At 45.8% G+C, this 72089-nt stretch overlaps 1 protein-coding gene across 1 annotated transcript; it reads right to left on the bottom strand.

Annotated features, from left to right (window-relative positions):
* Positions 1-32847: 32847 nt before the first annotated feature.
* Positions 32848-56746, bottom strand: LOC121280435 (oxidative stress-induced growth inhibitor 1-like). The gene is made up of 6 exons (XM_041192425.1): positions 56610-56746; positions 50841-50975; positions 45038-45174; positions 41796-41987; positions 37037-37128; positions 32848-34663 (listed from the first exon to the last, which is right to left on the bottom strand). Exons 2-6 carry the CDS (start codon positions 50899-50901, stop codon positions 33637-33639), a joined length of 1509 nt encoding a protein of 502 aa, XP_041048359.1. The 5' UTR covers positions 50902-50975; positions 56610-56746; the 3' UTR covers positions 32848-33636.
* Between the last annotated feature and the right edge of the window lie 15343 nt (positions 56747-72089).

Raw genomic sequence — 72089 nt, 5'->3', positions numbered from 1 at the left:
GCAAGTACAGGTGAGAAGTCTTTGGCTGGGCCCTGACCAGCTCCGTAACCCAAAGGATGTTGGCCACAAACATTCAGAGTACTGGGATGAGCAATCTGACTCTAACTCTGCTGAAGCCATGGGTAAGACAGCGTAGGAGAAACAGGAAAAGGAAGAGAAACAATTTGTAGTTGTATAACATTAATCACTTGCGGGTTTAATGCTGTGTTAAACTGTAACTCATATGTTCGATGTTCATAACTCAGAACCTTTATTTCAAAGCTCCATTGTCCTGTTCTCCTGACTGTTGCTCTCACCTGTCAAGCTGCCTTTAATCTTGAGGAAAATTTACATATTTTAAAAATATTTGTTCATGGGATGTGGGCGTCGCTGGCTAGGCCACCGTTTATTGCCCATCCCTGTTTACCCTTGAGAAGGTTCTGCCTTCTTGAACAGTTGCAGTCCTTGTGTTGTAGTCTTGCCAAAATGAACTATTTCACATTTGATCACATTATACTCCATTTGCCAGATTTTTTGCCTACTCACTTAACCTTTCTATGTCACTTTGTAGCCTCCCTAAGCCCTCTTCACAATTTGCTTTCCAATCTATCTTTGTGTCATCAACAAATTTAGCAACCATTCCTTCGGTCCCTTGTGAATGCTGACTTGTCAACAGTACCATCTTTCAATTAAGATGTTAAACCAAGGCGCCGTCCACACTTTCAGGTGGACGTAACAGGTCTCATGACATTATTTTGAATAAGAGCAGGGGAGTTATCCCAGTGTCCTGGCCAATATTTCCCCTTCAACCAATATTACAAAACAGGTCATTGTCACAATGCTGTCTGTGGGAACTTGCTGTGCGCAAATTGGCTGCCATAGTACCCACATTGCAACAGTGACTTCACGTCAACAGTACTTAATTGGCTGCAAAGCACTTTGGGGTGTCTGGTGGTCATGAAAGGTGCTATATCAATGCAAGTTTTCTTTATGGATCATATAAGATATTCAGAAAAGATCTAGCAACTCAAAACTGGGTATCCATAAGGCGTGTGGTCCAAGATCAGCCACAGAGTTCTATTCCACCACAATCTGTAACCGCTTGGTTCAGCATATCCCTCACTTCACCATTACCATCAAGCCATGGAGTCAGACCTGGTTAGACAAAGAGTGTGAGAGACTTTTCCAAATGCAACACCAGGCATACCAAAAAATGAGATGCCAACCTGGTGAAGATACAACACAGGACTACATGCATGCTAAGCAGTGGAATTGTAATATCATAGAATCTTCCAACACAGAAGGAGGCCATTTGGCCCATCATGCCTGTGCCAGCTCTTTGAAAGAGCTCTCCGATTAGCACCGCTCTCTCTCCAACTCTTTTCCCATAGCCCTGCTCACATCCCCCACTTCAAGTATTTATCCAATTCCTCTTTTGAAAGTTATTATTGAATCTGCTTCCACCGCCCTTTCAGGCAGCTCATTCCAACATCTCGCTGTGTAAAAAAAAATTCTCCTCACTTCACCCTTTGGTTCTTTGCCAATATTCTTCAATCTGTGTCCCTCTGATTACTGAGCACCCTGACACTGGAAGCAGTTTCTCCTTATTTACTCTATTAAAACCCTTCATGATTTTGAATGCCTCAATTAAATCTCCCCCTTAACACTCTCTGCAGGTGCAGCATGTGAGAGACAGAGCAAAGAGATCTCAAAACCAACGGATCAGGTCAAAGTTGTGCATTTTGCTATATCCAGTCATGAATGGTGATGGACAATTAAGCTACTAACAGGAGAAAGGGTAGGGTCCACAAACATACCCATCCTAAATTTTGGAGGAGCTCAGTACATGAGTCTAAAAGGCAAGGCTGAAGCATTTGCAACCACCTTCAACCAGAAGTGCCAAGTAGATGAGCCATCTCGGCATCCTCCTGAGTTCCCCAGCATTACAGATGGCAGTCTTCAGCCAATTTGATTCACTCTAAGTGATATTAAGAAAATGCTGACGACACTGGATGCAACAAGATCTATCAACCTTAGCCATAGTCCAGCTGTAGCACCAAAGATTTAGCTCCAGAACTAGTTGCGTATTGAGCCAAGCTTTTCCAGTACAGCTACAACATTGGCATCTACTCAACAATGTGGGAAACTGCCCATATGTCCTGTCCACAAAAAGCTGGACAGATCCAATCTGTCTAATTACTGCCCCATCAGTCTACTCTCGATCATCAGCAAAGTGACAGTGACAGTCCTATCAAGTGACACTCCCTCAGTCATCGTCGGTGGTCCCTCAGAATCAAGGATGATGTCCGTCAGGCTTGGTGAGACTTCAGATGAGTGAGGAGCCCAATCCTGGATCCACATGTTCTCTAGCAGTGGGAACACATTGTTGCACAGGGGAGTGGGTATCGCAGCCCCGGGATGGCTTCCTTCTCCTTCCTTTGCCGCCGCCATTCTGCCTTGCCGTCGAGTCACTGAGCCTTGAAGTTGCTTTCACCTTGACAGATCAGGTGATGCCATGCCTCCCAGTAAGTGGTATTAATGCCTCTGTGCTTTAAGGCGACCTTGAGCTTATCCTTATACCTTTTCCTTTGGATGCCCTTTGATCATTGGCCAGGGGAGAGCTGCAAGAATAGAACCTGCCGAGGGAGATGGTTTTCGGGCATCTGGATGCAATGGCCCATCCATTGGAGTTGGTTCCGCAGGAGCAGGATTTCAATGCTGGTAGACGCAGCTTCATGGGGGGACACTTGCGTTAGTCCTGCGGTCCTTCTATTTGATCCCCAGGATTCAACACAAGCACCACTGATGGAGTCTTTCAAGTATCTTAATGTGGCATCATTGGCAGTCCATGTTTCACTGCAATAGAGGAGGCAGTCAACACAACAGCCTATAAACCACAGCCTTTTTTGACTTGCAAATGTCCCTGTTGTAAAAGACACGTCAGCGCAGCTTGAAGAGGGCAGCGCTGGCACAGTTGACTCAGTGCTGGACTACCTCATTGATGGTAGTCCATTGGGAGAGGTGGCTGCTGAGATAAGGGAAACACTGCACATCTACGTGGATGGCACGGGGGATGCTCAACTGGCCCGGGTTCAGTAATAACCTGCTCACCAATGGTCAGTTTGGGTTCCGCCAGGACCGCCCAGTGATTCCAGGCCTCATTACAGCCTTGGTCCAAACATGGACAAAAGAGCTGAATTCAAGGGGTGAGGTGAGAGTGTCTGCCCTTAACATCAAGGTAGTATTTAACCAAGTGTGCCATCAAGAAGCCCTGGCAATTTTGAGGTCAATGGAAATCAGGGGGAAAACCCTCTGCTGGTTGGAGTCATACCTAACGCAAAGGAAGATGGTTGTGGTTGTTGGAGGTCAAACATCTCAGCTCCAGGACATCACTGCAGGAGTTCCTCAGGGTAGTGTCCTCGGCCCAACCATTTTCAGCTGCTTCATCAATGACTTTCCCTCCAACAACAGATGTGGGGATGCGTGCTGATGATTTAACAATGTTTGCATCATTTGCGACTCCTCAGATAACGATGCTGTCAGTGCCTGCACACAGCAAGACCTGGACTACATTCCGCTCGGGCTGATAAGTCATCGGTAACATTTGTGCCACACAACTGCCAGGCAATGACCATCTCCAACAAGGGAGAATCTAATCATCTCCCCTTGATGTTCAATGGTGTTACTATCACTGAATACCCCAATATCAACATCCTTGTGGCTTACCATTGACCAGAAACTGAACTGGACTAGCCATATTAATACTGTGGCAGATCAGAGGCTAGGAATCCCTCACCTCCTGACTCCTCAAAGGCTGTCCACCATCTATAAGGCACAAGTCAGGAGTGTGATGGAATACTCTCCACTTGCCTGGATGAGCTTCCACAACATTCAAGAAGTTCAACACTATCCAGGGCAAAGCAGCCCATTTGGTTGACGCCCTATCCTCAACCTTAAATATTCACTCCCTCCAACACCAGTTCAAGGTGGCAGAAGTGTGCACTATCTACAAGACGCACTGCAACAACTCACACAGGCTTCTTCAACAGCATCTTCCAAATAGCGACGTCCACCACTTAGAAAGGCAGGAGCAGGAGGTGCATGGGAACACGACCACATGCAATTTCCCTCTTAAGTCAAGAATCATCACCTGACTCAGAAATACATCACAATTCTTTCATTCTCTCTGGGTCAAAATCAGCAATGTGTGTGAGCACCTTTACCACATAGACTACAAAGTTCGAGGAGCAGGATCACCATCTCAAGGGCAATTAAGGATGGACAAGGAATGTCGGTTTTCTTAGCAATTTCCTGCATTCTGTGGGGAATATGAAAAAAGAGCAACATTTTGTGTTATGAGGTATTTTAATAGAGAAGATATGGTGATTCTGTTTCCAATCATAGGTGGGCCTGTCACCAGGTGACACATATAACAAGGTAATTGGCAAAAATGCAGGAGATGAAGAGGGTTTGTCTTATGCAATGAGTTAATATCTTACTATACACTTCAGGAATGGAATATGCATATGCTTACAAAAGGAAATATTTGGAGGAGTGCGGGGAAGAAGGAGGGGAGTGGGACTAATTAGATATCTGTTAATTGGAGACAGCATAGGCTCAATGGGCCCAAAGTCCTCCTTTGTGCTGTATGATTCCATGGTTGAGACTCCTACATCTCCTGATTCATTTAATTCAGCTCTTTGGAGCTACCCCAATGGATTCAGTGGTGAACTGCTCAATCTGGCGGGGAAGTGAGCCCTACAAGCAGGACAGGCTGAGGCTCAGGTCCTGGCCTGTGATGTGATTCAGTGCCGCAGCTAAGCCAGGGCCGAGAGGTAAATTGGGGTCAGAGTTCCTGAGGGCAGTTGTACGTGGGGCAGGGTGACAGTCAGGGGGATGGGAATGAGATGGTTGAGGGGAAGAAAATAGGACTAGGGTTTTGAAATTCTTGGATTTGTGAATGGAATCTGCACCAATCATTATAACGCCACAGTCATTGCGTAATCATACAAATGGTTCACTTCCATTAAAATACAAAGTGTTTGCAGCTTGTGGCCCTGATTCTCACGGGTTTCACAGCCCGACAATTAAGTTTTAAATCACTTTTTTTGTTCTCTTCCCTCTGTCTCACATGTTAATTCCTCTTTTTATAATGATCTAATTTGTAGAACCCACAAGGTCAAAATCATTATTAATCCAATAAACATCATCAAGGGAATGAAAGGGCTTGTGGGGCTAGACTGCATTGTTTGAAAAAAATTGTGTCTTTGCTAATCCACACTGGTGCCTGGTCATTAACCTCTTGTGAAAATGGTTTCAGTTCCTGTAGACAGGATGATTGATGTCAATTTAACAGCAATTAATTCGATCCCAGCTCCACTCGTTGCATTTTCCTGAAGAGAGATCAGTTCATCATTAGGCCATGCGTGTTTCTGTTTGAACACTTCCTGCCATTGTCTATCCTGGTTCCTGATTTACTGAAAAGTTGTGGTTGACACTGGAAGGATTTGTGCGGCATTGTGCACAGCCAGTTGTTTGACTTGTTGCTTGTTATAACAGGAGTGTTGCATGATGTGTGGACAAGCTATTCTTCACCGACGGGTGTGGGGCTGTGTTTATGAAAAACACATTCTTTTCAGTCACAAACTTCGACAGCTGCAAAAACTGCTGGCTGAGGGCAATCAGAGTTTAATTGCTATTCAGGGGTAGATGACTTCTAGATTGATGGAAGCTGGTAACTCCCCGATTCCAGTTCTGTGTGGGGCTGGCTGTGAACCATGTCTCACTGTTCTATACGGCTCTGAGAGTGAAACACATCTTACTGTTCTATCTGGGTCTGACTGTGAACCAGGACTCATTGTTCTATATGGGTCTGACTGTGAACCATGTCTTACTGTTCTATATGGGTCTGACTGTAAACAATGTCTCAGTGTTCTATATGTGTCTGACTGTGAACTATGTCTCGCTGTTCGATGTCGGCCTGACTGTGAGCCATGTCTCACTGCTCTATATGGGTCTGACTGTGAACCATGTCTCACTGTTATATATGGTCTGACTGTGAACCATTTCTTGCTGTTCTATATGGGGCTGTCTGTGAACCATGTCACTGTTATATGTGAATCTGAATGTGAACCATGTCTCACTTCTATATGGGTCTGGCTGTGAGCCATGTCTCACTGTTATATATGGGTCTGACTATGAATCATGTCTCACTGTTCTATCTGGGTCTGACTGTGAACCATGTCTCACTGTTCTATATCGATCTGACTGTGAATCATGTCTCACTGTTCTATCTGGGTCTGACTGTGAACCATGTCTCAATCTTCTATATGGGTCTGACTATGAACCATGTCTCACCGTTCTATATGGGCCTGACTGTGAACCATGTCTCACTGTTCTATAGGGTCTGACTGTGAACCATGTCTCATTGTTCTATATGGATCTGACTGTGAACCATGTCTCACTATTCTATATCAATCTGACTGTGAATCATGTCTCACTGTTCCACCTGGGTCTGACTGTGAACCATGTCTCACTGTTATATATGGTCTGACTGTGAACCATTTCTCGCTGTTCTATATGAGTCTGTCTGTGAACCAGGTCACTGTTATATGTGAATCTGAATGTGAACCATGTCTCACTTCTATATGGGTCTGGCTGTGAGCCATGTCTCACTGTTATATATGGGTCTGACTATGAATCATGTCTCAGTGTTCTATATGCGCCTGAGTTGAACCATGTCTCACTGTTCTATATGGGTCTGACTGTCAACCATATCTCACTGTTCTATTTGGGTCTGACTGTTAACCACGTCTCACTTTTGTATAAGGCTCTGACTTTGAACCTTGTCTCACTGTTCCAAATGAGCCTGAGTGAACCACGTCAAACTGTTCATAATCTCAGAATGCCTCATAGCCACTAAAATATTTTGGAAATGTAGTCACTGGTGTAACACAGGAAAATGCTATTTTGGGAGTAGTTGGGGTAGTGTAGAGAAAGCGGTAGTCTGTATCGAGCCTGTGTTGTACCTACTCTGGATGTGTTTCATGGGACAGTGTAGAGGGAACTTTACTCTGTATCTAACCCCGTGCTGTTCTTGTCCTGGGAGTGTTTGATGGGGGCAGTGTAGAGTGAGCATTACTCTGTATTCAATGGTCTATTTGTCCTGGGAGTGTGGGTTTGACTGTGAACCGTGACTCACTGTTCTATATAGGTCTGACTGTGAACCACATCTCACTGCTCTATATCAATCTGACTGTGAACCATGTCTCACTGTTATATCTGGGTCTGTCTGTGAACCAAGTGTCACTGTTCTATATGGGTCTGACTGTGAGTCATGTCTCACTGTTCTGGATGGGTCTGATTGTCTACTATGTCTCCCTGTCCTATATGGGTCTGACTGTGAGTCATGTCTCACTGTTATATATGGGTCTGACTGTGAACCATGTCTCACTTCTATATTGGTCTGGCTGTGAGCCATGTCTCACTGTTATATATGGGTCTGACTATGAATCATGTTTCACTGTTCTATATGGGCCTGACTGTTAACCACGTCTCACTTTTGTGTAAGGCTCTGACTTTGAACCTTGTCTCACTGTTCCAAATGAGCCTGAGTGAACCACATCCAACTGTTCATAATCTCAGAATGCCTCATAGCCACTAAAATATTTTGGAAATGTAGTCACTGGTGTAACACAGGAAAATGCTATTTTGGGAGTAGTTGGGGTAGTGTAGAGAAAGCTGTACTCTGTATCGAGCCTGTGTTGTACCTATTCTGGATGTGTTTGGTGGGACAGTGTAGAGGGAGCTTTCCTCTGTATCTAACCCCGTGCTGTTCTTGTCCTGGGAGTGTTCGACGGGGGCAGTGTAGATGGAGCTTTACTCTGTATCTAATGGTCTATTTGTCCTGGGAGTGTGGGTTTGACTGTGAACCATGACTCACTGTTCTATATAGGTCTGACTGTGAACCACATCTCACTGCTCTATAAGGGTCTGATTGTGAATCACTTCTCATTGTTCCATATGGGTCTGATTGTGAACCACGTCTCATTGTTCTACATGGATCTGACTGCGGACCATGTCTCACTGTTATATCTGGGTCTGACTGTGAACCAAGTGTCACTGTTCTATTTGGGTCTGACTGTGAGCCATGTCTCACTGTTCTGTATGGGTCTGACTGTCTACCATGTCTCCCTGTCCTATATTGGTCTGACTGAATGACATCTCACTGTTCTATATGGGTCTGACTGTGAACCACCTTTCACTGTTCTATATCGATCTGACTGTGAACGATGTCTAACTGTTACATCTAGGTTTGACTGTGAGCCATGTCTCACTGTTCTATCTGGGTCTGACTGTGAACCACATCTCACTGTTTTATATTGATCTGACTGTGAACCATGTCCCACTGTTCTCTATGGGTCTGACTGTGAACAATGTCTCAGTGTTCTATCTGTGTCTGACTGTGAACCATGTCTCACTGTTCTATATGGGCCTGACTATGAACTATGTCTCACTGTTGTATATCGATCAGACTGTGAATCATGTCCACTGTTCCACCTGGGTCTGACTGTGAACCATTTGTCACTGTTCTATATAGGTCTGACTGTGAGCCATGTCTCACTGTTATATATGGGAATGACTGTGAACCATGTTTCACTGTTCTACATGGATCTGACTGTGAACCATGTCTCACTGTTCTATATGGGCCTGACTTTGAACTGTGTCTCACTGTTCTATATGGGTCTGACTGTGGACCATGTCTCACTGTTCTTTCTTGGTCTGACTGTTAACCACGTCTCAACTTTTGTATAAGGCTCTGACTTTGAACCTTGTCTCACTGTTCTATATGAGTCTGAGTGAACCATGTCTAACTGTTCATAATGTCAGAATGCCTCATAGCCACTAAAATATTTTGGAAATATAGTCACTGGTGTAACACAGGAAAATGTTATTTTGGGAGTACTTGGGATAGGGTTGAGAAAGCTGTACTCTGTATTGAGCCTGTGCTGTACCTTTTCTGGATGTGTTTGGTGTGATAGTGTAGAGAGCTTTATTCTGTATCTAACCTCATGCTGTACCTGCCCTGGAGTGTTTCATTGGACAGTGTAGAGGGAGCTTTACTCTGTAAATGAACCCATGTTCTACTTGTCCTGGGAGTGTTTCATGGGGACAGTGTAGAGGGGGCTTTACTCTGTATCTCACCCCATGCTGTATTTGTCCTGGAAGTGCTTGATGGGGACAGTGTAGAGAGAGCTTTACTCTGTATTTTACCCTGTTCTGTACTTGTCCTGGGAGTGTTTGATGGGGGCAGTGTAAAGGGAGATTTACTTTGTATCTAACCTTGTGCTGTACTTGTCCTGAATGTTATTAATGGGGACAGTGTAGAGGGAGTTTTACTCTGTATTTAACCCCATATTGTAATTGCCCTGGACGTGTTTGATGCGACAATGTCGAGGGAACTTTACTCTGTTGTAACTGAGCTGTGCAGTACATTATCTGGTATGCTTTGATAACCCAGGTTAGAGAGAGTTTCACTCTGTATCTAACTCATGCTGTAGCTGAAGGTCTGTTTGATGAAGCAGTATAGATAGTCTATATGAGCTCATGTTGCCACTTGACTGGAAGTGTTTATTAAGACAGAGTAGAGAAAGTTTTACCCTGGCACCTGCTGCCATGCCGGTCATGGGTTACCTCATACATTCTCATGGTAAGGTCACTTTGCAGCCTCATTTGCAAAGCAGCTGGCACTAAAAGCCTCTTCTACATCAATGGTACACAGAGAGCTGGCTCTGACAGCTTTGCCCTCTTAGAGGAGGTCATACTGTGAGCCCATATAACAAGTCAGGGCAGAACCTTTACGTTATCTTTTGATATGTGTTCGTGGCTGGCATGGTTTCACATGGCATCATACACTCCATTACACTTCACCTTGCATCCAGATATCTGCTGTAGCTTACTAGTAGAACTCTTGCTTCTGATTCAGAAGATCATAAATTTGATTCTCACTCCAGAGGTTTCCATGTTCTCAGTTTGATGTTGGAGGTGCTGAGGATGAAATTTTACACTGAGCCTTTGCCTGCCTTCTCAGGTGAACATGGAACTTAGGAACAGGAGTAGGCCATTCAGCCCTTTGAACCTGCTCTGCCATTCAGTAAGATCCTGGCTGATCTGGTTGTGACTTCAACTCTACTTATCTGTCTGATGCCCATAACCTGACTCCATTGTCTATTAAAAGCTCTCCAAATCTTGCCTTGAATAAATCCAATGACCCAGCCTCCACTGATTTCTGGGGAATATACTCCCACAGACTAATGACATGCTGTGATAAAAAAATTCTCTTCATCTCTGTCTGAAAATGGGGACTTCTTGAAGTGTGTCCCCTGGTTCTCGCCGCCTGCCCACCCCCCAACCCCCTCCAAGTGGAAAATCCTTCCAATATCTATCATGTCAAGTTTCTGCAGGATCTTATATGTTTCAATAAGATCACCTCTCAATCTTCTAAACTTTAGTGGGTATAGGCCCAACCTGATTGACCTTTCTTCATAAGATAATCACTTCACCCCCTGCATGAGTCAAGTGAAGCTTCGCTGAACTGCTTACAATGCAGTTATATGCTTTCTTAAGTAAGGAGGCCAAAACTGTACACAATACTCCAGATGTGCTCTCACTAAGACCCTATACAACCATAATAAAAGTTCCCTAATTTCATATTCAATATGCAATAAACAACAACATTCCATTTGCCTTCCTAATCACTTGCCAGACCTGCATAAGTGCTTTTTGGGATACATGGACCAGAACACCCAGGCCTTTCTGTACCACTGAGTTCTGCCATTTCTCTCCATGTGAATACAATACTGCCTTTCTATTACAAAAACAGAATTACCTGGAAAAACTCAGCAGGTCTGGCAGCATCGGTGGAGATGAGTTGACGTCTCAAGTCATCACAACCGTTCAGCAGAACTGGCTGAATCCAAGGAGAGGGGTGAAATAAAAGCTGGTTTAAGGTGGGGGGCGGGGGGAGGGGTGGTGGGGGTGGGGGGGGGTGCGGTTGGTGGTGGTTGGCTGGGGGGAGAGAAGCGGAGGGGGGTTGGGGTGGTTGTAGGGACAAGCAAGCAGTGATAGGAGCAGATAATCAAAAGATGTCACAGACAAAAGAACAAAAGAACACAGAAGTGTTGAAGTTGGTGATATTATCTAAACAAATGTGCTAATTAAGAATGGATGGTAGGGCACTAGTGGGGGTGGAGGGGGCATAAAAGATTTAAAATTAATGGAAATAGGTGGGAAAAGAAAAATCTATATAAATTATTGGAAAAAACAAAAGGAAGGGGGAAGAAACAGAAAGGGGGTGGGGATGGAGGAGGTAGGTCAAGATCTAAAGTTGTTGAATTCAATATTCAGTCCGGAAGGCTGTAAAGTGCCTAGCCGGAAGATGAGGTGCTGTTCCTCCAGTTTGCGTTGGGCTTCACTGGAACAATGCAGCAAGCCAAGGACAGACATGTGGGCAAGAGAGCAGGGTGGAGTGTTAAAATGGCAAGCGACAGGGAGGTTTGGGTCATTCTTACGGACAGACCGCAGGTGTTCTGCAAAGCGGTCGCCCAGTTTACGTTTGGTCTCTCCAATGTAGAGGAGACCACATTGGGAGCAACGAATGCAGTAGACTAAGTTGGGGGAAAGGCAAGTGAAATGCTGCTTCACTTGAAAGGAGTGTTTGGGCCCTTGGACGGTGAGGAAAGTGGAAGTGAAGGGGCAGGTGTTGCATCTTTTGCGTGTGCATAGGGAGGTGCCGTAGGTGGGGGTTGAGGAGTAGGGGCTGATGGAGGAATGGACCAGGGTGTCCCGGAGGGAACGATCCCTACGCAATGCCACCGGGGGGGTGAAGGGAAGATGTGTTTGGTGGTGGCATCATGCTGGAGTTGGCGGAAATGGCGGAGGATGATCCTTTGAATGCGGAGGCTGGTGGGGTGATAAGTGAGGACAAGGGGGACCCTATCATGTTTCTGGGAGGGAGGAGAAGACGTGAGGGCGGATGCGCGGGAGATGGGCCGGACACGGTTGAGGGCCCTGTCAACGACCGTGGGTGGAAAACCTCGGTTAGGAAGAAGGAAGACATGTCAGAGGAACTGCTTTTGAAGGTAGCATCATCAGAACAGATGCGACGGAGGTGAAGGAACTGAGAGAATGGGATGGAGTCCTTACAGGAAGCGGGGTGGGAGGAGCTGTAGTCGAGGTAGCTGTGGGAGTTGGTAGGCTTGTAATGGATATTGGTGGACAGTCTATCACCAGAGATTGAGACGGAGAGGTCAAGGAAGGGAAGGGAAGTGTCAGAGATGGACCACGTGAAAATGATGGAGGGGTGGAGATTGGAAGCAAAATTAATAAATTTTTCCAAGTCCCAACGAGAACATGAAGCAGCACTGAAGTAATCATCGATGTACCAGAGAAAGTGTTGTGGAAGGGGGCCGGGGTAGGACTGGAACAAGGAATGTTCCACATACCCCATAAAAAGACAGGCATAGCTGGGGCCCATGTGGGTACCCATAGCCACACCTTTTATTTGGAGGAAGTGCGAGGTGTTGAAGGAGAAATTGTGCAGTGTGAGAATAAGTTCAGCCAGACGGAGGAGAGTAGTAGTGGATGGGGATTGTTCGGGCCTCTGGTCGAGGAAGAAGCTAAGGGCCCTCAGACCATCCTGGTGGGGGATGGAGGTGTAGAGCGATTGGACGTCCATGGTGAAGAGGAAGCGGTTGGGGCCAGGGAACTGGAAATTGTTGATGTGACGTAAGGTGTCAGAGGAATCACGGATGTAGGTGGGAAGGGACTGGACAAGGGGAGAGAGAAGGGAGTCAAGATAACGAGAAATGAGTTCCATGGGGCAGGAGCAAGCTGACACGATCGGTCTGCCGGGACAGTTCTGTTTGTGGATTTTGGGTAGGAGGTAGAAGCGGGTCATCCGAGGTTGGGCGACTATCAGGTTGGAAGCTGTGGGAGGAAGATCTCCAAAGGAGGTGAGGTCAGTGACAGTCCTGGAAACAATGGCTTGATGTTCAGTGGTGGGGTCATGGTCCAGGGAGAGTTAGGAGGAAGTGTCTGCAAGTTGACGCTCAGCCTCCGTGAGGTAGAGGTCAGTGCACCAGACAACAACTGCACCACCCTTGTCAGCAGGTTTGATGACATTGTTGGGGTTGGACCTGGGAGAACGGAGTGCAGTAAGTTCAGAGAGAGACAGATTGGAATGGTTGAGAGGAGCAGAGAAATTGAGACGACTAATGTCGTGCCAACAGTTCTCAATGAAAAGATCAAGAGAAGGTAAGAATCCAGAGGGAGGGCTACAGGTGGAGGGAGAATATTGCAGGTGGGTAAAAAGATCCGTTGAATGGGGAGAGGACTCCTGTCCAAAGAAGTGAGCCCAGAGACCAAGACGGTGGAAGAAGAGTTCATCATCGTGCCGAGCCTGAAGTTCATTGAGATGAGGGCGTAAGAGTATGAAATTAAGTCCTTTGCTGAGTACTGAACATTCAGCGTCGGAAAGGGGAAGGTCAGGAGGTATAGTGAATACACGGCTGGGGCTGGGGTCGGAAGATGGGGTGGGGACGGAGGGACAGACAGAGGTGGAGTGTCCTAGATGGGTGTTGGTGTCGATGAGTTGTTGGAGCTTGCGTTCCTTAGCACTTGAGAGAAAGAAAAAGTTTCTTGTTGCGGCGTCGGATGAGGCGAAGAATAAAATGAAACTGGGGGCATGCGCAGTTTTGAAAAAGGGTACGGTGGTGCTGCTGGAGGGAGAGGTCAAGTGTGTTCATATGGCGGCGCATGGCACTGAGTGTGGATCTCATAATGTGACGGGAACAGCAGTCCGAGAAACATTTTATGTCCCGAAGATACCTATAATCCTGGGTGGGTTCGAAAGAAGAGGGATGGAATTTCAGTTGAAATCCAAGTAGGGTAAGTCAGAGACGGAGACAGTCACTGAGACTCTCACGTGGATTTCAACTGAAATTCCATCCCTCTTGTTTCTGTTTCTTCCCCCTTCCTTTTGTTTTTTACAATAATTTATATAGATTTTTCTTTTTCCACCTATTTCATTATGTTTAAATCTTTTATGCCCCCCCACCCCGACTAGAGCTATATCCATTCTTAATTAGCACATTCATTCAGATAATATCACCAACTTCAACACCTCTGTGTTCTTTTGTTCTTTTTTCTGTGACATCTTTTGATTATCTGCTCCTATCACTGCTTGCTTGTCCCTACAACCACACCACCCCCCTTCACTTCTCTCCCCCCAGCCAATTCCAAACCCACCACCCCCCCCCCCCCCGCCCCCACCCCACCCCCCACCTTAAACCAGCTTATATTTCACCCCTCTCCTTGGATAAAACCAGTTCTGTTGAAGGGTCATGAGGACGCGAAACATCAACTCTTTTATTCTCCGCCGATGCTGCCAGACCTGCTGAGTTTTTCCACGTAATTCTGTTTTTGTTTTGGATTTCCAGCATCTGCAGTTTTCTGTTTTTATCTTTTTGTTTTTTACTGTTTTTCTATTGTTCTTACCAAAGTGGTCAAGTTCACATTTTCCCATATTATTCATCATCTGCCAAATTATTGCCCACTCATGTAACCTATCTCTATGTCGCTTCGTAGATTCATTATGTGGAATTTACCCAACCCGTCTCTGGCTGGTTTCATGGTGGGTGGGAGAGGAGAACCCAGCGGCAGGCAAAAAGTCGCAAATCCACGATCATAAAAACAAATTGCAATTCTCCCGATGGTGGGTTGGGTATCCTGCCAACTCGTGGGGTGAGTGCCATTTGCATTCATCTGCATGTCATAAATGTTCACTAAAACAGCTGCTTGCCGGAATCTTGTCACATCTTCCAATCTTCCATCATGCCAGCGGGAAATTACATTGGCCTCAAACCCATTTGAAAAGGGCCACTTGCACAAGACTGCAGTTTGCTCATAACTTCGAGGTGAGTGGAACATACGCAGCCCACCTGCCATAGCGCTACACTGGTCTGTTTGTGATGAATGTTACACTGCTGTAGGGTAGGGCTGCTCCTTCCCTTTGCTTTCATTGTCTCGAGGAACACCACTTTGCTGTGGTACACATGCAGCCTTCCACTTTCAGAGAGTGACCAGTCCTGCGGCCGGGGCTGGGGAGTGCAGGGATCTTCAATTCCCAGTGGCTGAGACCGTTGTCCATAAGGACACCACTGTGCTGTAGTACACACACAGGTCACAGGTCTCCATTTTCAGAGACCAACACTTCAACCAAGGGTGGGCTGTGAGGCGAGGGTCGGGTTGACGAATATGATGGGGGCAATAGGGAGGGAAGGCTGTAGAATGGCAGTGAGGGGAACGGACGAACACAATGGGGGCCTTTCTGGGGTTGCCCTCTAAACTCTTGTTGCCACCAGAATGAGCAGAATTCTGCTTAGAAAGAAAGGAGGAAGACCTCCTTACGATGGGTGCCACTGAAAGCCAATGGCTTCATTAGCACTGTTAGGAGCTACACAGAACTCAGTGGCTGCACATCACAGTCACTGCATCTCAGGAGTAACACATAGGAATGCAGAATTTGGGTATGCCGGCAATAATGAAGGAGGCACAGCTGTATCATATATGGCATTCCATCAATGAAGGCCGGTCACATGTTTACCAGTTGTGAGACTCCTAACGGGTTAAAGTTCAACCACGCATTGACCATGAGCAACTGATTGGTCATTAAATTGCCACGTCAGAGATTGGAGCACAGAGGTAGGTTGGGTTTTATTTCACTTAAGCTTTAGCATCCCATGCAGGGCTCAAGATGTTACGTATTTGCGATGCCATCTTGATCACATCGATGTGTGCGCTAGTGTCTCAGGGACAAGGTGGCATCAGCCACCATGCAAAATGTGTCATCTTCTGAGCTTCACTTTCTTTCCCTTGAATCAGTAATGTCTTCAATGTTTCCTTTCAGTGGGAAGGCAAAAACACATATAATGCAATGGAGGAGGTGAAGGAGGAAGAGGGACTCCATGTGCAGCTCCAAGGAGGGACATGGTCAAGCGGAGCCAGAGCATGAACAAGAGGGTCAGGAGGAGGGACCCAGACAACCAGGGTGACTTGCCAGACCTAGGGTTTATTGTCCAAGAGTCTATTGTCCAAGAGTCTCCTATTCACAAATGAGTGATAGGCAATGCTGTATACGTCTGCACATGTCCCGAGATCTGGTACAACACATATGCCACATTCTTTGTGAAGATCTGATGCCACATGAAGTTGGAGGGTATCCCCTGCCAGTGGCTTTGAACGTGACCGCTGCACTCAATTTCTTGGCCTCTGGTCCTTTCCAAGGATCAACAGGGGACCTATGCGGCATCTCTCAGTCTGCAACGCATTGATGCATAAAGGAGGTCACAAATGCCCACCATGATGTCAAGTTTTCTCTGGGTGAAGATAGCCAGGCGGCAAGATTCACCGGCCTTGCCACCATCTCAGGCTTCCCAAGAGTGCAGTGTGCAATAGACTGCACCATGTGGCTATACGGGCTCCATTGCAGCAGCCCCTATTCTTTATAAACCACAAGGGCTATCATTCCACCAATGTACAACTGGTGTGTGATCATCAGAAGCACATACTGCACGTTTGTGCACAGTAATCTGGGAGTTGCCATGACCCTTATATCCTGAGTCACTCCCAGGGGCCTGAGATATTCAAGTGGCCATTACGTCTGCAGGGCTGGCTGATTGGGGATAAGGGGCACCCGCAGAAACACTGGTTGATGACACCAGTGCATTGCCCTCAGAGTGGTACCAAGGAGAGGTACAACGCTGCTCACAGCTCCACACACTCTCTTATAGTGCAGACCATAGGGCTTCTGAAGGTGTGCTTCAGATGCTTGGACCACTCAGATGGCTCATTCCAATACACTCCCGACAGGGTCTCCCACATCAACACAGGCTATGCAAAGAGGTGATCCCCTGCCAGAGGATGAGCTGGAGGTGGATGAGAGCTCATCGGAGGAAGAAGATCCAGAGGCCCAGGAACCTCAGGAGGCTGCTGAACGTCAGTATGAGCATGATCACACCATGGAGCAAGGATGATGTGGGAGACATGCCTGTGATACATTCATTGTTGACAGGTTCCAGGAAGAGTAAAGTTAAGTGAGGGAATATGACCACATCTCTCCTAGCCCTCAATGCCATTTACTTTCAACTCAGGGGATGTCCACCACTTGCAGAGAGAATGAGCCCCGCATTCACACTTGTGCGTTCTAGCCTCAAGAATCGCCAGGCCATCATCTCTACTTTAGTCCATGGGGCCCTGTGAGTGAATTCAGTCTGGGAATTGATAGTCCACTGAGGAACAAGAGTGATGTGAGAGATGACTTGAAGCCATCTAATGATGCAAACACTGCTGTGACTGAGATGTGGACATGCCTAGGGATCTCCTCCCGTGTATGTCTTTTCTTCTGCCACTACCACTGAGGAGACACACATGCTGCTACATTATCAATGCTGATGAACTGTCCTTTCTCAGTGGTGTTCTTTGAGGAGGAAGGGTGAGAAACACTTGCATTGCACGTTTTCAATAAAGATTTAAACACATCTCCCTGACATCACACAGTGGGTGCAGATGCTAGTTCAACTGAGGTTGACATCACAGGAATGTGAATCTCATAGTGGGACACTATCACTGAGTGGGAACAAGGCTAAACCTTGAAATAAGAGGATTCTGATGTACAAAATTACAATGCCTTCAGTTGATAGAGACGTTCAAATAACCATCAAATGTATTAACAAAAGTGTAATTTGTTTACATATCTAGCACATCCATGACCCAAAGTGACATAAATTTTTCTTAACTTTCTTAAGTCCAGCACTGTGCCTGGGTGCAGCCCTGACATCTGCAGCAGAGGTGGAGGCAGCCTGCTGACTGCTACGTCCTGATGTCTGCAATGAGCTTGGCAGATGTTCTCTGGCAGCCCGAGGCCTGGAGGGCCTGGCCTGATAAGGATCACCTACTCAGGGGCAGAAGTGCCCTCAGTGGCCTGAGAGCTGGAGTGGATGGGGTCACAGGCAGAGAGGGCTGTTCGCAGCTGGAAACCCTTGGAGTGTCCTGAGAGGATGGCCCCAGGTGCCTGGCTGATGCTCATCCTCTGCCTGAGGGCCCCGCCCTGACTCCTGCAAGAGATGGTGCACCTGGATAGAGGTCAATGTGCCTCGTCGCCATGTTGCCTCCATCCTGATGGTGCCCACCGGGGTGTGTGGCCATGGAGAGCAGAACCTAGCACAAATCTAACAATATCTGCTGGACCAAGGTCTCCATGGTGGTTGCCAGCCTTCCCATGTTGACCTCGAGGTGCTTGCATGTCGGAGCCACAACACCAGACAGAACATGGACAGACTGCTCCATTGTTTGCTCTAGTCTGCTGAGTGACTGCCAAATCTCTGCCTGATTACTGCCTGTCGTTGGCAGCTATTTCCAGAGGGTCAGCACCTGACTCGGACCGAGTGGGTGGTTAGTCTCCAGCAGCCCACCAAGTGCCGGAAGGCTGTAAAGTGCCTAGTCGGAAGATGAGATGCTGTTCCTCCAGTTTGCGTTGGCCTTCACTGGAACAATGCAGCAAGCCAAGGACAGACATGTGGGCAAGAGAGCAGGTTGGAGTGTTATAATGGCAAGCGACAGGGAGGTTTGGGTCTTCCTTGCGGACAGACCGCAGGTGTTCTGCAAAGCAGTCGCCCAGTTTACATTTGGTCTCTCCAATGCAGAGGAGGCACTTTACAGCCTTCCGGACTGAATATTGAATTCAACAACTTTTGATCTTGAACTCCCTCCTCCATCCCCACCCCCTTTCCGTTTCTTCCCCCTTCCTTTTGATTTTTCCAATAATATATATAGATTTTTCTTTTCCCACCTATTTCCATTATTTTTAAATCTCTATCTTTTATGCCCTGTTAGTCTTTCCACCCCACCCCCACTAGAGCTGTACCTTGATGTCCTGCCATCCATTCTTAATTAGTACATTCGTTTAGATAATATCACCACCTTCAACATCTCTTTGTTCTTCTGTCTGTGACATCTTTTGATTATCTGCTCCTATCACTGCTTGTTTGTCCCTACAACCACACCCCACCCCAACTTCTCTCCCCCCACCCTCCCAACCTTAAACCAGCTTATATTTCATCCCTCTCCTAATATTCACTCAGTTCTGTCGAAGAGTCATGAGGACTCGAAACGTCAACTCTTTTCTTCTCCGCCGATGTTGCCAGACCTGCTGAGTTTTTCCAGGTAATTCTGTTTTTGTATATGAAGGCTTGTTTAATTCAAGTTTACTTGTCTAGTGAACTCAAGGATTCAAGACTTGAAACTGGCGACAAGGATGAAAATAGCAAAATTGTAAGACCCCTGAATTAGAATCCAGATGAGAAGATGGGTGAGCAAAACATTAGAAAGAGAATCTGCACTCTTTTATAAAATTGGCAGCAATCAGAGCAGAAGGAAATTCTGCAATTTTAGCTTTGAAAAGGAAACAGAAAAGAAAAAACACCTTGCAGAATCGCAATCACAGGGATCTTGCCAAAACTCAAAAAGAGTGCAAAACACAGCAGAGAAAAGCCTACAGCTGCAGAGACAGAGCTAAACAAAAGGTGACTGCTCTTAAAGCAACAATACATTTTAAAAGGCACATGCAAGAAAAATGGCTATGGACAGATAAGAGACCCCAGGGAGAAGGCAACTCTGCAGAAGGCAAAACACAAATTGATCAACAGAAGTCAGGAAAGCCACGGTAAGCCAGACACCTGAATTCATCATTAACTGGGAAGAACATCAGAAGAGCTGTCCCCTTGCATGATGCTGCAGTTTGGGCATGTCGATCCATTCAACCCCATTTCAGATGGCTGGTCTCAGCACGTCGAACGCCTAGGGTGCTTTTTTACTGCTAGAGACATCGCAGGGAGGAGAAGAAGAGGGTGATTCTTTTGTCCACATGTGGGACCAAAACATATGGGCTGATCCGCAGCCTCATGTCACCTAATACCCCTGACTCGAAGACTTTCAATGAGTTAATAAAAATTGTACAGAGCCTCCTGAGACCAAAGCCCTCAGTCACCATGCAATACTTCACCTTCAGTTCAAGGAATAGGCTTCTGGGGAGACAATAGTTGACTATGTTGCCATTTTAAAGGCATTAACTGAATATTGCAAATTCGGAACGTCCATTAGTGATATGTTGAGAGACCAGCTGAAATGCTGGATTCGGGATGATACCATTCAAAGGCGTTTGCTAGCCAAAGCTAATTTAGACTTCAGTAAGGCATTAGAATTAGCCACAGCCATGGAGAGTGCTGTTAGAAATTCGGAAGCTATAAGAGATGCACAAAACGACATCGTCCATCTGGAAGGGTGGGACAGACCAGTAATAAAAGGCATGAAAACATTAGACCCCACAGAAAGGCGGGAAACACCCCCTATGTACAGATCAGTAAAAAACAGCAGTACTACACTGGCAATTCACAAAATGAATGAGAGAAATGCATCCAGGCATCCAGTGGGTGATCGACAATTCAAACAAGGCAAATGCTTTTTCTGCCACTGCTATGGTCACATAATGCGGCACTGCAGAGATAGGCTGAGACAGCATTTTAAAGACAAAGGGAGAAATCATGAAATATGTCTCATGGAAGAACCAGAAAAAATAGAATCAGACATTCATTCATTATACAACCAAAAAGTAGGTAGAACCGAGCCAATCAAATAGTCATTATGGTCAATGGGCAACCCATTAAGATGGAAAACAAAAACAAAAACAGAATTACCTGGAAAAACTCAGCAGGTCTGGCAGCATCGGCGGAGAAGAAAAGAGTTGACGTTTCGAGTCCTCATGACCCTTCGACAGAACTTGAGTTCGAGTCCAAGAAAGAGTTGAAATATAAGCTGGTTTAAGGTGTGTGTGTGGGGGGCAGAGAGAGAGAGAGAGAGAGGTGGAGTGGGGGTGTGGTTGTAGGGACAAACAAGCAGTGATAGAAGCAGATCATCAAAAGATGTCAACAACAATAATACACAAGAACACATAGGTGTTAAAGTTAAAGTTGGTGATATTATCTAAATGAATGTGCTAATTAAGAATGGATGGTAGGGCACTCAAGGTATAGCTCTAGTGGGGGTGGGGAGAGCATAAAAGATGTAAAAAAAAATAAAAAATAAATAAATAATTTTTTTCTTTTTCTCTTTTTATAATGGAAATAGGTGGGAAAAGGAAAATCTATATAAGTTATTGGAAAAAAAAGAGAAAAGGAAGGGGGAAACAGAAAGGGGGTGGGGATGGGGGAGGGAGCTCACGACCTAAAGTTGTTGAATTCAATATTCAGTCCGGAAGGCTGTAAAGTGCCTAGTTGGAAGATGAGGTGTTGTTCCTCCAGTTTGCGTTGGGCTTCACTGGAACAATGCAGCAAGCCAAGGACAGACATGTGGGCAAGAGAGCAGGGTGGAGTGTTAAAATGGCAAGCGACAGGGAGGTTTGGGTCATTCTTACGGACAGACCGCAGGTGTTCTGCAAAGCGGTCGCCCAGTTTACGTTTGGTCTCTCCAATGTAGAGGAGACCACATTGGGAGCAACGAATGCAGTAGACTAAGTTGGGGGAAATGCAAGTGAAATGCTGCTTCACTTGAAAGGAGTGTTTGGGTCCTTGGACGGTGAGGAGAGAGGAAGTGAAGAGGCAGGTGTTGCATCTTTTGCGTGGGCATGGGGTGGTGCCATAGGACAGGGTTGAGGAGTAGGGGGTGATGGAGGAATGGACCAGGGTGTCCCGGAGGGAGCGATCCCTACGGAATGCTGATAGCGGGGGTGAAGGGAAGATGTGTTTGGTGGTGGCATCATGCTGGAGTTGGCGGAAAGGGCGGAGGATGATCCTTTGAATGCGGAGGCTGTAGTAAGATGGAAGTTGACACTGGAACATTGATGTTTGTCGTTGGAGAACATATTCAGATACTCGAATAAAGAGACCCATCCTTTAAGATTGAAAGTTTTAGACACTAAACTGAGAACATACACAGCTGAAGAAATAAGACTGAAAGGGTTATGTCAACTCTCGTATGGAGATCAATCTGAAAGATTGCCCTTATTAATGGTAGCTGGAGAGAGCCCAGCTTAATAGGCCACAACTGGCTCGAAAAGATTAAATTGAAATGGGCCAAAATTTTTCAAATTACAACGAAAGGCTTACAGGAATTGTTGCAAAAGTATACTTCTGTTTTCAATGACGAGTTAGGAATGATCTGAAGGCTACAGGCCAGAATCCATGTAGACTCAAATGCAATCCCCAAATTTATAAGAACCAGACCAGTCCCTTATGCTCTTTGGAACAAGGTTGAAACTGAACTGAAGAGACTGGAAAAATTGGGCATCCTACAACCAGTGCAATTTTCTGAGTGGGTGGCACCCATCATACCTGTACTGAAGGCGGACCAAAGCGTGTGTTTACGCGGTGATTATAAGCTAACTGTCAATAAGGTGGCCAAACTTGATAGACACCTGATACCCAAGATTGAGGAATTATATTCAAAGTTGGCAGGGGGCACCACATATTCAAAATTAGACATGAGCCATGCCTACCAGCAGGTAGAGTTGGAAAAGGACTGTAGGGAATTCATCACCATTAATACACACCGAGGGTTGCATCAATACACACGTCTACCCTTTGAAGTCTATTTTCCCGAGGACAAAATTGTCCCAGTTCTTGTTTGCGGACTGGACCACGTCACACACAATGACCAGCATTCTCCATGCAGAACTATTAATGAAGAGACATCTCCGCAACCACCTGACCCTTATGTGGCCGAATTTAGAGGGGAGAGTGAAGAAAAGCCAGGAGGTGCAGAAGACCAGGCATGATGGTCATGATCGCGAAAGAAATTTCACAGTGGGAGATGTGGTTCTCGTGAAGATCTTTGGAGATGGGCCCAAATGGCTGTTAGGTTAGGTGAGTGCAGTAACTGGATCCTTCTCCTATAACGTATTGGTAAATGGCTGAATAATTAGATAACATGAGGATCATCTCCGCAAAAGGACGCCAGTCCCACAAAAACATAAGAACATAAGAACTAAGAGCAGGAGTAGGCAATTCAGCCCCTCGAGCCTGCCCCGCCATTCATTATGATCATGGCTGATCTCATTTCGGCCTCAACTCCAATTTCCCGCCCTCTCCCCATAACTTTTCAACCCATTACTAATTAAAACTCTGTCTAACTCCTCCTTAAATTTATTCAGCATCTCGGCATCCACTGCACTCTGAGGTAGTGAATTCCACAGATTCACAACCCTTTGAGAAAAGTAATTCCTCCTCATCTCTGATTTAAATCTACAACCCTTAGCCTAAAACTATGGCCTCTCATTCTAGAATGCCCCAGAAGGGGAAACATCCACCCCACGTCTACTTTGTCTATCCCCTTTAGCATCTTATATACCTCAATTAGATCTCCTCTCATCCTTCGAAACTCTAGTGAGTATTGGCCTAAACTGCTCAATCTCTCCTCATAAGACAAGCCCCGCATCTCTGGAATCAATCCAGTGAACTTCCTCTGAACCGCCTCCAGTGCAACTATATCCTTCTTCAAGCTTGGCCTAAATAGCCAAGTGGTTATGGTACTGGGTTTGTAACCTCAAGAGTTCAAATCTCACAATGGCAAACTATGAAACAATGTAACTTCATCTGAATAGGAACAGATGGAAACGTGTTTGTACTCGAAACAGTTACATCCTTCCTCAAGTAAGGGGACCAAAACTGTGCACAGGTGTGGTCTCACCAATGCCTTGTACAGTTGCAACAACACTTCCCTATTTTTATACTCTATTCCTTTAGCAATAAATGCCAAAATTCCATTTGTCTTCCTTATTAGCTGCTGTACCTGCACACTAGCTTTCAGCGATTCATGCACGAGGATATCCAGATTCCTCTGCACTGAAGCATTCCGAAGTTACTCTCCATTTATATAAGTCGCCTTTTTATTCTTCCGACCAAAATAGATAACCTCACGCTTATCCATTTTAAACTCCTTCTGCCAAATTTTAGCCCATTCACCTAACCTGTCCATATCCATTTGTAAATTTCTTATTTATTCATTGCAACTTACTTTCCCACGTATTTTGGTGTCATCTGCAAACTTAGCTATAGTACCTTCTACCACTAAATCCAAGTCATAAATATAGATTGTAAATAGCTAGGGCCCAAGGACCAAACCCTGTGGCACCACACTAATTACAGTTTGCCATCCAGAAAAAGACCCATTTATCCCGACTTTCTGCTTTCTGTTGGTTAGCCAATCCTCTATCCAAGCTAATACATTACCCCTAACTCCACGTGATCTTATCTTGTGTATTAATTAAAGAAACGCAGTCTTCATCTACGCTTGAGTTTGTTCCGCGTGTAGAGGACAGGTCACACGATTGGAAAGCACCGGTGGGGCCTGTGAGACCCGAGGGGGTCAGGGACACATACCTGCCAATTTCCACTAACGAACCTAAAGGACAACAGTCCCCTGAAAAAGGGGTCTCGGGAAAACCAGCCGAGGTTGTTGAACTGAGATGCTCAACACGTCTGAGAGAGCTTCCTGAGAGACTTGATTTGTAAATAGTCATTGTGTAAATAGTTCACATGTTGCTAAGTTTGTCAACTGCATTTTTTAAGTAAAGGGGAAAGGATGTGGTAAAGTAGAGTACCATGTATCTTTAAGAGAATGCAAGGGGACTAACCATGTGACAGTACTGAACAATCACTGTATAGCATGCGCTACTGGTTAACTGTCAGCCTAGAGCTGGAGGTGGTTGTGGGAGCACGCAAGGATCTAGTGTCATGCCATCTGTTACAATAAACAATCACAGTTTGTTCTCATGTCAGTCTCTCTCCATTATTGATAGTGAGCATCAACTAACAAATGTATATGAAGGCTTGCAATTCGAGTTTACTTGTCTAGTGAACTCATAGACTTAAGATATTAAATTATGAGAAGGGATGGAGCAGAGGGTGGGTGAGATGCATGTTTCCTGTGTGTGGTGAGCCCCCCCAGAAGAGCTAGACGATGGAATTTGAGCAACGTAATAGATGGGATGGTGGTGATGTGAACATCTCAGTAAGAGAACGAATGTTGATGTGTGTCCCCCTCTAATGGTTGCATGAAACTCCTGAAGACAGTAACTGTTTGAGTGCATGATGCCATGATGAGAGTTTGATATTGGAAGGAGTTGAAGGATTGCTTACCCTGGCAGAGTGGATAAGATCATTCATATTCTTCCTACACTGGGTGGCACGATGGGCACAGGTGCCAGCCACACTGACCTGCTCCATGATGGTCTCCCAGGATGGAGAGGTGAGGCTCTGCTTCCTGCAGCCATCCGTTGGATAGAATACATGCCCATGTGCCTGCACCCCTCTGATCAAGGCCTGGAGGGTCTGGTGTGTGAAGTGGGGTGCTGCCTTGTTCTTCAGGCTCTCAGCCTTCCTCTTCTGGCTGCCAGACATCCCCAGTGGGTTGGAGAAAGAGAGAGATTGTGCATTGGAATGGCCTTTAAATATGGCATCCAGACCTGCAAACCCGCCAGCTGGCGGTGGCTGCAAGAATTAACCCCCGACCTGCCAGGTGATTCAGACCAATATATGCCTTTACATAATTAATGAGGCTCCAAGCCAGAATTGAGCACGAGTTCCTGCCATTCCGTTTGGCGGGGTGGGCTCTGGCGAGCCCGTCCACCACTGTACTTAATCTCATTAATGGAAAATTCCGCCCTTTATCTCCTCTTGACCACCTACTTCCCTACCTATCTTGGTGACATCAGCAAATTTAGCTACCATACATTTAGTTCCTTCATTCAAGCCATTGATATAGATTGTAAATAGTTGAGACCCAGCGCTGATCCCTGTGACACTCCACTTGTTACAGCTTGCTAACTTGAAAATGACCCGTTTACCTCTACTTTCTGCTTCCTGTTGGTTAACTGATCATTTATCTATGCTAATATACTGCCCCCTATACTATGTGCTCTCATCCTGTGTAGTAACCTTTGATGTGGTATCTTATCAAATGCCTTTTGGAAACCTAAGTACACCACATCTACAGATTCCCCTTTATTCACCTTGCTTGTTGCTTCCTCAAAGAACTCAAATGTATTAGCTAAACATGATTTCCCTTTCACAAAATGATGTTAAACGTACAGAGGAAGCCATTCAGTCCATCGTGTCCCCTTGCCTCACTTCTCCATCCTGGCACTTTAAAAAAGCTGCAAGTTAGTCCTTCTCCCCTGCTTTTTGTCTTGTAAATTTGTTGTTTGAATATTTCTCAGTTATTAGCATTTCTGTTGACTCTTCCTGATCTCATTATAATTTTCCAAGGAGCCTGCATATAACCTCCTTAATAATGGATTCCAGCAACGTGTTTATAAGAGATGTTAGGCTAAGTGGCCTATAGTTTTCTGCTTTCTGTCTATTTCCTTTCTTGAATAAAGGTGTAAAATCATAGTTTCTCCAGTACTTTTCCCTGGTGACCATGATTGTTTTAAGTTCCTCCCTCCCTTTCACCTCTTGATTTTCAAGTATCCTTGGGATGTTTTCTAAATGTTCTGCAGTGAAGATAGACACAAAAAACCTGTTAAACACCTACCTCCACCATTTCCTTGTTTCTATTATTAACTCCCCAGAGGACCAACACCCGCTTTAGTTAACCTTTTACTATTTAGGTACATATAGAAACTTGCTATCTTTTTTATATTACTATCTAGCTTTCTCTCATATTCTCATATTCTATCCTTTCTTTATTAGAGGGGGAACATTTAGGAGACAGTGATCATTGTATTGTATGTTTTAGGATGATGATAGAAAAGGACAATCGGCAATCCAGAGTAAGAATAATTAACTGGACGAGAACTGATTTCGATGGGACAAGAATGGAGCTGGGCCAGCTATGCTGGAAGGAAAGATTGGCTGGAAAATCTGTAGCTGAACAATGGGCTACCTTCAAAAAAGAATTGGTTTGGGCACAGTCAAGCTATATTCCATCGAAAGGGAAAGTTAGGACCAAAGCTCCCTGGATGAAAAAGGAGATTGAAATTAAGATAAAGAAGAGAAAGTGTGTTTATGACAGTTGTGAGGTCAAAAATACAGTTGAGAACCAAGAGGAAAACAGAAGGTTCAGAAGGGAGGGGAAAAAACATTTTAGAGAAGCGAAGAGGGATTATGAAAAAAGACTGTCAGCCAACATAAGGCAAAATCCCAAAGTCTTTTATAGGCATATAAATAGTAAAAGGGTGGTAAAAGGAGGAGTAGGACCGGTTAGGGACCTAAAAGGAAATTTATACATGGACGAAGAGGCCATGGCTGAGGTATTAAGTGAATACTTTGCATCCATCTTTACCAAGGAGGAAGATGCTACCCAGGACATGGTGACAGCTGAGAAAACTCTGTCAATAGAAGGGTTCAAAATTGATACAGAGGAAGTGTTGAATAGACCGTCGGTACTTAAAGTTGACAAGGTACAGGGACGGGATGAGATGCATTCAAGGATATTGAAGGAAATGAGAGTATGAATTACAGGGGCACTAGCCATGATCTCTCATTCTTCCCTAGACTCAGGGATGGTGCCAGAGAACTGGAGAATTGCAAACATTATGCCCTTGTTCAAGAAAGTTTGTAAGGATAAGCCCAGTAATTACACACCAGCCAGTTGAAATTCAGTGGTGGGCAAGATTCTAGAAACAATTATTTGGGATATAGTTAGTAGTCACATGGAAAAAACATGGATTGATAAGGAAGAGCCAGCATGGATTATTGTGTTTAACTAACTTGCTGGAGTTTTTTGAAGAGGTAACAGAAAAGGTCGATGAGGGTAATGTTGTTGATGTGGTGTACGTGGACTTTGAAAAGGCATTTCACACAGTGCCATACAACCGGCTTGTGAGAAAAGTTATTGCTCATGGAATAAAGGACACAGTAGCAACATGGATACAAAATTGGCTGAAAAATAGGAAGCAGATAGTAATGGTCAATGGATATTTTTCGGGCTGAAGGAAGGTTTGTAGTGGAGTGCCCCATGGGTTGGTATTGGAACCCTTGCTTTTCCTGATACATATTAATGATCTAGATCTTCGTGTGCAGGGGACAATTTCAAAGTTTGCGGATGATACAATGCTTGGGAGCATTGTGAACTACGAGGAGGACAGAGTTGGATTTCAAAAGGACATAGACAAGTTGGTGGAGTGGGCAGATAGGTGGCAGGTGAAGTTCAATGTGGAGAGTGTGAGGTGATGCATTTTGGTAGGAAGAACATGGACATACAATATAAAATAAGGGGCGAAGTTTTGAAGGGGTGCAGGAGCAGAAAGGCTTGGGTGTATATGTGCATAGATAATTGAAGGTGACAGGGCAGGTGGAGAGAGCAGTTAATAAAGCAGATAGTAACCTGGGCTTTATTAATAGGGGCATAGAGTAGAAGAGAAAGGAGGTTATGCTAAATTCCAGCTAAGATCTCAGCTGGAATATTGTGTACAGTGGGCACCATGTTATAGGAAGGATGTGAACACATTGGAGAGAGTGCAGAAAAGCTTTACAGAAGAATGGTTTCAGGGATGAGAACCTTCAGCTATGATGATAGATTGGATAGGTTGGGACTATTCTCCTTGGAGATAAGAAGGCTAAGAGCAGATTTGAGAGAGGTGTTCAAGATCATTGGCAGGATTTTCCCCCCATCAGGGGCGAAGTTGAAGGGTGGGTGCACACATTTTATGTGGCCAATTGAGGGTGGAATCTCAAAAGGGTGGTATCCCAAAATCGAGAGTGCGCTCTTTCGCGCATGCGCCCGAAAGAGCGCATTCATCTTCCTGAGGATAATTGCTGCCTGAGGGAGATCGGCTGTAAATGTAAACAAACTAAAATTAGAATAATAAAGTTTCCCTAATATGTCCCCTCACTGTCACTGTCACTGACACTGTCACATGAGTTGGGACATGTCCATAATTTTTACAAAAACTTCATTAAAATTTTAAAAAACTTACATGAAACCTCATCCCACCCGTGGATGAGGTTTCATGCTTTTTCGAATTCCCACTGGGGCTCCTGGCCTGCCCGCCAACCTTAAGGTTGGATAGGCAGGTCCACTAATTAATTTAATTACTCTGTCAATGGCCTCATTTGGCCATTGACAGGTTGGTGGGCAAGCAGCTGTTTTTGTTGTGCCCCCACCTACTGGAAAATTTAAATGGGGCATGGTGATGTCGGGAGTTCTGCCTGACATCACTGCGTGTCATTTAACGTGTAAGCGAGCGGGCCCTGCCCCCTGCTTGCTGATGGTAAAATCCTGCCCCATGAGGGGGCTGAACAGAGCAGCTAGAGAGAAGCTGTTCCCACTCATAAAAGAATCAAGAACAAGAGGGCACAGGTGTAAAAAGATTTGTAAAATAAGCAAATGTGACGTGAGCAAAAACTTTTTCACACAATGACTGGTGCAGGTCTGGGATGTACTGCCTGGAAGTGTGGTGCAGGCTGGTTCAATTGAGACATTCAAGAGGACATTAGATGATTATTTGAATAGAAACAATGTGGGAGGGTATGGGGAAAAGGCAGGGCAGTGGCACAAGGTAATAATGTTCATTTGGAGAGCCGGTGCAGATATGATGGGCCAAATGGCCTCCTCCTGTGCCATTAAGATTCTGTGATTCTGTGATTTTTAAAATTCATTCTTTGCTGGTTCTTAAAACCTGACCAATCTCCTGACCTACCACTAATCTTTGCAGATTTTTACTTCTTTCAATTTGATACAATTCTTAACCTCCTTCTTTAGCCATGAATGATCCATCGTTCTCAAAAAGTATTTCTTTCTCACTGGAATAAATCTTTGCTGAGAGTTGTTAAATACCTCCTTAAAAGTATGCCACTGCATCTCTACTGTCGTAGTTTTTAACTTAGTTGCCCAGGTTACTTTAACTGGCACTGCCTTCATAACCTTATCATGACCTTTATTTAGGTTTAGGCCACAAGTCTTAAACTCACTCTTCTCCCCTTCAAACTGAATGTGAAATTCTATCTTGTTATGATCACTGTCACCTGGAGGCTCCTTTACCATGAGGTTGTTGATCAATTCGATCTAATTGCACATTACTGGTCTAGATTAGCTTGTTCCCTGGTTGGCTATAGAATATACTGCTGGAAGAAGTTGTCCCGAATACACTCTAGGAACTCATTTTCCAGGCTACCTTGGTCAAGTTGATTTGCCCAATCTTGTGTAGATTAAAGTCACGCATTACTATTGCTACCTTTTTTACATGCCCCATTTATTTCTTTCTGTATATTCTGTCCTATTGTGTAACTGCTTTTGGGGGTTGGTGGGGGGTGGTGGTGCTTATAAACTACTCCCACAAGTGACCCCTCACCTTTCTTATTTCTTATCTCTACCCAAATGGAACATAAAAAATCACATGGCAGTATTTGAGGAAGAACGGGGAATTCTTGCTGTTCTCCTGCCTAATACCTACCCCTTCACCAACATCTTGAAAATAGATAACGTGGTTATTTTCCACATTGTTATTTGTGGAACCTTGCTGTGCACCAAATGATTGGAGTGACTCCCCTTCACAAAGCAGTGCATTTGCTATAAGACACTTTGAGATGCTTTGATGTCATGGAAGTTGCTGTAGAAATGTAAGTCCCTCCTTTTACCAGCACAATGTAAGGATGTGTGGGAGAATCTTAGGCATGACCTGGTTCCGTCACTTGGCAGAGATCCCACGATTGGCTCAAGCATGAGCTATTCTGTAGATGCAGAGTTAGGAGGCATCCGTGTATGAAGAACACATGGAATCTCTTTGCACTGACCCTGAACTGCAGTGTAAGCTGACTGATAAAATGTGACAGGTAGCCCTGGGACTTCAGCCTGTGGTGTTTGGGTGTCAGGAGTCAACTGCTCGAGTTACTGAGCCTCTTGCTGGGATTTCAAAACTTAAATCCCTGGATTTAGCAATAAGTCCATTTTCCCATCTCAACCATGTCAATCGTAAGATGATTTTCTATTTTCCCACAGCAAGACTCTTTCTTCACAAGTTAACCCTTAAAGTGCCTGATTTGAGTGGTGCTAGCCTTGCTGCCTTGGGCAAGAACTGGTTTCAGACACTCCACTTCAATGTATTTGATGAATAAGGCACTGTAACTCATCCAGCACTGGCATTGACCTGTACTGGAACTCATTGAACACTAGCATTGACCCCATACTGGGACCAATCGAGCATTGGCATTGACCCTGTACTGGAATTCATTCGACATTGCCCTTGACCCTGCACTGGAACATATCCAGCATTGGCATTGACCCTGCGCTAGAACTTATCTAGCACTGGCATTGACCCTGCACTTGAACTAATCCAGCACTGACATTGCCCATGCACTGGAACTAATCCAGCACTGACATTGCCCATGCACTGGAACTAATCCAGCACTGGCATTGCCCCTGCACTAGTACTTACCCAACACTGGCATTGACCATGTATTGGAAATAATCCAGCACTGGCATTGACCCTGTACTGAAACACATCCAAAACTGACATTGGCCCTACATTGAATCTGACCCTGCACTGGCATTTGACAGATGGGATAGAGTCTTTTTACTATGAAGATAACAAAATTGACACCAAGCTTCAGCAACATGTCTCTCTTTTCAATAATCTCTTTTTCATATAGCTTTCAGTATCTTGCCTACCACATTAAGCTGACTAAACTGGAGTTCTCAGGTTTTATTCTCTCTGTTTCTATCTATAGCAACATTAGTTGTCCACCAGTCCTCTGGCCCTACTCCCTCTTCTAAGGAGTTTTTTTTAATATATAAACTAGTGTCTCTACTGTCCCCTTAGTTTTTGTGGGTGCAAGCCATCGAGTGGAAAATCGCCTTTGGACCTCTTTTGGTATTGCTAGTTTATCATTTCTATCCCAAGTGTATTCACACAAGTAACAGGTCATCCTCCAGTCATGTGTCCATTTCCTTATCTTCTTTAGTAAAAACTAAAGTCAAATAGTTATTCAACACTTTGCCATTTCTCTTTCATTCCCTTTGAGTATATCTTGAACATCCTTTAGCTGCCCTATCCCTACTTTAACTTCCCTTAATCTTTCATCAACTTGAACTCTACTGGGCTACCTTCTTAAATTTCACTTTGTTTCAACCTGTGCTGTTCCTGTCCTGGGAGTGTTTGATGGGCAGTTTAGAGGGAGCTTTACTCTATAACTAATCCCGTGCAGAGCCTATCCTGGGAGTGGTTGATGGGGACAATGTAGAAGGGGCTTTGCTCTATATCGAACTCTGTGCTCTATCTTCCCCAGGAGTGTTTGATAGAGGCAATGTAGAGGGAGCTTTACTCTGTATCTAACCCCATGCTGTACCTGTCCTGGGTGTGTTTGATGGGGACAGTGTAGAGGGTGTTTTACTCTGTATCTAACCCTGTGCTGTACATGCCCCGGGAGTGTTTGATGGGGACATGTAGAGGGAGCTTTACTCTGTATCTAACCCCGTGCTGTACCTGTCCTGGGAGTGTTTGAGGGGGACAGTGTAGATCTATATCTAATCCATGCTTTACCTGAAAAGTGTTCCACTCTCCCAGCAATGGCATTCTTGATGGTTATTTGTGACATCAGGCAAAAGTGGAAAACTTGTGACATCAGGCTCCTCTCCTATTTACTACAGAGGAATCTAAAATCAGGAGTAGTTTAACAGGAGAGTGAAGTTTTACATTTTCTTGCAATGTTCAAATTACTCCCTTCATCTTGTTGGACAGAAAAAGCTCATCAGCTTGATTGTTCTAATATTCCTTACAAATCATAATATATTTTTCACAAAAATTATGAGTCTGTGGGCTTCATTGTAAAATAGTGCTTTATTAAAATAATTTTAATCTTTACAAACTGTAGGTGTTATTAAAAAGGAAATTATGTTCAATAATTAAGAACTTACATTACACAATCAGGATATCAAGATTCAAGTTAGAACAGAAATCTCTGCCACTGAATGGTGTGTCAGTCAAAGACTCTGTATGACCCACCAGACCACAGCAAGAACAACTCAGAGACCCCAGCCAACCCTGGGTATCTGTCTTGGATTCCCAGGCTGTCCGACTATTGGTTTCTCTCTCTCGTTCCCATAGTGTCTCCCTGGGATTTCCATGGTATCTGACTAGAATTTCTAGGGTGTCTGGGGTTTCCAGACGCATGGAGAAACAGAAGTGGGGTGTTACTGAGATCCAGTCAAGTGTGAAAGGGTTAATAATCCCCTTAAATAACCTGGAACTTTAACAAACTTTAAGCCTAAATTGGACTGGTTTGGCGCAGTGATGGCGGTTATCTTGAATACGTTGATGCCAGAACTATTGCCAACACCACCCAAGCCAGGCAGCCAGTGCTGGCTGCCATTTCCTCATGTAGTATGGGTTCAGTAGCTGAGTTACCCATCTCAGTTACATCACCCTCTATAGACAGACAAAGAGTAGCACCAACCTGGATTTAGAAGCAGGTTTAGACTTATACCCATGGCCTGGAAGGCACCTTTAAGCTGGAGTGAATGAAAAGACAGTTGGAGATCCTGACAGTGGCCCTACACTGACCTGAACAATTTATCCTCCAGCAAAGCTTCATTGTGGACACCTCAATGTCAGCTAATCAGAGGCTGCCTGTGGGTTGGAGATTGAGTATCATGTCTCTCCTTAAACAGAGCACTGGCAACAGCCAGAGCCCCTCCTTGCAGGAAACGGACAAAATTATCTCCCACCAATGGGCCAAGAGCATAGAGCCCCCGCTCCTGTACACACTCATACGTGTAGCAGTCCACGTCTAGAGGATTATGTTTGCTATTAACTGGGAGCTCCATTTTGGCTGCTAATGACCTTCCCTGATTGGGCAGAAATGTCAAGTTGGGTTTTGTGCCAATCAGGATTAAAGCCATGGAGATGTTGAATGTCTTTCTTTCTCCTGAGGTCAGGTCCTGAATGATGCACTTCCTGTTGGGGGTTAGACACAGCACTTGGTGTTTGGGGAGACTGAGGTATCCGTCATAGGGCCCCGAAGTGGTGCAAGACTGCTGGGTCATCATCTGGTGAACTTTGTGATACTCTGGGTACATCACTTTGGGAAGCTGGTTGAAGATCAAGCCTGGGTCATTGACCCCTCTACGAAAGACATGGATCACTGAAGCATTGCTATGGTGAGCACCGATGACAGCATCTGCTGCAGTCAGGCCACCCCCTACAATCAGAATTGGGTCAAAGTTCACCCTTCTCTCTTGGTCCTTGAGGATTTTTTCTAGTTCTGATGTTGTGTGGTAAACAAATGGAAGGTCTTCACCATCGATTCCAAGCCAAGTAGGGCTGTCATATGTCCCGGTTGCAAGTACAACCTTCTCTGCATAGACACAGAAAGCCTTATCTGACCCATCCTTTATTTTGCTGTAACCATTCACCTCAAACAGGCTTTTGTGGGGGGATTGGAGAGAGGTATGTGCTCCTGCTATATTGTCTATGGTCATCTGTTCTTGGTTTTCCTCACTGGTACTTGGACTGACCCTTCTCACTGAAGTCACGATAGTGCCACACACAAAATTCTCCCGCAGCCCCTTGGCTTTGGCGTAATGCTGGTAATAATGGGCAACATCTGCTGTCATTGCCCTGTCATTCCGCAGGCACCTGTAAGGCAATTCCAAGCACTGTCAGAGACGGAATGAGAGAGGGAAAATACAAAGCACTGACCATTTGGTCTAGGAAGGCAAAAAGCTTCTTGAAGCCAGTGATCTCAGTGTACGAGGACAATGCTGTCTAACAGCTTGGACCAGCTAAGCACACAACAGAGACAACAGTGTCTCCCAACTGGCGCTATACAACTTGTGTCTGAGTCAGTACTCAGAGGGGGAGACGGTGCATAGTGGAAATGTCACTGGCCTTGAAATCCAGAGACCCAGCTAATGATCAGGGGACACCACAGCAGCTAAATCAGTTAATAAATCTGGAATATAAAGCTAGTGTCAGTAATGGTGACTGAATTCGGTTAATAAATCTGGAATATAAAGCCAGTTTCAGTAATGGTGACCATGAAACCATGACTGATTGTTGTAAAAATCCATCTGGTTCACTAATGTCTTTTAGGGAAGGAAATCTGCCATCCTTACCTGGTCTGGCCTGCATGTGACACCAGACCCACAATAAAATGGTTGACGTTTAACTGCCCTCTGAAATGGCCTAGCAAGCCACATAGTTCAAGGGCAATTAGGGATGGCGCACATCTCATGAAAGAATAAGGAAAAGCAAGTGCTAGATACATCTTTCAACCCAATCCCAGGTATTCATTAATTATAATCTGTATATAGATCATCTAAACCCCTCAGTTCATTTGCTGTTTTGGAAACATTCCCACTCTTTGATATTCCATATGTCATTCCTATTCAGATGGAATCCAACTGATTGCCTTCCCTTATTTGGATTTGTTGGAACTGACCCTATTGTTCAGTGCCTGGATTTATGCAGTGACCTCTAACTCCAGAGATTATGCTTGTGAACAGGATAATGTGGCCTGTGTTGTTAAGATTTCAACATTGCAGAGATGGTAGGCCATAGCCTGGTAATGAAGAATGGAATATTTCTAACAGGGTTCATTGCTTTCCAGGGAGGATGTGGTTTATTGATTGATGATAGAGTCTAGCCTCCCCCGATCGTTCTGCAACATTCGGCAATGAACTTTGGCAAAGATTTATTTTATTATACATTCCCAGGTTGTGGGCGTCACTGACAAAGTTGACATTGTCCATCCCTAGTTATCCTGAGGAGGTGGGCCTTTCTGCATTTCAAACAACCACATGGCTTCCGGGCCACTTCAGAGGACAAGTTCAGGCACAAACTGATTGATGTGGGACCAGGGCCCTGCTGAAAGCAGACTGGGGAGAGATCTCACTGAACCAGCTGGGTTTTTATGACAATTCTGTTACAGAGCCCAGCTTTTTTATTTAAAGAATTCAAATTTCCAAGCTGCCATGGTGGGATTTGAACTCCCTTTCTCTGGATTATGTGCCTAGTACCATAATCACTACACTGTCATTCCCCTCAAATTACCTTTGAGGGGGTTGGAAGAATTACCTCTGGATGCTTGATTTCTGCAATTCAGTGTGTGTCCAATTTTCAGAACATTAGAGTTAATTTTCACTCTGTTGCTGGGTGTGAGATGGGCGTAGTGAATTGGTTACCTATATTACATCTCATCCAATTATCCTTTCCATTCCAGTTTCCACCTTGAAGTAAAATTAATATTCATCCCATTGATATGTCTATGTGAGCTCCCCAAGTGCTCAGCTGTTAAACTTACTGACCAGGGTGTGCAGTAGCACATTAACACACGGGCTTATGCGACCCATGCTCAGGGAGCCCGACCAATCATAGAACAGCTATAGCAGGTGAGGAGCCATGTCCATCAAGCTGCTGACCTCTCACACCTCGAGGAGCTCACATTCCCAACCCATTGGCAGGAGAAGCTGCCAATTAAGGCCTGTGAGACCCAACACTGGGCTGCAGCCCAGCCTTCTCCATTTTAGTGGGGGGAGGGAGTGGATGGGCTTTGTGGGGATGGGGAGAGGCTGTGAATGTTATTGGTGCTCAGAACTCAAGAATTCTTCACTGAATATTGCTGAGAAAAGATATTTTGTTGAAGCTTTTTGTCTTCCACTCATCAGGACACTCTCAAGAAGCAACAACTTTATAGTGTATGAGAAGAGAGTGCTGACTGGCAAGTGGACTCTGATTGATAGAGGCATTGGGGTCGCAATGAGGAACAGCATGAGGCAGACCAGAACAAGTTCCAGGCTAGATCACTGGTGCTAGAAGGCGAGTGGAAGCCCTACAATTAGCCAAGATTGCTCCTCTCCTACAAATTTCTATCCAGGCTGTAGAACCGTTTGGTGAAGTACTGACATACTGTAGATCAGCAGGGAGTCCATTTATTCAGAAGAAGTGAGGACAAAATTGGACAAATATTGTGTGCACATGCTGTTGTTATAAACATATAGCAACTTTTACCTTCTCTTGACTCTCATCCAGTCTCTGAAGGGGAGATCAGGCAGCTCCATCCAGTCACCAAGGCTGAGGGTGAACATGGATCCCTCAATAGACTGTCATGGGGACAAGAACAATGAAAGGTCAGTCCTGAATGCCAGCTGTGGTTTTGCTAGATGAAAGTAAAGCCACTTTACGAGCAGTCTGTTCATGCTGTGTGGAGTTACCGAATACATGGCCCGTTAAACATCCCCAGTGACCCAATCAGTCTATATGATACAGTCCATGGGCAGGATATTAAGGCCGCTCCATGGTGGGACCCACCACGGAGATTGTGGTGTCCCAGCCAAAGTTCCATTGACGTCCGTTGGGGCTGGATGAGCCCGGCAGTGGGTGGAGCCAGAAAATTCCAGCCCATGTATTTTAATTTCAGCCTGAGGTAGTGAAACAAAATCCATGAGGTTAAAGGAGTTGTAGAGTAAAGGAACATATTTAACCTCAGTGGATTGGATGAAATAAATTGGGTCCAACCCAGCTCGTGCTGAGTGCAGAGGCAGGCGTTTGTCATTTGGCTCTTACACAGACGCTGCACTGAAAAAAGCAAGAGTTATCACCCCAAAGGCTTTCTCCATTCTCTGGTTAAACCTCATTCAAAGAGTCATTTGTCCTGAAGTTGGCATTTTATGATGTCACAGGCGAAGAAGTTCTATGAAAATTGGTAGTTACAAAGCAAGCAATTTTAATAATAATGCGCAGCTAGAATATGTACATAGCACCTCTAACATGACAACATGTTCCAAAGTGCTTCACAGGAACATTATCAAGCAAAATTTGACCCTGAGCCAAATAAGGAGATATTAGGAGAGTTGACCAAAGCCTTGGTCAAAGAAGTCGGTTTAAGGAGCATTTTAAAGGAGGAAAGAGAGAGGTAGAAATGTTCAGGAAGTGAATTCCAGAGTCTAGGACTAAGGCAGTTGAAGACACATTTACCAATATGACCTGCAAGAGGCCAGATTTTGAGGAGTGCAGAGATCTCAGAGGGTTGTAGGGCTGGAGGAGGTTGCAGAGATAGGGAGAGATGAGGCCACGGAGGGAATTGAAAACAAGGATGAGAATTTTAGAATCGAGGTGCTGCACCCACTGTCCAAGCACGCCTTTCTTCATCCTCCCAACTCTACTTCTTTCTGTGATTGTCTCTGAAAAAAAACCCTCTCCCAATTCACTTAAAAAGGCATTTTCAAAATCTCAAATGCCTTTGCTCATTGGATCACTATGACATTTTTGTAGCTACTGATTTAATCAAACATACCTTCGACTCTACCTTTGATACCATTGTCCTCATTAAAATCACCTTCTTAATCTCGTTGTTTGCTTGGTACAGCCCTCATCTCCACTTACTTAAGGCCAAAGGATGCAGACTTCAATGGATATGGCTGACAATTAGTTTAGGTATTTGCTGCCAATCTGGATAGACCACATAAACCAGGTCCTGCTCTTGTCTGAGAAAACTGTTTAGTCTTCCAAGATCACCCTAGAATGCAAAGATAAGTTCTGACCTATTTTCTCTACTGCAAACTGTCCCCTCTCTCCTCTGCCCTCATTTCCAACAATAAATGTGAGGACCTCATGGATTTCATTGTCACAAAGAGCAAAATAATCTGATCAGCAGTCTCTGCCACTTCTTTCCCTTTCCTTAGGCCAGCAGGCCAAACTTTGCATAAAGGCATGCCTGCCTGAACCCTGAACCCACATCGTTCTCTAGTTTCTCTCTCTTCATGTCCTGTTCGAGCTCATCAAGTCCATGAGGCCCACCTCCTGCTCCCTCAACCCCATGCCCACTAAACTGCTGAACCCCAACTGGTTTACATTAGCCAATAATGTTAACAGTTCTCCACCTTCAGGTACTGCCCCCCTCTCCTTCAAATTTTCCACTATTACCCATCTCCTCAAATAAACAACCCTGGAACTTGTGTCGTTGCAAACTAACATTCCATCAGCAACTTCCCTGTTATGTCCCTTTCCAATGCTGTCACTTCCCAAATCCGTTCCCATCTTTTCTGGAATTCCAGTTTTGATTCTCTCTAATCAGGTTTTGCACCCCTGTCACGGTACCAAAACAGCTATTATCAAAGTCACAATCACAGTCTGCACCTTTGACACAGTTGACCACGCCATTGTCCTCCAGCCCCTCTCCACTGTTGTCCAGCTGGTGGGACTGTTCTCACCTGGTTCCATTCTTATTTATCAAATCACAGCCAGCGAATGATTTACAATGGCTTCTCTTCCAGCTCCCTCACCATTACCTCCTTTGCCCCCCAAAGATCATTCATTGGCCCCCCTCCTATTTCTCATCGAGATGCTGCCCCTCGGCAACATTATCCAAAAGCATAATGTTAGTCCCCACATGTACGCTGCCACACCCAGCTACACTGCTTGTCCAACATCCAGTACTGGATGAACAGAAATTTCTCCCTACTAAATATTGGGAAGATCATTGTCTTTGGCTGATACACACACACGCATGTCAGACACACACACCCAGACATACAAACCCAGACACACATACGCACACACATACGCACACACACGCGCGCACACACACACGCGCGCACACACATGTGCACAGACATCCAGACACACACGCGCACACACACACACACACATACATACACATGCACAAAAAAACAGTAATTGATTCTTAATTCATATATCTCTCTTCTGGATCACTGATTAACTTTGATATCAGTACTAACTTGGCTCCACAGTTATCATTCTCCCTGAGTCACATGGTTGTGTGTTCAAAGTTCGAATCTGGAACTTGAGGACATTACCTTGGCTGACATTCAGTCCAGTATTGAGCGAATGCTGCACTGCCAGCGGTGAGGGGGGGAATTTTAACCCCTGATTAGCAGGAGAGTGTGAGGGGGGTAAACATTCCAAAAATCTGAAACCCGATTGCAAAGCCACTGCAAACATTTGTACCTCTTGTTTAAAATGAGGAAGGTCAGTTATTTCGATATGGTAACGAGGCTCCTTGCCTCAGATTTTAGCAGCTCTCTGGATTTAATGGCTGCGGGACAAGTTATCCAGGCCTTGGGAATCCTGGCAGCTGAAGGCAGGGAGGAGCGGAAGATCCAATGGAGTTTGTGGGCAGGAGGAGCAGACGAGCTTTCCCCAGGGATCAAAGTAACCAGCTCCCCTCCCCGCGATCAGCCTCCCTCTGACCCACAATCTCTCCCCACCATCACACTCACGATGTGAAGCCCTCACCCCATGATGTCTCACACCGCCTTGCTCAGCCATCCCCGCACCCACCCCACCCCCTCACCGCTGCCGCCTGCTCCCTCCCTCCCTCCTCTCCTCTCCAGCGTGCAGCTCCTTCCTGCTGACAGCCAGTCACCTTCTGCCTCATCTTCTCCTTCTTCCCCTTCTCAATCTGACTGGATTCCAGTCGGGAAACACTGAATATTTCACATGAACTGTTTTCAGGGTATCTGAACTACAGTTGGAGATGTGGAAGAATGGATGGACTTGGGCCTAGGTTCACCAGACATGAAAGGCAGCGCCTCAGATTGATCAGGTTGTAAAAGATTCCACTAGAATGCTAGGTTTTAACACAAGATGTATAGTAATTAAAATCTAACTGGTAAGCTGAGCCTATGTAAACCATACTCAGAGCTTGTTTATATTGCTGTGTGCAGTGTCAGGCTTCACACTATAGGAAACATACTGAGGCTCCATAAGGCACAATGTAGATTCACTAGGATGCTGCCTGGAATGAAGAAATAAAAGTAACAAGAAAATATTGGGTCTTTTTTTGGTTTAACCAACCCAGATTATGGGGCGATATAGTAAACGTTTTTAAAATTATGAAAGGGTCACAGGAACAGAAGTAGGCCATGCAGCCTGTCGAGCCTGTTGCGCCATTCATGGCTGATCATCTACCTCTATGCCGTTTTTCCCCACTATCCCCATATCCCTTGATGGAATTAGTCTCCAGAAATCTATTGATTTTTGTCTTGAACATACTCAACGACTGAGCTTCCACAGCCTTCTGGGGTAGAGAATTCCAAAGTTTCACCACTCTCTGAGTGAAGACATTCCTCCTCATCTCAGTCTTAAATGGCCTGAGACTGTGTCCCCTGGTTCTAGACTCACCAGCCAGGAGAAACATCTTATCCACCTCTACCCTGTCACACCCTGTAAGAATTTTGTAAGGTTCAATGAGATCACCTCTCATCCTTCAAAACTCTACAGAATACAGGCCCAGTTTCCTCAATCTCTCCTCACAAGACAATCCCACCATCCCAGGGATTAGTCTGGTGAACCCCTGTTGCATTTGGGGTGAGGTAAGGATAGAAGCAGATTGCTTCCAATGTTATAGGTACAAAGTGAAAGAGATTTATAACAGAGGATAGGAGGCAGTTCTTTACACGCAGAGATGTGGCACTGTACAATTCACTGCCAGGATTACTGGTTGAAGCAGAAACTATCCAAGATATGAATAGATACATGAAAGAAGGAAAAGATGATAAAAGGATCTGAGAACAGGCTGGGTAACATGATTGGGGTCTTTTCTCACATGGAAAGTTGGAACTGACATGGTCTGTTTGGGCCGCATGTCCTGTCTCCATACTGTGATTTTACATATTCCTGTAAGGGCTGTGGTCAGGTGTTATATAAATACAAGCCTATCCCACCAGTACAAATACAGGCACATGGACAAAGAGGTATGGTAAGCAACATCCTTGTGAATTGGCTTTAGAAATATTTTCACACTTACATGCCAAGCCCCTCCCAGTGGTCCCTTGCCCAGAACCAGATGAGGAATGTAATGGTTAGGTTCTCGCCTCCAGCTTAGCACCGAGTCCATGGATACCCCGAAATCAGCATGAGGGCGCAGGAGGGAATCAAAGAGAACGGCGACTGGATTGTGGGAACGGCCTTCCAGCCCTTCAGACAGGAACTCCAAATCCTAGGGTAGATGAAGAAAGGGTGTAAGGAATATCCATGGATCAATGTATAATGGAAAGGCTGCAAACCATCTATATCTCTAACCCCTTCGATAGGGAGTCCAGTGGGCAACTGGTTCTCCAACACCAACTCTCTAACCTTTTCATCCTAATCTCTCTTGTCTCGTCCTTTATCAACACTAAAATCAGTGTTGTTCTGAAGTCCTCCTCTCATTTCAGCTAAGCACCAATATGTGAGCCCAGACACTCCTCTCTACTCTGTGAAACCGAGATTCTCTGGGCTGTATCCAACTTAAATTCATTTCAGTCCATTCCTCAACACTGTATACTCTTCATGTGTCTCAACGTTTTCCTCCCCTGACAGTGTTTAAATCCTAACATTGAGGTCAACTAAATGTTCCTTCATGTTTTGCTTTCTCTTCTCCTTGACTCCTGGTCAGTGTGGTGTGGCCTTGCTCCATAAACCCTTGTCCTCAGTTACTGAATAACTAAAAATGCAACCCAATAGAAGGACAACTCACAATCCTTGTATGGGAGGCCGGATGGCTCAGGGATAAGTGCACCACAAGGCCCCAGCTTTGATTTCTTGGGTCCAATGAATTAGCGAACCTGAGATGCGTAACTTTCAAACGAATGCTATGATTGACAACCATGGCCCCACATCCATGACCCAGTTCCTGTTGGAAACAGAATGTGACCATTGGCTGATGACAGATTCGACTGTGATGGCCCCCAGGGTTGAACAACTACTGACATTCACAGCTTGATCCCGTGCATGGTAAATGATTGCTTGGACTTGGTGCTGTGGGACTGGACACATCAAGAGTCAATACTTTAAGGAGAGGAAGGGGGGAAACTGGAGAAGGGGGGAAAAGGGGGGAAGGGGAGAAACCTGGCTCCCAACATTCAGCTTCCAGGAGGCCGAGGATGGGTCCAAGTGAATTGGAAAGATATTGGTGCAGTGACAATGATCACAGTTCAGAAAAATTAGCAAAAATGGGGAATGGAGTGTCATATTTATGTTACTGGGCTAGTAATCCAGAGACTGAGAGTTCAAACTCCACCATGGTAACTGAAGAATTTGAACTCAGTTTAAAGAATCTGAAAAAAACCCACTGCGATCAGTAAAGGTGACCAGGAAACTGTCAGATTCTCATAAAAACCCAGCTGGCTCACTAATGTCCTTTAGGGAAGGAAAGCTGCCATCCTTAACTGGTCTGGTCTATATGTGACTCCAGTCCCAATGTGGTTGACTCTGAACTTCCCTCTGAAGTGCTGGACAGACACTCAGTTGTGTGAAATCCCTTGAGAAGAATTTATCAGCTTCTCTGGGCAGCTTTCTAGTGATACCCACATTATGGAAATGAGAAAAGAGATATGGTATGACTCACACCACCCCTTACCCCCTCACAGTGGGAGGCTTTCAAGGAAGAGGTAGTTTGGTGACAGACTAAATAAATTCTCATAAGGGGTAAAGGAAGTGCATCAAAAGCTAGAGCTCCCTGGATGAATAAATGTTTAGATATTAAAGTACAACAGAAAAAGGAAGCTTATCGCTCTACCTGAACAGGTGGCGGAAGCTGATTCTAGAAATAATATTAAGAGGGAGTTGGACAGGTTGTTAAGAATGAGGAACTCACAGGGTTATAAATAAAAAGTGGGCATGTGATGCCAAGCATGCCTCGTCCTTTCAAAGAGCCAGCACAGGCTCGATGAACATATGCACTCCTGTATTATAGGTCTCTCTCGGAACAAACTAGCAGGACTAGGCCATTTAGCCATAAAAACAAAAAACTGCGGATGCTGGAAATCCAAAATAAAAACAGAAACAGAAATACCTGGAAAAACTCAGCAGGTCTGGCAGCATCGGCGGAGAAGAGTACAGTTGATGTTTTGAGTCCTCATGACCTTCAGTTCTGTTGAAGGGTCATGAGGACTTGAAACGTCAGCTGTACTCTTCTCCGCCGGTGCTGCCAGACCTGCTGAGTTTTTCCAGATATTTCTGTTTCTGTTTTTGTTTTGGCCACTTAGCCCATTGAGCCAGATCCACCATTTAATGAGATCATGGCCAAGTTCATGTCATATTGGGCCTTTCGCCAATCCCTTAGTAACACCTTTGGTTAACAAAAATCTACAAGTCTCAGTTTTAAAATTAGAAATTAGTCTATCATCAATTACCATTTGTGGAAGAGAGTTCCAAACTTCTACCATCCTTTGTGTTTAGCTGGACACCTAAGGTCTCTTTGGACCTCCAATGTTTCAAGCTTTTCACCATTTCGAAAGTACCCTGTTCTATCTAACATTTTCTGACTTTTTTTTATTGTTTGTTGGGGATTTTTATTCATTCACAGGTTGTGGGCTTCCCTGGCTGTGTCAGTATTTATTGCCCTAGTTGCCCTTGAGAAGGTGGTGATGAGCTGCCTTCTTGAACCACTGCAGTGAAAACAAGTTGCCATAGTTTTACCGATTAACCTATCAATACCTCTTTGTAATATTACACTTCCATTGACACTGCATACAACCCTTGTGCCATTGCTAAATATAGGTATGGGGCTTTCTATCCCACCACCTCATTCTTCAGTAAAGATGGTGATTGGTTGAGGCTCCAACAGAGATCCTTGCAGGACACCACTAGTCACATTCTGTCCATTTGAGTACCTGCACATCATTCCCACTCTTAAATTCAATGAATGTCAGGTTCAACATACAGTCAGGAATCAAGACAAGAGAGAAAGATTGTGAGACTGTTGTATGGTGGCTGAGTTGCTACTATTGTTGATGGTGCTGATCCGCATACGTTTCTTGGATGGAAATTTTAAGTTTACTTACAACATTCACAGCAGCAACTATACATATGCTTTCAATTCAAACTCTATCTCTACGCTGACTCCTGAGGTAGCCCGCATTACTCTCCTCTTGGTTACTACAGATCCTGTGATCTTCCTTAACAAGTGTTATTCTTAAAGGTACAATACACACTAAATAAAACCATAATTACTACAGAGAATTCCTGATATTTGCTCTGCAACTCCTCAGATCCGCTTCTTGCTACCTTTTCAATGATGGATATTCCCATGTTCTCCTCCAATTTCCGTTGAAGGATAGGATTAGGATGGATTGAAGATTCCTTGAAGTAAGGCCGATATCCAGACAGGAAGTAGGATAGACAAATGGCTGAGGGTCCATTCCCTGTTTGAAAACAAAAATTGTTGTGGGCTCACTCTGCCATTTTAAACTTTATGATTCCACAATAGGAAATAGATTGAGATTGTTAATTCTTTTGGTTGAAGTGTGCAAAACAAAACAAATTCCATACATTCCACACCAAAAATTGTTCATTAAATAGTGACACCATACAAGGTGGGGTGGTTAATGGGCAGGGTGGTTTTGTAAAATGTGTGGATCTTCCTGTGCACTCATCACACCATCCAGGACAAAGCAGCCCGCTTGATTGGCACCCCTTCCACAAACCTTCACTCCGTCCACCACGAAACACAGCAGCAGCAGTGTGTACCATCTATAAGACACGCTGCTGGAACTCACTAAGGCACCTGAGACAGCACCTTCCAAACCTCAATCTCTACCACCTGAAAGGACAAAGGCTGCAGATAGATGGGAACACCACCATCTGGAAAATCCCCTCCAAGCCTCTCACCATCCTGGCGCAGAAATATATCACCATTCCTTCACTGTCGCTGGGTCAAAATCCTGGAATTTCCTCCCTAATGGCACTGTGGGTATATCTACACCACAGGGACTGCAGCGGTTCAAGAAGGCAACTGGGGATGTGTAATTATTGGGTTTTCTCGTGATGCCCACATCTTGAGAATGATTTGAAATGGAAGGTTTTTCCTGAATCCACAACTCTGTTTAACTATTTGGTCTCACTTGGATCTGAGTGGATGTCATTAACGGAAATGCACTGAACTGGTTCTGAGCTGGATTAGATTCTGTCACTGACTGGACTGAATTAAACTAGACATTGGAGGAAGGACCAGGGTCACCTGAGTGATTATTGGATTGAAATGGAAATGCCAGAGAAAGGAATCAAATGGAAGCTCCTTTAGAGTGGTATCCTGGGTGGAAGGCCAAAGGAACATGAAGACAGATCGCCATTTTAACAGCTGAGCCTCAGGATCAATCCAGCCAATAAAACAGGCATCCAGGGGCAGCTCAGCAGATTCCACCAGCACAGCTCCGCAGAAGAGTTATATTGGATTCAGAGCATTCATCCTGTTCCTCTCTCCACAGATGCTGCCAGACTGGCTGAATTTTACTGTTCCTATTCCATCGGGCACATTATCAGCCAAACTGGAGCCTGCCTGGCTGCCAGTCACATCACTCCTGAGGCACAAAAAGGAGTCAGGGAGTGAGGAGGGTGAGGGTACTGGCAGTGTGGGTGAGGGGAGGGTGAGGGTACTAGAAGTGAGGGGGGAAGGTGCGGGTACTGGCAGCGAGGGGGGAGGTTGAGGGTACTGGCAGTAAGGGAGAGAAGAGGGTGAGGGTTCTGGCAGTGAGGGGAGGGGAGGGTGAATGTACTGGCAGTCAGGGAGAGGGGAGGGTGAGGGTACAGGCAGTGAGGGGAGGGGTGAGTTAGGGTACAATCGGTGAGGGAGAGGGGAGGGTGAGGGTACTGACAGTGAGGGGAGGGGAGGGTGAATGTACTGGCAGTGAGGGGAGGGGAGGATGAGGTTACAGGCAGTGAGAGAAGGGGAGGGTGAGTGTACTGGCAGTGAGGGGAGGGGAGGATGAGGGTACAGGCAGTGAGGGGAGGGTGAGTGCACTGGCAGTGAGGGGAGGGTGAACGTGAGGGTGCACTCAGTGAAGGAGGGGGAGGGTGAGGGTACCAGCAGTGAGGGGAGGGGTGAGTTAGGGTACAATCGGTGAGGGAGAGGGGAGGGTGAGGGTACTGACAGTGAGGGAGACAGGAGGGAGAGGGTACTATCAGTGAGGGAGAGGGGAGGGTGAGGGTACTGACAGTGAGGAAGACAGGAGGGAGATGTTACTGTCAGTAAGGGAGAGAGGAGGGAGCGTGTATTGTCAGTGAGGGAGAGAGAATGGCGAGGGTACTAGCAGTGAGTGGGTGAGGAACATGAGGGTACTGACAGTGAGGGGAGGGGACGGTGAGTTTTCTGGAATTGAGGGAGAGGGGAGGGTGAGGGAACGCTCAGTGAGGGAGGCAGGAGGGTGAGTGTACTGGTAGTGAGGGGAGGGTGAATGTGAGGGTACTTTCAGTGAGGGAGGGGGAGTGTGAGGGTACTGGCAGTGAAGGGAGGGGAGACTGAGGTTACTGACAGTGAGGGAGAGGGGAGGGTGAGGGTACTATCAGTGAGGGGGGAGAGGGGAGGGTGTGGGTACCATCAGTGAGGGAGGGAGAGGGGAGGGTGAAGTTACTGGCATATGGGAGAGGGGAGTGGGCGAGGTGAGAAGTGGGGTTGTGAGAGGGAGGGCTATGGAAGTAGGAGAGGGTGGGTGGACACTGTGAGTGAGGGAGGAGGAATGAGGAATGGTAGTGAAAGAGGAAGCAAGAGGGGAGAAGGAGGGCAGAGGGTTACATCGGATACAAGGCACAGAAATAAGCCATTTGGCCCAACCAGTCTATACTGGTGGACTGCTCCATTCGAGCCTGTTCCCATCTTTCCTCGTCTGAATTTACCATCATAACCCTCTAGTCCCATCTGCCTCTTGTCCTTATTCAGCTTTCCCTTAAATCTATCCATCGGATTCACTTCAACCACTCCTCGTGGTTGAGAAATCCACATTCTCACTTCTCTCTGGGTGAAGTTTCTTCTGAATTCACCACTGAATTTCTTGATAACATTTCTTGTGAGGGAATGTTATGGGTATGATGGTGGAGGGTGGAGGGAGGAGAGAGGAGGAAGGGCACCTACAGGGACGGAGGATAGGTGAGAGGAGTGAGGGAGGGGACAGGCGAGAGGAGAAAAATGTAACAAGGGAAGGGGAGAAGGAGGGCACTGAGGGAGGAGGAGGAGGGGTGAGGGAGGACCTTGAGTGAGGAGAAGAGGGAGTGAAGGCAGTGAGGGGGGAGGGGAGAGGGCAGGGTGATGGTAGTAAGGAGGCAGAGGAGGCGAAGGGGAGCTCTGGGTTGCAGTCGGCCACTCCGCCTCCTTCTGGCCCCTCCTTTTATGGGGCCTCCTCCTCAGCTTCGACCTGTGAGACCCAGCAGAGTATCCAGATGGTGGTTCCCTCTCAGTGGTTGGAGCCTGAGTCATGCAAAAAATCCATGAGGCTTCTGTTGAATCAGGCTTACCTCAGCTGCTGAAGAAAACAGCGATGGGAAAATAGCCCCCGGACAGGAGCTGAGCGGTGAGGTTGTGCAGCACAGAGGGAGTTAAAATCCCCACACAGGTTCCAAAGGGTTTAAAGTTCAAAGCCAGCTGGGGTGACAATTAATTTTTATTGATCATTCATCCTCGTGATGAGGGCGTCACTGGTAAGACCAACATTTATTATCCATTTGTTGTTTATTTACTTACGCTGACTGAGTATCTTGCTGATTAGATTTAGATTCCTAGAATTATACAACAAAAACTTGGATTCAAATAGCACTTTTAACATAATAAAATGGCTCAGGGTGCTCGATAAGAATGTAGTCAGACAAAATTTAACACTGAACCACGTGAGATATCTGGGCAGATGAACACAAGCATGTTAGAGAGGTGGATAATTTTTAGGGCTGAATTGCAGAGCTTGGGGCCTGGACACCTGAAGGTATGGCCACAAATGCTGTGAAGTTCAGGGAAGTTCGAGATGCCATTATTGAAAGAATGCAGAAATCCCAGTGAGATGGTGGGCTGTAGGAGGTTGCAGAGAAAGGGAGAAGCAAAGCCACAGAGGAGTTTGAAAAGGGGAGTGAGAAGTTTAAAATTGAGGCATTGCCTGACAGGAAGCCAGTGTTGGACAGTGAGCAAAAGGGCGAGGGGAAAATTGGTGGAATTGGATGTGGGGAAATCCAGTCTCACAGGTGAAGAATGGGCATTTGCCTGGGGTGTAGCAAAGGGAGAGGGAGAGGAGAGGGAGAGATGGAAACTGGAGGCAACCATCCTCAAGACAGACAGTGCGGGTCAGTAGACTATTCCTCAGCTTGGGGCATCACTTCTGAGTTTGATCCTGTCCATATACACAGTATAAGCACTTTCCAGCAACGGGTTGGTGGGGAGCCTCATTGGATAAGGATTTAATCCCCGCTCCCTGACTAGCCTAGGGTCACCTGCACTGCTGCTGGGATCAGACTGCTTCACTCTGTCCAGACAGAGCCCCATCCCCAATCGCAGTGGCTAAAAATCATTGGCCATGAGCCAATGGCTTTTCCTGATCCAGTAAACAATGAATGTTATCAGGCCAGCAGAGGACAAGAGGTAACATTTCCGTGGTAGAGTGGAGTTGCTAAGCAACTGCACAGGATCAGATAAGGCTTTGTGAGTTTGAAAGTCGAGCTGTAGAACAGGTCCCCCCAGCAGGAGAATGTTTAACACATCAACATTTATATTTAGCCCTGAAGGAGCAGCAAGGGGCTGGTTCATAGTGTTTCTGTGGAAAGTTCCACATTGTAAAGCAAGCCTCAGAAGTTTGTTTTGAAGGTAAAAAGAAGAAATGTGTATTTCCAGAGCCCCTTTCATGGGCTCAGGATGTCTCAAAGAATTTTACAGCCAATTAATTATTTTGTGTAGTCACTATTGGGGACAGCCTGTTTGTGCATGTCAAAATCCCACACACAACAGGTAATTACTTTTTAGGCTGAGACCAGTTGGATTCGAAACTCCTCCTATCCTGGGATTGAGGCTAGGACTTATGGATCTGTATGGCCACGTGGCATGTTTGTCAGCATATTTCCCATAGCACCACTGGGGCGACTAGTGTGTGCTATGTGATGCCTCACATAGTCAAATAGGCCATTCACATTCACGGTCCAACCTAATACTGCGATGTCAAGGACAGAAAATTATGGTAACACATCTGTAAATCTCTGGTCTTCATCTTCTATATGTAATGTTCCCTCTAATGACGGGTTCTCTCTCAATGTTTATGTCACCAACAACTGCCTGAAATACTATCACCAGGGGAAGGCCAGGATCTTGGCCTGCCCCGTGCTGGCTATCCTCAGCTGCAGCAAGAGAGTCAGGACAAGCAGCCAACATTGTGAGAGCATCTGAATTCTGAGACCAGAGAGACATGGGCTCCTTGAGGAAGGTGATGGCTGAATGGTACCTTATAGGTTGTCAGCCGACAGAAAGACTTAACCTGGGATATTACTTCAAAGTGAAACCATTAATAGGATTTCTTTACAATTGGTATCAGAAAATTCTTTTTGAAGAAACTAATAGATAAAGTGCTGGAGACAAAATCTTTGAATCAGTTAGGAAAAGATTGGAGACAACTATGTGTTTTTCAGAGGAGGTAATGTTAGGAGTTTGGATGGGTGAATAAAGATGGGCTGAAAAGGTTTTCCTCATCCCTGTGTGACCTGATCTTGGGGTCTTGGACTGCCCCAAGCTTCAGGAGTAATTGTCAAGAAGGGAAGTTTAAAACAAAGTGTTCTACATTACTGTAGATGCTGCATTTAAATAAACACCATGGGGAGATAGTGGATGCAGGAAGGCAGGCAGCTAGTACACTCTGTATTTGAGGCCCTGCCTCTCCCGTCTGCTGTTGTGAGTTTCAAAAGTTTAAAGATTTTCAGAGGAAAGGGAATATCTGGGAGGGCAGCTCTGAGATAGAACAGGTTTATGTAGGAGGTATTAGGAATCTTGATTCTGACATTGGTCTTATGGTGGGCAATGGAGGGGGAGCGTTGGATTCATGATTCGGGATATTGATGTGGAAGATTAACTTACCAATGACAATGACAGGGACGGGATTGATTCCCAGCAATGAGGATGATCCAGTTTCCTCCATTGTTCTCACAAACTCTGGCACGTTTGTGCAGTCACTGTCGAGTCCAGAATATCCTCCTCTCCAATCTGCTGAAACTGAAATGGTTAAATGTTATCAGCAGGATAATCCTGAGAAAAGATCCTGTCTGAATAACCCCTCATTGTATCCAGTGTCTGATAACCCCTCACGGTATCCAGTGTCTGATAACCCTTCACTGTATCCAGTGTCCGATAACTCCTCACTGTATCCAGTGTCTAAATAACCCCTCACTGTATCCAGTGGCTGAATACCCCTCACTGTATCCAGTGTCTGATAACCCCTCACTGTATCCAGTGTCTGATAACCCCTCACTGTATCCAGTGTCTGAATAACCACTCACTGTATCCAGTGGCTGCATAACCCTCACTGTATCCAGTGTCTGAATAACCTCTCACTGTATCCAGTGTCTGAATAACGCCTCACTGTACCCAGTGTCTGAATAACCCCTCACTGTATCCAGTGTCTGATAACCCCTCCCTGTGTCCAGTGTCTGAATAACCTCTCGCTATATCCAATGTCTGATAACCCAAAGAGTAAACAGGGGCTGAGGGGAAACAGATGGAGTGAGGGGAAACAGAGGGAGTGAGAGCAGAGATTGAGAGGAAACAGAGGGAGCGAGAGCAACAGGGAGTGAGTGGAAACAGGGAGCGAGAGGAAGCAGGGGCTGAGAATAAACAGTGGCTGAGAGTAAACAGAGGGGTAGAAAGTGAATAGGGACTGAGAGTAAATGGGACTGAGGGGAAACAGAGACTGAATAACCCCTCTTTAGCTGCAGGAGGCCCATCAGTCTCACAACTCCAGCTTGGGAAGTGGCGGCAGTGGTGGTCAGTGTCAATGCTGCACACCAGAGGTTGGCCACTCAGTGCAGAAAGATGATGAATGATCTCATCCATGCAGGCAGGGTAAGACAACCAACTCAGCACTCTAAACCCACACACTCACAAGCCCATCACACATTCACTGGCATCTCACTCACTGACAGCTCAAGGGACATCACCACTCACTCCCTCACACACACCCTCACATCTCCATCTGGCCTCATCTCCTCTGGAGACTGCCTCCTCAGCCCTCACCATCTTGAGACCACTTGCACAGATCAACATGTGACCCCACACACCCTGGGATACCCCCATTCTCCAGTAATGACCTAGCCCTGCAGCCTCTTCCCTTGCCTGAGGCCACTTCTCCCCCTTCCTCAAGCAAACGCTCATCCTGCAACCTTTGAAAAGTCACCCCCACCTTACGGCTGGTCCGCTAGGTAGAGACCTGACTGTGAGCTCCCTAAAGCTGATGCGGTGCTGTCTGCGAAGCCTGGAGCTGTGACTGCGAGTGCTGTCCGAAGCAAGGTAGGGGATCAAACCTCAAAGTCCCGAGTGAAGTGCAGCCTACCAGGCACACGTTGCTTACGTACAATTGTGAAACACCCTGGCATGATTACCCGGTTGATCCAACATGGGGGAATGATTCCGGCAAGCAGGGCTTATACTGAAAAGCTGTAGTATTGAAATTAGGTTCCCGTTGTGTGGCGGAGGGATATGTGGCCCTCTGTTGATGGGCAGAATGGACGATCTCAAACTGGTTTCAAGATGTCGTGAAACCAATTTTTGGCCTTCCCGCCACATTGTCTGCTCATGCTGCCAAGCATTCCTGCCACTAATGGGAGTGGACGATTCTGCTCTGTGTGTGAACAGGGGTGAGAGGAAAGAGGGACAGAAAGAAACAGGGAGCGAGAGGAAACAGAGAGCGAGAGGAAATGGAGCAAGAGGAAACAGGGGCCAAGAGAAGCAGGGGCAGGGAGAAACAGGGGCAGAGTGGAAACAGGGAGCGAGAGGAAACAGGGAGCGAGAGGAAACAGGGGCCGAGAGAAGGAGGGGCAGAGAGAAACAAGGGCAGAGTGGAAATAGGGAGTGAGAGGAAACAGGGAGCGAGAGAAACAGGGACTGAGAGGAAACAGGTGCCAAGAGATACAGGGGCAGAGAGGAAACAGGGAACGAGAGGAAACAGCGAGTGAGAGGAAACAGGGAGCGAGAGAAAATAGGGAGCGAGAGGAAACAGGGAGCGAGAGGAAAGAGGGAGCGAGAGGAAACAGGGAACAAGAGAAACAGAGAGCGAGAGAAACATGGAGCGAGAGAAAACAGAGACAGAGAGAAAACACGGAGCGAGAGAAACAGGGATGGGAGGAAACAGGGGCCAGGGTAAACAGGGAGCAAGAGGAAACAGGGAGTGTGAGGAAACAGGGAGCGAGAGGAAACAGGGACTGAGAGAAACAGGGAGAGAGAAACAGGGAACGAGAGAAAATGTGATTGAAAATAAATGTGGATCCAGCAATGAGTTCCTGGGCCTCTCTCTGGGTTCAGTGACTGTGTATTGCTGATAATGTCTGTGATACTCTTTGGAATGAGGGATGTTGGCCTTGGTTGTATAACAGTATTGTGAGCTTGATAAGTCGTGACTCTGCAGAATCAATTCAGGAAGTAACATGGGGCAGGATTTTCATTATCGGGCGGGTGCCAGCCAGTTGTACGGCCAGCCAGCGTGAAACATGCACTGAGTGCCTCAGTGCTGCCGGGGTAGGAGCGGGAGGAGTGCGAACACTGAGGTTTGTGCATGTGCTCACTGAAAGCTCCCTGAAGGCACAGAGTTTCCCCTGGGATCTGAAGAATTTTAAAATGAAATATAAAGAATCTACAAATAATATAAATATGTCCCCACATGTGACTCAGTCACATGAAGAGGGATATGTTAAAAGTGATATAAAATTTTTTAAATTGTTTTTTTATTCACTATTGGAAACCTCGTCCCACCTGTGGATGAAGTTTGCAAAAATTGCAAAGGCCACTGGCCTATTCACCTGCCCGCCAACCATAAGGTTGGATGGACAGTGAAAAATTCTACTTAATTATGATCTTAAGGGCCTTAATAGGCCTCTTAATTGTTATCGGGATGCTGCCAACTCCGGTGCGTGCCCTCCGACTGAAATATCGCGCGAGTGCACAATGACGTCAGGACACTCGCCCGACGTCATCGTGCACCATTTCACGCTTGGGTATGTCAGGCATATGCCCGCACACCGAGCTGAAAATCCTGGCTATGGTGTTGGGGCTACATCACATTCCAAAGCATGTGTGCAGCTCATTATCAGTGAGGTCAACAGATAGAGACAGGTCCATCTTGGATAACTCCATCTTGCATAACTTCATCCCGCATAAATTCATCCATCTCGCATAACTCCATTTTGCATAACCACATCTCACATAACCATATCTCGCATAACTCCATCTCGCATAACTCCATTCCGCCTAACCACATCTCGCATAACCATATCTCGCATAACCATATCTCACATAACCACGTCTCGCATAACCACGTCTCACGTAACCACATCTCACACAACCACGTAACAATAATTCCCTGCTTTAGAGGCCGTGAGTGAGAGATCTAGTAATGAGGTTACCCCTGGAGCTTGTGATGTTCTATTGGAGCATGGTTCATATAGAGCCTTTCACAATCTCACAAAATCCAAAAACACTCTCTAGAATAGTCAATCTTGAGATGTGAGCATTGTAGGTAAAGCTGGCATTTATTGCCCATCCCTAGAGCTGAGTGTCTTGCTAAGTGTTGAACCATTGGAGATGCTGTCTTTCGAATGAAATGTAAGCCTAAAGCCCTGTCGACCCACTCAATGCAGGAGAAAGTAAACAATGCCACTGTGCTCTTTGAAGAGGAGCTGAAGAGTTCTCTCCATTGTCATGGGCAATATTCATACCTCAAGCAACGTAATCAGAACAGGTGACAACAGCACATTGCTGTTTGTGGGATCTTGCTGTGCTGCATTTCCTCCATTACAACAGTGATTACACTACAAAAATACTGCATTGGCTGTGAAACAATTTGGGCCATCCTGAAGTTGTGAAAGTTCATCCCTTCAGAGGGCAGTTAAGAGTCAACACCATTGCTGTGGGTCTGGAGTCACATGTAGGCCAGACCAGGTAAGGATGGCAGATTTCCTTCCCTACATTGGTGACCAAGATGGGTTTTAAACTAGCAATGATAGTTTCACAGTCACCATCATTGATGATGAACCAATTGACAAGCAAATATAAAAACAAAAAAACTGCGGATGCTGGAAATCCAAAACAAAAACAGAATTACCTGGAAAAACTCAGCAGGTCTGGCAGCATCGGTGGAGAAGAAAAGAGTTGACGTTTTGAGTCCTCATGACCCTTCGACAGAACTTGAGTTCGAGTCCGAACTCGAACTCAAGTTCTGTCGAAGGGTCATGAGGACTCGAAACGTCAACTCTTTTCTTCTCCGCCGATGCTGCCAGACCTGCTGAGTTTTTCCAGGTAATTCTGTTTTGAATTGACAAGCAAGTCTAATCTCCCTCTTTAGCCTTCAATTCTACATTTCATTAAATTTAACTAATATCAGTTACTGTAGTGGGATTTGAACCTGTGTCCCCTGAATTCCAGTGACATTACCACTGTGCCACCAACTCCCTCAGCCATCACTTCAAGAGGCTGCAATTAGGGACTAACCTGTGGACATAGCCACACCTCCCCAAGCCCCCTGCCCCCTGCCCCTGCCTCTGTGGAAGGAGGGCTCTGCAGAAGATTGGGGTTTGGGGCTTCCAGTGAGTTTAGGGTGGAGTCTGTGGGAGACTCAGAGTGAGGGGCCTGGGTATGGAAGCAATGTCATTCTGCCTTACCCGTAGGAGTTTTAAAAGGAGCAGATCAGTAACCTCAGTCAGTCAGTGCCTCTGCTCTCGATCTGTTGACGGGCAGCTGACAGTGGGGGACCCACCCTAACAATGGTGCCATTGTTCATGTTAACTAGGACCCTGCCTGCCTTGGGTGGGGTGGGGGGTGTCTCATGGATGGCTTGGTTTGAGTTTGATAAAATGTAAATGGCCAGAAAGATGGAGGGTTGAAGCTAGGAGGTTAAATTATTAATGCTAACTCCTCCCAAAGGAGAGAGGCTTTGGGTCAATATTTCACTCACTCCCTCCACACCTGCCCCATGGTGATCAATTATAAAAAGTTAAACACAGGGAGAGAGAACAAATAGGAAGAGTTTGTTTACAAGGATTTTTTCTGAGTCTTGGCTGCAGATGGGGTAAGTTGAGTTGTGAGCTACCCAGTTTTGAGCGTGACTGGACAATGGTGGACAGCACGTTTCCAATACTGGAATTCGGCCCATACTGCCCACCGCCACCCCACTGTCACCAGGACTCAGCACTGTAAAATGGGCCTGTAAGCCTTATAGTATTTCCTTTCATAAATGACCCTGATTGCAGTGTGTAACTACACCTCTCACACTCTCCAGAGTGGCACTGAATCAAGCTGATCCATCGCTGCCACCTCAGGCTTGAGTTTATACTAAGCTGAATTCAGCTGAATTCCTGTTGTGGTGCTAACAGTTGGCCTCAGTGCCTCAGTGTTAGGATGGGGTGGGGGGCTGGAATCTGTCAGTGTTCTTGCTCCTGATTGCCACCCAGTGACTTGAGCCAGGGAGGGTGCGAGACTCTCCGCAGCTGAATGGTTGACAGACATTCACTATCCACAGGCACACGTGATGAAGAGCTCTTCATCTGGGGAATGAACCTAAACAAAAGGCTGTTGCCTGTGGGACAGGAGGTGGGGGAAGAGGATAGTGATATCTCCAGCTATACAATCAGATGTCTGGCTTACCTGCTGCTCAGTCACCAGGGAAAGCTGTCATACACAGGCCTCATCTACACGAGGATAGAGACTCCCAGCAACTGCTCATTCCCGGGAGAGTCTCCTGATTAAATGTCAGCATTAGAAACCAGGGAGGAGCCTGAGCAGGAGGCTGGGCCGAGGAAAGAAGCTGAGAGAGTGTGACTCAGCACAAACTGACAGACCATGAACCAGGGTCATGGTGACTCGACAGGAAGAGGAAGGAACCAAATTTCATAGGCTGCAGAACAGGGTTAGACACACACTCAACAGTCTAACCCCACACACTCACACTGAACCACTCACACAGACTAACCCCACACACACATACACTGACCCCACACACAGAAAGCATGCACAGTCTGATGCCACACACCCACATTGAGTCAATTAGTCTTGTCTCAGTTTCTGCGCATTTCCCTGTTTGCATGCACCCCACCCCCAACTACCTCACGCCTCTTTATTTCTGTGATTCTCCTGATGTTTCTCTCTTCTGTTCTCTCTGGCTCTTAGCTGGTTTTGTGCCTTTCACTACTTGAATGTGATTCTGTCTTTCTCCCTATCTCTGTTTCTGAGTGGTTCTGTCTCACTTTTTCTGTGTGTGGTTCTGTCTGTCTCTCTCTATGTTTCTGTGTGTGGCTCTGCCACTCTCTCTGTGTTTCTGTGTGTGATTGTTTCTCTCTCTGTGTTTATGTGTGTGGTTCTGTCTTCTCTCTCTCTGTGTTTCTCTGTGTGGTTCTCTCTCTCTGTTACTGTGCGTGGTTCTGTCTCTCGTTTTCTGAGTGGTTCTGTCTCTCTGTGTTTGTATGTGTGGTTATGTCTCTTTCTCTTTATCTCTGTTTCTGTGTGTGGCTATGTCTCTCTCTGTGTTTCTGTGTGTGGTTCTGTCTCTCTGTGTGTTTCTGTGTGTGGTTCTGTCTCTCTCTGTTTATCTGTGTGTGTTTCTGTCTCTGTGTGTGTTTCTGTGTGTGGCTTTGCCTCTCTCCCTCTCTGTGTTTCTGTGTGTGATTCTGTTTCTCTTTTCTTGTGTGTGATTCTGTCTCTCTCTCTGTGTTTGTGTGTGTGGTTCTGTCTTCTCTCTCTCTATCTCTCACTCTGTTCCCATGTGGTTCTGCCTCTCTCTATTCCTGAGTGTGGTTCTCTCTCTCTCTCTCTCTGTGTTTCTGTGTGTGGTTCTGCCTCCCTCTCTCTGTTTCGGAGTGTGGTTCTGTCACTCTCTCTCTGTTTCTCTGTGTGGTTCTCTCTCTCTCTGTTTCTGTGTGTGGTTCTGTCTCTCTCTCTGTGTTTCTGTGAGTGGTTCTGACTCTATGTTTCTGTGTGCGGTTATGTCTCTCTCTCTCTATCTCTGTTCTGTGTGTGGTTCTGTCTCTCTCTCTCTGTTTATCTGTGTGTGGTTCTGTCTCTCTCTCTCTATTTGTGTGTGTGGTTCCGTCTCTCTCTCTCTGTTTATATGTGTGTGGTTCTGTCTCTCTCACTCTCTCTCTCTCTCTCTCTGTTTCTGTGTGTGATTATGTTTCTCTTTTCCTGTGTGTGATTCTGTCTTTCTCTCTGTTTGTGTGTATGGTTCTGTCTTCTCTCTTTCTATCTCTCCCTCTGTTTCCGTGTGGTTCTACCTCTCTCGCTCTATTTCTGTGTGGTTCTGTCTCTCTCTGTTTCTGAGTGTGGTTCTTTCTCTCCCTCTCTGTGTTTCTGTGTGTGGTTCTGCCTCTCTCTATTTCTGAGTGTGGTTCTCTCTCTCTCTGTTTCTGAGTGTGGTTCTGTCTCTCTGTGTTTCTGTGTGTGGTTCTGTCTCTCTCTCTGTGTTTCTGTACGTGGTTCTGTCTCTCTCTCTCTCTGTGGGTTTCTGTGTGTGGTTCTGTCTCTCTCACTCTGTGGGTTTCTGTGTGTGGTTCTGTCTCTCTGTGTGTTTCTGGGTTTGGTTCTCTCTCTCTCTCTCTCTGTGTGTTTCTGGGTTTGGTTCTCTCTCTCTCTCTCTCTGTTTCTGTGTGGTTCTGTCTCTCTCTCTGTGTTTGTGTGTGTGGTTCTGTCTGTCTCACTCTCTGTGGGTTTCTGTGTATGTTTCTGTCTCTCTCTGTGTTTCTGGGTGTGGTTCTGTCTCTCTGTTTGTATGTGGTTCTGTCTCTCTCTCTCTGTGTTTCTGTGTGTAGTTCTGTCTCTCTCACTCTCTGTGGGTTTCTGTGTATGATTCTGTCTCTCTCTCTCTGTGTTTCTGTGTATGGTTCTGTCCCTCTCTCTGTTTGTGTGTGTGGTTCTGTCTCTTTTATTCTGAGTGTGGTTCTTTCTCTCTCTCTCTGTGTTTCTGACTCTCTCTCTCTGCTTGTGTGTCTGGTTCTGTCACCATCTCTCTCTCTCTTCTCTGTCTCTGTGTGTGGTTCTATCTGTTTCTCTCTCTGTCTCCCTGTGTGGTTCTCTCTCAGTTGTTCTGTTTCTGTATGTGGTTCTCTCTCTCTCTCTCTGTCTCTGTTTCTCTTCCTTCTGTATGTCATTCTGTCTCCCTCTCTCTTTTTAGAGAATTCTAGAATCAGGGGACATAGATTCAAGATAAGTGGCAGAAGGTGTAGGGGGGACAAGAGGAAGAACTTTTTTATGTAGAGGGTAGTGGGTGTCTGGAATTCGCTGCCCAAGTTGGTGGTAGAGGCAGAAACTTTAAACTCTTTTAAAAAGTACCTGGATCTGCAACTGAAGTGCTGTAAGCTGCAGGTCTATGGGCCGGGTGCAAGAAGGTGGGATTAGAAAGGGCACCTGGGTGTTCTCGGGCTGGCATGGACAAGATTGGCTGAATGGCCTCCTTCTATGCTGTAACTTTTCTATGTTTCTATGGTTCTATGGTTTTTGTGTGTGATTCTGTCACTCTCTCTCTCTTTTTCTATGTGTGGTTCTGTCTGTCTCTCTTTATCAGTGTCTCTGTTTCTGTCTCTCTTGCCCCCTCTCTCTCTGTTTTTATGCAACTTTGTATCCTTCTCTCTCTCTTTGTTTTTTTCTCTCAGCTTTTTATAAAACCTCTATCTCACTTGTCTGTGATTTAGAAAGAAGTTCCAGCTGCATTTTCCAAGAGTTCTCTGTATCTCTATCTCATCCCTCACCGAGACCTTGTACTTATTTGTGTTATTGCCTGGATTCTCTCTGATGGGAGACAGATACTCCAGCTGCTTGTTAATGGGATTCATTTTGTATTCGTTCTCTTGGTGAATCCAATTGCAGTTTAAGGTTATTGATTAAATTATTCTAAGATTCCCTCATGGGCTAAAGGCAGTGAACCAGCTGGTGCCAAAGACTAGATTTGATCTCTGGGCAGTCGTTAAAGTACAGCTGGCACCCGTGCCTCTGGTCTGGGTGGGAAACAATACCTCAGGATTCTTGTCCTGATCATTGTCCAGTGCCCCTTACAGGAAAGTTTGAGGGAAGGATCAGACTCCACCGTACTGCCTACATTGCCCAACAGCTGACAAACCTCAGCAAATAGACTCATGCAGAGGTTTAGTGGGTCCTCGCCAGGGGAGGGGTTGAGGTCCCTGTAATGATGTTAATGGACATCAGAAAACCCGTAGGTGGTGAATCAGAACACCTGGCCTGTCAAGAACATGCCACCTGGTAACATACATGCATATGAATTTATGAGTTAGGAGCAGGAGTAGGCCACCTGGTCCCTCGAGCCTGCTTTGCTATTCAACAAGATTATGGCTGATCTGATTTTAATCCCACATTCCTGTCTCCCCCCACTGACCTTTTACTCCTTGCTTATCAAGAATCTATCTAGCTCTGCCTTGAAAATATTCAAAGCCTCTACCTCCACTGCCTTTTGAGGAAGAGAATACCAAACACTCAGGAACCTCAGAGAAAAAAATTCTCCTCATCTCTATCTTAAATGAGCAACCCCTTATTTTCAAACAGTGACTCCTAGGTCTAGATTCTCCTACAAGAGGAAACATCCTATTCACATCCACTCTGTGAAGAACCCTCAGGATCTTAAAGGTTTCAATTAAGTCACCCCTCGCCCTTCTGAACTCCAGTGGTTGCAAGCCTAGCCTGTCCAACCTTCCCTCATAAGACTACCCAGGTATTAGTCTAGTAAACCTCCTCTGAACTGCTTCCAATGCATTTACATCCTTCCTTAAATAAAGAGACCAATACTGTACACAGTACTCCAGATATGGTCTCACCAATGCTCTGTATAAACTGAAGCTTAACCTCCCTACTCCTGTATTCAATTCCTCTCACAATAAACAATAACATTCTATTAGCTTTGCTAATTAGTTGCTGTATCTGCATACTAACCTTTTGTGATTCATCCACTAGGATACTCAGATCCCTCTGCATATCAGAGCTCTGCAATCTCTCACCATTTAGATAATATGTCTCTTTTTTTTATTCATGTTGCCAAAATGGATAACCTCAGATTTTCCCACATTATACTCCATTTGCCAGATTTTTTCCCACTCACCTAGCCTAATCTATAAGGAGACTTTTATAGTCTCCTTATGTCCTCTTCACAACTACTTTCCCATCTACCTTTGTGTCATCAACAAATTTAACAACCATATCATCACTGCCTTCATCTAAATCATTTACATAAATTGTAAAAAATTGAGGCCCCAATACTGATCCTTGTGGCATTCCACTCGTCACATCTTGCCAACCTGAAAATGACCCATTTATGCCTACTCTCTGTTTCCTGTTAGCCAACCAATCTTCTGTCCATGCCAATATGTTACCCCCTACACCATGAGCTTTTATTTTCTGCAATAACCTTTGATGAGGCACCTTATCAAATGCCTTCTGAAAATCTAAGTACAGTACACCCACTGATTCCCCTTTATCCACAACACCTGTCACTTCTTCAAAGAAGTGAGGTTCTGTGTGGGAGGCAGGGAGAGAGATGTCAATGTATCCCCTTTGGAGGAGAAAGGACAGGGGCCAGGGCAGCTGATCTATCTCTGTTAGGGAGTGGAGAGGATGGGGCAGCTGATGTCACCCCTTTAGGGAAGAGGACTAGGAGGGGGGCAGGGGGGATGGCAGCTGATGTACCCCTTTTAGGGGAGGCCAGGGCAGCTGATGTGGCCCCTTTAGGGAAGAGGACTAGGAGGGGGGCAGGGGGGATGACAGCTGATATATCCCTTTCAGGGGAGTGTGGGGGAGCTGTAGGTACAGGAATCACACTGAATTCTTACTGTGTCTGCTTCTTGAACAGCTGCTGCTGCTGCAGGAATGAGCGTGTGGTCTCTTGATTGTGTTCCTTATCTCTGAATCAGAAGGTTCAGTGTTCAAGAGTTGACGTTTCGAGTCCTTATGACCCAGTCGGAGTCATGAGGACTCGAAAGGTCAACTCTTTTCTTCTCCGCCGATGCTGCCAGACCTGCTGAGTTTTTCCAGGTAATTCTGTTTTTGTTTTGGATTTCCAGCATCCGCAGTTTTTTTGTTTTTATCTCAGTGTTCAAGCCCTACTTCAGGCCATCCTGGAAAATTGAGAATGCAGAACTGGGTTAACATGGAGTGGGATTCCACAATCCAGTGGGTGTGGGTGTCCCCTTGTCAGGGGGTTTGAGACAGAGACAATCCCTGTGTCAGAGGACTAACCATCTTTCTGAATCCTGGAAGGATTGACTCCTCTGGGCCTATTAGACTGTTACTTGCCCTGTGAAACCTTCCAGTTTCACAGTCAGGAGAGAGTGAATACAGGACAACACTGACACACAGATCCAACACACCTCACCTCACAGTCATGCTTAATGCAAGCCAGTTTATCAGCAGGAAATGTCAGTTTCCTGCTTCTGAGAGAACGTGTTTCTTTTATGTGTTGGATGGTGGACGACCTTTGACCTGAGATCTCAGAGCACTTTCTAGTAATTTTCCACAGCTGGGGATCTGCTGACAGCTCTGTGGATTGTGTAAGAGTGTTCGATCTCAGGTTGTTCTCTAATCATTCCTGTGTCACTGTTAATCTGCTGCCCAATCCCTGTGAGGTAATTACACAGCAGATACACTTCTGTCAGCTACTGGAACAAATACTTTTCACTTCATGCTTCCACTTATTATTCAAATGAGCAATGGCCCATCCTGCACTGTAGATAAGGTCAGTCTGATAACGGAGAGCTTCTGTAATCTCACTGCCTGCAATGATAATCCAAAGAACATCTGGAAATAAAAAGCTAGTCTCCGTAAAAGTGAGTCTGAAGCTGGCAGTTGTTAGAAAGCCAAGTGATTCATTAACCTGCTGTCCTTACCACCTGGCCTATTTATGACTCCAGCCCCACATCAAAACGTGACACTAACTGTCCTCTGGAGGCTTTAAGCATGGGAAATAAATGCCAGCGACCCCTAGATCTGGCGAAGGAATAAAACAACAAACTTAGATAGGTACCGGGTTTGGAGAGTTAGCTATCACATGAATGTTTAATCCACTTGGATTGGGGTGGGGGAGTGGAGGATAGTTTTGCGGGGGGCGGGTGTTGGGGGCGGCGCGGTGGTGTTGAAAACTGGTTAAACTACAGAAAATAGAAGCAATTCCTACAACAATATTCTATGTTTCTCTTTTTCTCTCTCCCTTTCCAAAAATTCTAAGGTATGTGACACAACTTGGGATGTGAGGGAATAGGTCAACAGATAGGGGTAAATTTCTGGGTTTGAGCTTGTTGATCAAAAGGATGGAGCAGGGATCTCAGGAGGGAATATGAGCTCTGTCCGAGGTGCAGGTACAACCACACCTGGGAAAAGATTTTTCGGATGGCAGGTTTCCTGCCCCACCACATGAAGAGTCAGTGGGGAACACCTCTCCACCGATAGTGCTGATTGGCTGGCAGCTCAGTAGTCTCAGTAGCACCAGTAGCAACAGTGGCCAGGACTGGGACTGCAAGCAGTCTCCAGGATCGAAACAAAAACAGAATTACCTGGAAAAACTCAGCAGGTCTGGCAGCATCGGCGGAGAAGAAACAAAGTCTGCTCTCTGTGGGTGCTCCCTGTGGGTGCTCCCTCCCCACCAGCGGCCACTCCATCTCCCCCATCTCCTCCTCCCTACACCCCCTCAGGCCTTGCCTCCCTCCCGGTCATGAGAGCGCCTGCATTTACTTGGTCCTGGACTCCAGGGCTTTCGATCCTGGAGTCCAGGACCAAGTAAGTGCAGGCGCTCTCATGACCGGGAGGGAGGCAAGGCCTGAGGGGGTGTAGGGAGGAGGAGATGGGGGTGATGGAGAGGCCGCTGGTGGGGAGGGAGCACCCACAGGGAGCACTCACAGGGAGCAGACTTTGTGGGAGTTGCTCGTTTTGGAAAGGAGGCCATTGAAGGAGTCATTTGCCCCTCTTTCCAGCCCGAGGCCTGAGCCGGGTGACTTTCCGAGCTTCCTCCCTGCTCCTGCACTCCTCCCGGCAGCCTAAAAGTTGAGGCCGGGTGCAAAATGGTTCTTAATTGGTTTTTAATTTCCCAGTGAAGAGCCTCAATTGGGGCAAGGGTGAATGGCCTGGCCTAGGCCACATCTGTCTCAAGTTAAAATTGCGGACAGATCTGGGCTGGATGGTGATGGGAAGGCCATCTGGATTATGGGCCCTCCCCACCTGCAAACCCACAGTGGGGGAGTGTAAAATTCAGCCCCTGGGGAATGGATATAAACTTTGGCTGCCATGTTACAGCAAAAAGATCAGATATTAGGGCCTTCAAGAAAAGGGTGGTCTGAACTGTGAGGGGAGTGTGAAGAGCCCAGAGCTGGTTACAATGGAGAAGAGGGGCTCAGAGTGTCATACTCCTAATAGTCAGCTGGTGGAAGAAGAAAGCAGAGCCAGGTTTAGAATAGATTTATTCACAGAGTGAAACATTACAGGTATATACCTCCTCACACAATCCACTTAGCCAGACAGTGGCAGGTCTTTCCCAGGGCCAAAGATCACTGGGGCAGAAATCCCGCCCACAGAGCTGCTGGCCTATCAGAGGCCAGAAGCTCTAATGAACAGCAGAACCACTGGGAAGGCGATGGATGCTGCTGGTACAAAACCTGTTCAAAGCTTTGGTTCATTGCTGGATCTCAGGCCATGGTTGTGTGATGGTGGGAGGGGCATCATGGGGTGAGGGTCACAGGAGGGGAGAGGGTTTGGTAGCAAGGGAAAGGGATGACTCTTGGTGGGCCATGCCTGATGCCAGGCACTGAGTGCATTTAAACAAGGAAACCCCCTGGAAGCCCGCAAAAAGCCCTTTGTCTATCTACAAATGGGTGGGGAATAAGAGAACAGTATCAAGTGATGTTGTTCCCATGTTTATCCCCTTAGTGTCACTGGGAATGTCGGTGTATCCATGGCAACCAGCATTGCTAAGGGGCTGAAGTGGTGAATGGAAAGTTATTTAAAGTTTGGACTGCGGATCCCACTGGGGATCGGGCAAGGAGATGTTGCACAGAGCAGTCCAGGACAAAGTGTTTTTAAGTCGGCTCATGAGCTCCCTGGCCACCAAAACACTTCTGGCCTGGATGAGTCCATGTTTCACATTAACATGGAGTGCAGGACGTTGCAGCCCCTCTTCCACTACATGAAGGGGCTATTCCTCAACGTCTGGCTGCACTTCAGTCCTGGTATTTGGCCACCCAGTGCAGAGGGGAGCGGGATAGTCTCTGGATATCCCTGTAGGTCTGCTCCTAGGCCTGGCCCAGGAGGCCAGGTTAGATATGGCTGATGAGAGTGATCACTCTGGCTACTTGTCTCTATTCCAGAGTCTTATCCTTACCCATGTCTCTCTGGAGAAGGAGCTTATTGTGTCTGTCGGTAAACTTGAGGCTTTCTGGAGGGACTGGAATGTGTAACAATATTATCATTGAATTCAATAAGTTTCTTTTGCTTTACTGATACTTTGGGTGTTTATTGCTTGTGTCCCTTTGGGAAGGGAATGTTTTTGACAAGATTAGTTTAATTTGCTTGATGGCATTGGAGGTAACCCGGTATTGGCCTAACTGGCCATTCTGAAGAGTAGAAGCTGTGTTCCAGGGTGAAGCTAAACCCCCCTCACTTTGGGATTGTTGATCCTGGCGGTGTCCCAAAATCAGAGATACTCGACTGCAAAGCATGTGCCTCTGGAGGGCTGTGATCACACTCCATCTTATTTTCTTTGATGAGTTTCCTTTGGATTTTCGATTTTCCATTAGTTGCACCTATCAAAAACATTTGTTAGTTCTATCGTGTGATGACATTGTGGTAATCTCATATCTCCTTATTGCTCTATTCTAAAGAAGTCCTTGTGGTTTAGCAATTCACATGGTGGCTCACAGACTCTCCAGTGGGTTGGTGGTTGAGAGGAAGATGTTTTCCACTAATAGCCTGATGAATTGGAGGCCACTCATATCGCATGCATCACATCCTTGCCAGGGGCGACCTAACTCGGCACAGATTGGCCATCAAAGCTGCGACTAGTTGTATCCGAGAACCTCACGGGTTGTACCATAAGCCAAGAGCTAAGTTTGTCAGAACCTTATTGACTACATTATTTAGCAAATGCAAATCCCCAAAGCCAAGCAATAACCTCCTCATTTGCTGAGTTTAAGTTCTGCTACTTAGCCTGTCGAGGGGACTCCTCGGTAATGTGCAGCATTGTTTGTGTCTTTCCACAAGGCATAAGGGGTTTGTACTGAGGCCCCAGCGGTGGAGGTTGATTGTACAGGGGCCCAGGCCTGTCCTGAACCTGCTTAGCAAGGACCACTCTCACCGTGGTAGTTCAAAGCCTGTCATTCGACTGATGAGGTTTGTCACAAGGAACTTGTTAGTGGCTTCCCATGTTTCCCATTCCTTAATCCAGAGGATGTCTGCTGGGTAGATCTTTCTCAGGAAGGGGCTCCATATGGGGCACCGAGATGGAAGGCAGGCACAGGTGGGTTGAATATGGAGTGGTAAGTGAGCTGCAGCATGGATGGTGGCTTGTGGGTTTTTGTCAGCTGGTGGATGTGTGGGTGGACTGATATTTGTGAGGACAGAAAACTGGGGGTGTGGGGAAGGGTGCGGTGTTGAGCAGAGAGTTCCAGTTATGATGCACATTGTTGCATTCAATTGAGTGGCAACAAGATGTGTGCATGATGACCTGTGCCAGACAGGTGCTCAGTACACTGTTGTGGAGTCTGATAGGGCAAGTGTTGAGGTTCGGAGTGTTGTGGCAGCAGCTCCCCAACATAGATCCAGCAAGTTTGGGTATCAGGTTGTTTCCTGTTTTTACCTTTGCTCTGTTTTCTTCATATGTTCTTGGAAGGAATGTTCTAGAATCACTCCCAAGGATGTTGGATTGCGATCATGTTTTAGTCTCTGGCCATCCGTGCAGGTATAAAGTTCTTTCTTTGGCACTGGCATTGACTTACAGCATATTGCCGGAAGCTCTCCATTGCTTACTGACTCATGCTTTAGTATTGGAATGTTCTGTAAACCCAAAACCATACATGGATTCATTCCAGCTCCAGTGTCCTAGGCCTCTGGATGAGCTGAGCCTCAGGGACTGCAGGGCTGATAGGTGAGAACGAATGGAATCCTAGCAATGGGCGGTGAATCAGTCTTTTGTTCTGAAAGATTTTGCTGTGTGAATTGTTTTTACCTCTGTCAATTTTCACGCCCATTCTCCACTTTCTGATCTCCTGTTCTTGATGAGGAGAAACTCTCAATGTAAGTACAACCCCCTCAGCCCCTCACCCAAGTGGCCGTTGTCCATCTGGCTAGCTTGAACAGTGAATGTCCATTCGAAACTGGAAGGCATCACATTGCAAACTGATCATTGTCCTCACATGACACCGGCTGTGCCCTGAGGCCAGGACCTGGCTGCTCTGACAGGCTTAGTGCCACTCTCAGCATGGAGATTTGCCCACTGAACCACTGGGAACTGACCAATTATATTTTAAAATTAACTCCCTCATTAGAACCATCAGTAAGGTCCAATGAGATGCAAAAGCATGAATTATTAATTCATGACCAAGTATTGCAGGATATTTTGAAAATACATAGAATTTATGGGACAGAAACAGGCCACTCAGTCTGTGTTGGTGTTTATCCTCCACACTAACCTGAATCCCATATCCTCACCCAGTTCCCATGTTCCTTTATTGCACTTAGTCAGCTAACAAATCTATTCTTTAAATGTTGACAAGGTCCCTGCTGTGATCACTAGTTCTTATAATATGTTCCACAACCTCACAACCCTATGCGTAAAAGGACTTCCTCCTGTTCATTACTGGGGTTACCAACTCTGGTAGGACTTATTCCTGGAAATTTCACCATATGACCCCATCCCCTACATTATTGGTTGCCTGACTTGTCAATCACTAGAGAGCTCTGCCTGTCCTCCCTAATTGCAAAGTGACCAGACTCTTCATGGCCTGACTAGATGATTTTTGGTTGTCGGTCTAACAGCCTTTTTTTAACCATTGCCATTAGAACTAAAATTACAGCACAGAAATGGGCCATTCATCCCAACTTGTCCATGCTGGGTTTATGCTCCACTTGAGCCTCCTCCCATCTTTACAGAAGTGTTCAAACAACATTTCAGAAAGCATTATGCTTTTAATTTTGCTGATGAATTTTGTTTTTCTCCGTTATTATCAGATTAATTCCCGTAGAGAGTCTAGGATGTTCCTGGAGGGTTTGGGAGCTCCACTCTCTGCTCCTAAACTCTGAAATTTCATCTCCAACCTCTGTTCATTCCAGTAAACTCCTAATCTCTGGAAATATCTGCCTGCCTCATGACTTCCTCCTTTTAAACAGCTCTCTCAAATCTCCCCATAATCACCTCTGAAACAGTTCCAAATGTTTTGTTGTCTGCAGATATTGAAAGTCAGATTTACATGCTAAAATCTGCTGTTTTGTGATAAATAATTATTTAATGATTTCATCCACTGCAATTTTTGTTGAATGTCTGTTATTTTCTGAATGCAGTTGACTTACATTTCTTCTATTAATCAGTGCGCACATTCTGATCACAAACTCTCTGAATAAATACCCAGTTCTCCCTGCCGTCTCTCCCCACCCCATCCCCACCAAATGCTGTCCATCTGCCCCTCAGTGTTGCCTGACACCAACAGGCCTGAGTCGGGCACTGTAAGAGAATGGCTGCAGGGTCCTAGTGCCCCTCAGCCTTAAATGACATCTGCAGGCCTGAGTCAGAAATCGTGTGAAAATGGCTGCAGGGTCTTAATACCCCTAAATTAACTCCTGTGATTTCTTGGCAAATTCTGTTCAATTGTGTGTGGGCAAACAGGAGCTGGGTTTGGGAGGGTGGGTGCAAAGGTGGGGAAGTGCTGAAGTGAGGCAATGAAGACATGGGAAGATGGCAGTATGAGAAGATGAGAAATGCGTGGTTGGGAGGTGAGAGGTAGGTGGAGAGTTTTGAGGCAGTGAAACTTGAGAGGTGAAAATGTAAGAGGCGGCTGAGAAACTGAGAGAGGCTTGAATATCAAGGTGGGTGAAGAGTGGGCAGTCTGATCAGAGAGGCTTGGAGCAAGAGTGAGGATTTTGAAGAAGCTGGAGGGAGAGATGGAGCTGTCAGAGGTAGAAATATCAGATATAATGGACAGAAGGGAGGATGGAGAGATAGAAAGTGGGCCCAAGGTCAGAACACAGGCAGTTGTTTTTCTAAATTGCCAGAATGTTTACTGGAGAGAGGGGGAGATGGATAAAATGAACCAAGACCATTGAAAGAGAATGAGCATGTGTGTGTGAAAGAGAGAGGAGCAAAAGAAAAAGAGAAATAAAATAATTATGTTTGTATAGCACTTTTCACTGCCACTGGATGTCTCAAAATGCTTTACAGTCAATACAATATTTTTGAAAAGTAGCAGTGTTTTGATGCAGGAAGTATAACAGCCAACTTGTGTACAGCAAACCCCAACATACACCAGCGTGACAATGTGAGTGTGGAGGAAGGCAACCTAATGTGGGGGAAGTTCACTCCATTGTTATTTATAAACTTTCTGAGTGAAGCTGACCCCCTCCTGCCCTGGATTCCACTCAGTGCCATGCTCCCTGGAATTGGGGGTTGGGTGGGGGAGGTGGGGGCAACAGTTTCTCTGCAGACACAGAGGACGTCTTCAATATGGGATAGGAACACATTTTCTGGCTGTGATTATAAACATTACAATCTGCTCACACTCAGCAGAATGTGACGAAACATGAGCAGCTGCATGGCAACTGATAACCTCAGTTAATCTCCGAGTCTGTGTATCAGCAGATCATTCTATTCTTTACTCCATCATGTAACTATTTAGCTTCCCCTTAAAGACTAATTCCCTTCAGGATCAGAATATTGAGCGATGTATTTGGGTGAACTTTCCCACTGACTGAGTTCAGTGACGGCAGGGTTGGAAGGCAGGTGCTTTTTGCTCTTTCTGTGAGAGGTGTTTTTGCACACTGGCACTAACTGGGGCAAGGGACTGGAAAGTTTTTCATTAGAAATAACAGACTTTATCAATAAACCAGATCTAACGGCAATTAGTCAGCCCACTAATAAATAACCTGCTTCTATTGAAACCACAGGGCGACTAGACCAGAGCTCAGTGTTGTGCTGCTGATTCTTTTGGTATGATTCGTGCAAGATAACAAGGTCGAGGGTGTGATGGCATAGCATTGCTAGAACCTGGCCAGACCCAAATGCAACAAGGGTCCAGTGCTAAGGAAACATTTGTGGTTTGAAGGGCAGATTGCATCATGCATTCATGACCAAAAAATGATGGCCAGCGAGTCTGCGGTTAACTTGCTCAGTTCCTGTTCGCACATTCGCAATGTATTCTGCAGTATGTGGGAGTAACGATAGACAGGCCCAAATAAGCTGCTATTTTGGTGATAAGAGGACAGAAAATATTAAGTGAAATGGATCAGGGCACAATTTCTAAATTATTCTCTGCCATAAAATGATGCCCAGACACAGAGCACAAGTGGAATGACTCAGCATCTGTTGTGATATCCAGACATGTAAAATATGATGGACTGAGGCTGAATCAAGGATCCGTGTTGAGTTAGTTACCTTGGATTATCTATAGAAATAACAGATACCCAGGAGTGAGTTACAGACTGGAAACTAATTGAGGGATATGGGGTGGTTTATATATAGAGTAAGCATAGATCAAGGAGTGAGTTACAGGCTGGAATCTAATCGACGGATTCATGGTGGATTACATATGGAATAAACAGATACGGAGGAGGGAGTTACTAACTGGAATCTAACTGAAGGATGCAGGGTGGTCTCTATATAGAATAAACCGATAGCCAGGAGTGAGTTAGAGACTGGAATCAAATTGAGGATTCAGGGTGGTTTATATGTAGAATAATAAGATTCCCAGGAGCGAGTTACAGACTGGAATCTAATTGAGGGATTCAGGGTCATTCATATATAGACTAAACAGACACTCGGGAATAAGTTACAGACTGGAATCTAATCGAGCGCTTCGGATGGTTTATATATAGAATAAAAGATACCTGGGAGTGAGTTACAGGTTGGAGTCTGGTTGAGAGATTCACGGTGGTTTATATATAGAATAAGCAGATACCCAGGGCTGAGGTACAGACTGGAGTTTAATTGTGGGATTCAGGGGTTTATGGATAAAATAAACAGATACCCAGGGGCAGGATTTTGCCCTGGGTGGGGGTGCTTGGTGAGGGCAGGAAGGGGGAACGGGAAGCTGACAGCCTCTCCCTGCGTCTGCTCTGCGCCGCAATTTCACGCAGGCGGGATAATTAAGACCCACCCTGTGTGGGTCGCGAGCCGCAGCGGCTGAGGAGGGAGAGCCAGGGCTAACATGCATGCACGAGTAAGAGCGCTTCAATCTCCCTCAGGCACCGAGCTGCCTCAGAGAGATTGAAGCGTTGTGTAGAAAAGAAATGAATAGAATAAAAATTTAATAAAACATGTTCCCTCATGTGACTCTGTCACTTGACCTGGGACAAAGTTTTTATTTAATGTTTATTTGCTTTAGGAAACCTCATTCCGCTTGTGGATGAGGATTCCTAAAAAATGTAAAGGCCACTTGGCCTTTTTGCCCGCCGCCAACCATTCAGTTGGACGGGCAGTGTAAATTTGAATTTAATTAGCTTGTTAATGGTGTAAATAAGTCTGTAAAATATCGCGAGACTGCGCGATGACGCCGGGACGCACGACTGACATCACTTTGTGTCATTTTACGCTCGGGCATGTCTGGTGCGCGTGTGCTCGCCAAGCATAATATTCTGGCCCAGCAGTGTTACAGAGTGGAATCTAATTGAGGGATTCAGCTTGTTTTATATATAGAATAAACAGATTCCCAGCAGACTGGAATCTAGCTGAGGAATTAAGGGTGGTTCATATATAGAATAAACAGATACCCGGGATTGAATAATGGGCTGGATTCTAATCGAGTGGTTTGGAGGGTTTATATATAGAAAAGCAGATAGCCGGGAATGAGTTACAGATTGGAATCTGATTGAGGAATTCAGGGTGGTTCATATATAGAATAAAGAGATACCTAGGAGTGTGTTTCAGACTGGATTCTAATTGAGGGACAC

Source organism: Carcharodon carcharias, chromosome 7, assembly GCF_017639515.1.
Source record: "Carcharodon carcharias isolate sCarCar2 chromosome 7, sCarCar2.pri, whole genome shotgun sequence".
NCBI lineage: Eukaryota > Metazoa > Chordata > Chondrichthyes > Lamniformes > Lamnidae > Carcharodon > Carcharodon carcharias.
Note: the sequence above shows the minus strand (reverse complement) of the source record. Positions and strands in the feature narration are given on the sequence as shown.

Bases quoted from the DNA above. Each gene is read 5' to 3' on its own strand.
- LOC121280435 (XM_041192425.1), bottom strand. From the start codon at position 50,901: ATGGAGGAAACTGGATCATCCTCATTGCTGGGAATCAATCCCGTCCCT. The intron at 41,988-45,037 runs GTAGCAAGAAGC...CATCTACCCTAG, and splicing joins GAATATCCATCATTGAAAAG to GATTTGGAGTTCCTGTCTGA. The intron at 37,129-41,795 runs GTAAGTGTGAAA...TCCCCATGACAG, and splicing joins CACTGGGAGGGGCTTGGCAT to TCTATTGAGGGATCCATGTT.